The sequence below is a fragment of the Neltuma alba genome, unplaced genomic scaffold, assembly GCF_004799145.2.
Source record: "Neltuma alba isolate B1F8T4 unplaced genomic scaffold, ASM479914v2 tig00002358_pilon, whole genome shotgun sequence".
NCBI classification, from domain to species: domain Eukaryota; kingdom Viridiplantae; phylum Streptophyta; class Magnoliopsida; order Fabales; family Fabaceae; genus Neltuma; species Neltuma alba.
The window spans coordinates 63,875-128,201 of record NW_021632830.1 but is presented as its reverse complement, the minus strand read 5'-3'; the positions used below and the strand labels follow the sequence as shown (position 1 = coordinate 128,201).

The 64,327-nt window shown below is 32.7% G+C and overlaps 1 protein-coding gene across 1 annotated transcript; it reads left to right on the top strand.

The window, feature by feature from the left end:
* Nucleotides 1-46,161: 46,161 nt before the first annotated feature.
* On the top strand, nucleotides 46,162-47,004 carry LOC114722531 (uncharacterized). Its single transcript, XM_028908580.1, has one exon. The coding sequence runs from the start codon at nucleotides 46,162-46,164 to the stop codon at nucleotides 47,002-47,004; it is 843 nt and encodes a 280-aa protein (XP_028764413.1).
* The last annotated feature ends 17,323 nt before the right edge of the window (nucleotides 47,005-64,327 follow it).

The following is a 64,327-nucleotide window of genomic DNA, read 5'->3' as shown; positions in this document are numbered from 1 at the left end:
CAAGAGATAAAAGGAGATGGAGTTGGAGGCAAGCATTACAAAATGATATCAAATTAGGAACGGAATTTAGCCACAAAATTTCTGTTACTAATCAAAATTAGTGACGGAATTCAAAATTTCATCACTAATTAATGATGGATTACTGACTAAAATTAGTGACAGAAATTTTTTGTCACTAATCCGTCGCTAATTAATGATAAATATCCCACAAAAATTCTATCACAAAAAGGGACAGAATTTGTGACGAAAAATTCTGTCACAAGTTGGTAAGGAATTAGTGATGGAGTAAAATTGTGCCATTAAATTCTGTCACTAATCCCTTATTTCTTTTTATAGTGAAGCTGGGCTGTGAGTCTGTGACACTCCAATCTGATTGTTCACTGAGGACGATGGAAAAAAAAGAGATACTACTTTGTATCCTTAATATAAAAATAAGTTTGGTATTTAATTTGATTCTAAATATAAGACTCAAATTCACTTTGCTTTTTATATTTATTCATTTTTCTCAAGATGTCCATTGTAAGTAAGGGTATTTTATGAAAGACAACACATATTTATTAGAAGTAACTAATTTAACTAATTTTTTTTAATCTACTCAAATCAACAAACTAACTTTGATATTAAGCACAGTTCATGGTATCTTATTAGGCAGAACAATGAAGCCTGATTTTAAAAGTGACTCTGGCACATTCCCAAAACTCCGCGGGTCCTGAGACCCATTACACAATGAAGCCCATCTGCTCTCGACTTAGCTCTTGTTCTCTCTAGTCATCCACTTGGTTCTTCTTGCGGCGGAATAAGAGCAGAATCTCTTAGTGAGACTGTGAGACACAGTTGCTTTTTACTCGAGTATTTCTTCCCCGCAATTCGATTTTTTTTTTTTTTGGGAGCGCCGATGCGAGAGAGAAACTAGTAAAAGATAGCACGTAAATTAACACTTGTGAGAGCATATAAAGTAGATGGTTTCCTTTATTGGTGACAAAATAAGGCGTGTGTCCGTTTCGCCTTTCGGTCTATTTCCTTCCCCTTCGCAGAAACAATGGCTTCCAATAGCCAGTTTCAAACAATCCAGAAGCATCCTGTATTATTCTACATTTTGTGTCTTGCTTAAATAGAGGGGCATCATGTCATGTTAATAAAAACAGAAACATGTTCAAGTCAAACTTTAATAAAATAATTTCAAATAAATGGAGCATACACACACACGCACATATATTCATAAGCTAATGTATCCATTCTCGTTATATAAGACTTTTTTTTTCACATTTTCTCGCAAATTAGCATATATATATAATTGTTATCATGAATATATAAGGAAAATTACAATGAAATTTGGACTTTGTAAATTTTCATCTTCTCACACTTGTTTATTTTGTTATATCAATTATATTCTTAACAACTTGTAATACCCAATTCGTTTAAAATGGGTCGGGTATGATATTATAAGATCCAAATATAATAAGATCTAAATAATATTTTGATTGGAATTTAGGTATCTTGAATTAAATGGGGAGTATCATTATTAAATGAGATTTTAATGGAGGCTCAAATGAAGAAATTAATAATTAATTTTGAATTTTAATAATATCTTAATTGGGTTTTGAATATATTAAATTAAATGAGAAGATCATAAAATAATATGTCAATTGGGGTTTAAATGGAGAGATAAATAATTAATTTTAAATTTTCATATGTTTCTCCTAAATTTCACATCTTTAATTCAAATACAATCTGAAGGAATAAAAAAAACACACTTCTATAGAAAATAAATCTTGAGCTATCTTAAATAATACAATTTATTAGAATTTAAAATTAATTAAATATTTTAGTCTGTGCATCACGGGGGAGAAATTTCTAGTTAGTTGTTAAAACACGTATGTGCAATTATAAATGAACTTGTGAATGCTTGTGATTTTTTGTAGTAGAAACCGTTAGCATGTAAATTTGAACTTATAAATTTTTGGGCTAATGTGTAATTTTAACAACAAAGTTTACTCTAAGGGGCGCTAGGCACCATAAAGTTTATTTATGTGCAAAACTATACATGAAGTTATCAAAAGAGGGCATCTGGCACCACGCCGTTAATGTCCATTAGTTATTAGAGAGGCCCACGAAGTCAGTTTTAAGATGTATTTTTAACAACAAAGTTTACATCAAGGGGTATTAGGCACCATGAAGTTTACTTAGATGTAAAAATATACATGACCTTTTTACAAGGGAAAAAGATAACAAAATTCTCCAACTCTTATAAACGTCCATTAATTTTATTTTGTTAGGTCCCACTAGATATCACTTTTTTTCTCTACTCATTCCTACTTCCTCTCCTCCTTAGTATAAAGGACAAATTTGAAAAGAAATTAAAGAAGTAAAATGATCACTTAAATATAGCATATAGTAAATGATCTCTCTAAAATATTTATATGCATCATTTGATTATATATTAGTTTATAAGCAAAACAAATAAAATTGGAAAAAATGATAAATATAATACTTTAAAATAATTTATTTAATTTTTTTAATCTCTTCAAATTAATCTATTGCGTCTTATATTAACGACTGGAGGTAGTACTGAGGTGCAAACAATGAACCTCATATCCTCGAAGGGAAAGGCATTGTTTTGTGTAAATACATATGAAAGGCTTGGAGGTTGAGAAAACAACATAACAAAAAGAGTATGCATGTTAACTATGATGAGAAAAGATAGATCGACTTGAAAGTGAAAATTAATGGACCGAAAATATATAATTTGGTGGGATCCAAAAGAATAAGATTAATAGACGTTTATGAGATTTGAAGAATTTTGTCATTTTTTTCCTTTTAGAAAGTTCATCTATAGTTTTGCACCTAAGTAAATTTTATGGTGCCTAGTGTCCCTTGATATAAACTTTATTGTTACCTCAAAATTGACTTCGTGGGCCCCTCTGATGGTAAACTAACAGACGTTAACGGCCTAGTGCCAAATGTCTCTATTTGACAACTTTATGTATATTTTTGCACGCAAATAAACATTATGGTGCCCAGTGCCTTTTAGGGTAAACTTTATTGTTAAAATTGCACTTTAACCCTAAAATTTTATATAGAATAATTTTCATTCAGACTTGTTTTTCGTTTCAATTGTTAGGGTTATTTTTATCAACTTTCTTCCCAAGTTAATTTCATTTTGGGGGGAAAAAACTCATCTAAAATTTCAGAATTAAATCCCATATATGAAATTTAAATGACATTCGGGATATTTTCTAACCCCACTGAGTAGCGCTTTATATCAATATTAATGATCAATGATCTCCATTCAAGAAGCAATAACAGCTCCCCTTGAGCCGAAGCTTATGACATGGCTTCGCATCCATGTCACTGTTCAGAAGCACATTTCGGTTTTACAAAAAGTAATTTTTTTTGTCCGGAAAATCTCTTCAAAAATAAAAATAAAGTAAAGAAAACCAAAAACAAAAACTCAGTTCAAGTCATATATCATTGATCGAGGGCTGCGAGAGCGGGAAAACTCAAGAGCTTAGTATGCTTTAAATAGCATCAGGAACTAGCTATCTATAAATGGCAGTCACTCGAGTCTTTTGAGAATTAACCGATCTGAGATTTTACTAGCTCATAGCCGCATGTCTCTACATATTAATGGCACATAACTCAACTAATAATTAGAAGAATATGTAATTGTGTTCCGACTGTGTTAAATATTTGTTGGGAGAGCTTGTGGAGTTTTATCCCACTGGACCCAAATTAGTGATGAGTCTATTTGGAGGGGAAAAAAACAAAAAAGAGAGAAAGAGACAAGGGGAAGCAGTCGTGAGGAACAGGGGGAAGTCAAATGGACGTGGTGCCGTCCTCTAATAAGTCTTCTGGCTGCGTGTCCCCTAATCCATGGTCACCAAATCTCTCTCCGTATTTCCAGATTCACATTTACTACTCCGGTCCTAAATACAAGGATGAAAAAATTTTTGTGCTTATTTTTAAATTTTACTCTCATTTAATTTCAGTTGGAAAAAAAAGGAACGGATGAATATGAAAATGATTTACAGATATAAATAAATTTTTTTAATAAGAATAAAATTAAAAAAAAATGTGTTAATTTAATGCATTCCTTGATATGGAATAATATGTTACAAATAATTTATAGTAAGTATCGGACTGACAAATCATATGCACTCCTATCTCAATTGTTTTATTATTCAAGTGAGATTAAATTATTATTCATAATATGTTTATTTAATATTTATCAGATTTCATGTTGTTCTTTTAGATCCAAAAGTGAGATAAAAAATTTTCTAGCAGTTAATTAATTAACAATGTTAAGTAAGTTGTTAACAAAAAATAAAAACCATAAAGTAAATTAATGTCAAACTTTTTAGTAAGTTTAGAATTAGAACCTTTAAATAAATAACCTTTACTTATTTAAATAATATTAAAAATTCAACCTAGAATGTAAAGTACAGGTATTAAGTATGTTAGTTTTATTATAATTAAAATACCTTAAAAATCTTAAAATAAAACTTATTTATTTTAAAGATGTGAAAGATACGAAATGGAAGGGGGAAATACTTCAAAAAATAACGCGTCCCCAGTCCAATTATGAAGTGCATTCTTCATTTGGACTTCATATTTGGGCTGTCATCAGGACCAATGATTTTTGTCCGCTCCATTCTAATGTTTCAGATAAGGTATCTGACTCTTCTTCTGATCAATGTCTTTTGAAGCTCATGGTTATTCTTTAGACCAATCCAGTTCATTGGAGCGGGAGTCGGCTGCCAAATTTACCGCTCAACGGTCCAACCCCTCCCTCGCTAGTATATTTGAGGCGTCCAACCGTGGGAATGATGTGAGGAAAAAGGAAGCGTTCAAGTAACAGTACTCTTACAAATGCCAAGACCTTTACCATTTCCCTCTGTGTTTCGTCAGATGTTTCCACAATCAAGGCCCTCCTTATGCCTTCTTTGCTCATAGCTCTGCCAATAGATATGTTAATCATAGGAGGAGTCGCACTCAATTTGAAGTTAACATCTGCAACTGGGTTTTGCAAGTTTTGACTCCTACGTACTCTCTGGTTTTGCGAGCTTTCTGCCAAAAAGGCTCGCATGGTAGAAGGATGAGCCACAGATACCATGGTTGCCACAGAACGAGTAGTGCTGTGGTAATCAAGAATGCTCCTAGGCTGCTCATCTTTCTATTTGCTTTCTCTGTTTTTCATTTGTATGGCTTTAGTTTGCTTTTGGTTTACAGCAACAGGCATGCTTGCCATCAGCTTCGCTCATCAACACTATTACGGCTTCATGGTGATCTCAAACTTGGCTCTACTATGTTGTTGGTAGGACTTGGCATCAGCACTAGACTATTTTTCAACACCAATAGTTCAACACCTTTTACGGTGCAGGCATCGTGAGATTATGGGTAGTTCTCAGGCGTCGTAGTGGCGTTAACTTTGGAAATAGCTCGACTAGAGTGCTTAACGAGACTCTTTTCAAAATGTTGGAGTCTTTAGGCGTCGACATATATGAAGTCGTGTTAGTTGATGCAAGACGAGGGCCTTGCTTTGGGCTGTCCTCACTTTTTGTATGTGTATGTGTTTTTTGTTGAACATTTCATTTTTTTTGTACTTGTTTTATTTTCTCTTACTAGGCTTCACTATCACTTGCTGTGGCATGCTAGTTGTTGACAAAATTGTCTATTATCACCAAAAAAAAAAGAAGTGTATTCTTTTATACAAGAGCTAACCATTTAAAAACGGGAAAAATGACACATAAAGAACCTTTAATAGATGAAACTCTAATTTGAAAAACTAACATTTTAAAATGACAAAAAAAAAATACCTAACTTGTTATTTTAGAAATGGGATAAAATGACAAAAATGTCATTTATTAAAAAAAATAAAAAAGCTAACCCTCACCAGAGGCTCACCTCTAGCTGGCAGCTGGCTAACGACTGCCAACGAGGTAGGTGAGGTTTTTTGTTTTTGTGTGAGGGTTTTTTACCCCCCAAAAAAGGAATGGGTGGGATTTGATCTTGCCACCTCTGGAAGATTTTGCCCAAAATGTCGCATGACTATTGGCCTACAAATAGCTTATTACTAATGTGATGTAAAAAATATATATAAATTATCTTCTTAATTTTGACTATCAGTCAATGACAACTTTCAATTAGGAAATAACATCACACCGTAAAATCCCAATTTTTTTCCAATAGTATTTAAGTATTATTAAGACAAAATTTTATCAATTTTCAACTAGGAAATAACATAATCACAACACATTTTTATTAACAACTTTAAAATGGGTATTGACTCCATTTTGATAGCTCTTAACTACTTTTAGCTAGGAAATAACAACATCATAATATAACATCCCAATTTTATTTTATTCATAGTATTTAAGTATCATTAGGACAAAATTTATTAAGTAACTTGAGTTTTAGAATAGATTAAGTGCATTAATTGAGATTGAAAATAATGGAATATCGTTGGAAATTGAAGGTGGTATATATTTATTAATATTGATTTAAATTTAATGAGATTATTTTAAGGTAATTAGAAGTTATAATATAATTATTTTGACATAGAGGAGTTATCCAAAACGAGTGAAATCTAAAGTCATAAGCCCAAATTATTGAAAAAAATCATAGAAAGAAAGAATTAAAAAAAAACAAAGAAAAGAAAAGAGAGGGGAAACAAGTATATATAGTGTATATATATTATAATCGTGTGGGGCCCACACCATTATAATAAGGAAAGACTAGGGATAAATCTCTTAAATTTTATTGACAAACGGGACCTAGGGGGATTAGTTAGATACAAAGGAAGGTAAGTTGCACAAAAGGAAGATGGTTTGCATAGAACATTATTTGCATATAAAGAATTAGTTTGTACACATAAAAGATGACTTGTACATGAGAAAATTTTATTTGCACAAAGAAAAATTGAGTTTCACATCACACAAAAGAAGATTATTGCACATAAGGGAAGATAAGTTGTACACAATAAAAGTTAAGTTGCACAAAATCCTTAGATCTTATTTGCCAATTAAATTTTCAATAAGAAATTTATCCCCGATTTTTTCTTGTAATATTCCCCACACAACTCCTTTTCTCTACTTTCCCGTGGGTTAGTGGAGGTTGGAGATATTTTTGAACTCTATCTTGAAGCCTTGGGCTTGAGTAAGTATGGATTTTCAACAGAGAAGAACAATAGTACTATAGAGGTAAGTAAATATTTGCATTTAACTAATTTAGAAATTTTCTATTATTTGATTTGAAAGATTTAGAGTTAGAGTTTGAATGTCAGAAAAGAATTATGATGGAATATGATAGTTTTACGGATTAAACTTGAGTTTAATGATTGGATTATGTTTATTGGAGGTAAAATTAGTGTTTAATTAGTTCATAATGTTGCTAAAACTTCTAATTTGAGAATGGGTATTTTGTTCGGAAGTTAGAAAGTGTGGTAATTTTGATCAATTTGAATAATTGTAGGTTAATTGTTAGATCCAATGAGTTTTTCGAACTTAGAAAAATATGCATTTGATATTGGAGTGAAGAATTGAACACTAAAAGTGAGATTTGGAAGTTAGAGATAGAATTAGGGGACTTTACATCTATATAATTAAATTGATTATTTGTTTAGCAATTTGGCTAGGGAGGAATTAGTGTAGATTGAAGTTAAAAGAGTTGATGTTGGCAAGTTGGAAGCATTCAAGTGTTGGTAATAATAAGCTTTGGAGTAGAAGTAACCTTGATTATTCTTTCATATATTTATCAAATATATACATATACATAATAAACTGTTTTGGGATTTGCTGTGTTCATTGAGGGCTTGATTTGAAATCATATATTTAACTAGAAACTGATATTGATATATTTGAAAAATCTCATTTATTATAAATGATTTGGAAATAATGTTATATGGGTTATGTGATGAATACAATTTATCACGGTTCCTTGAGCTGAAATAGTATTATAATATTGATAATTATTAAAAGGACATATTATTTAATAAATCTTATTTGAAACCATACAGATATGTTTGGAACTTTGTATACATGCCATAATTGTGATTGCTTGCTTTTGATGCACATGGATGGTTGTGGAGTTGTGACGGGAGATTTTGCGTGTGTAAATACCACATGGTATGCTACTGCTTAGTGCATAGTGAGTGGCAATTCTCAGGGCCTGTCTTTAATGTTTTTTCTTTGGCCGGGAATTATGGCAGATTTGATGGATGTGACACCTCTTTAGTTTCGTCAAAGGGAGAGGAGCCACAATCCAATCATGATGTGCTAGGGACTTGGCTAGGTGACGCCTCATGATTTGGAATATTGTATGATCTAGTCAAATGGATAAATCATTTGTTAGCTATGGCTCTAGTCAGCGGTAATAAGATTGGTTGGTGTAATAAGAATGGTCTATGTATCAATCATTTGCTTGGCATGTTTTATATGTGATTTATGATTTGCATAATATGAGGCTTTTGTGGAATTCTTTTTTAAAAGGGTTGATATGTGTTCTGTGAAATTTCTTCTGAAAGAGATTTGAGAAATATATCATAGTCTTTAATTGTTTTGGAAGCTTGTCAGGAAAAGATTTTTGATAACCAAATCAAGAACTAGTTTGTGAAGGGTTTTAAGTAACTACTGTTATAAATTAACTATAGCTAATTAAACTTTAGTTTTGAACCATATGTTCTCGATCTTGCTTTGTAGGTATATATGTAAATAACCATTGGTTACTGAGATTCTTGGATCTCATAGTTGCTATATTATTATTTTTTTCAGATGAGATTATATTTGAGTTTGTAAGGGGGTGAGCCTAATTGTAGGCTCTCGTTAAGATTCTTCTTACTTACACACGTCATCATTTGCCTGTCTCTATTGCCTATGCAATACTATGACCTAGAACTATTTAATTGTGTATAACTTGAATGTTGGGAACTATACTTTTGGTAATTATTGATTTTAGTGTTTGAATGAAACAATCAATACATTGGTTATTGTCCTTAGGCAAAACCCGCAGTGTTATGATTTTGTGATCATGGATTTAGATAAAGGATTTAACAAGTTGTTGTCTGGACTTGTGGAGTGATTATCGAATTGTTGATCTTCAAATGCCCAAAGCCCAATTATATGTTCGGGATCTCTATTCTCACAATTGCTGCATTTGAAAAGGGTTTTTAAGTTTACAAGTTGCTTTCTAAATAACCATGGTAGACTTTGATGTACGGATTTTTTTTCTTTTCTATCACAGTTAGTTTTTAAGATTTCAAGTTTAGTTTTAGTCTATTATGATAGAGCTTTCATTCAGTTTCATTTCTTTTTGGTTATAGCAGGATCCATTGGTTTGATAAATGTTTTTCTTACTGGCTTTTAAAGTTTCCACGTTGGTAATCTTTATTGGTTGGGTTTTAATTCTTTACTACTATGGTAGGATATTTAACGATGAGTTAAGGACGGTTTAAAATTTGAAGCGTTAGAAACATATTTTAACAACTTTCAAATTAAAATTAACAAGTTTTTTTTTTTTTAAAACAGCAAGACTGGGTAAATAGTTAATATTTTGAATAAATATATATAAATAGTTAACATCAAGATTTTAATGTTGTAAAAAATGTGTTGTGATGACTTGTTATTTTGAATAAATATATATTTTGAATATATATTATTTAGTCTTATTAAAAATAAACTATACTAATGTATTCATTATGGATATTTAAAATTAAAAGAAGAAGTAAAACCCGTGAGTCTTAGCTTATTTCTTTCTTTTATATTTTTTTCTCAAATAATTAGAGAGGGAAATTAACGGGGGCGAGCATCTGGGCCTCCAGGGCTGAGACATGCGGGCTTTTTTTGTGTCCCTAGCAAGCTGATGTCTTCGTGTGATCTCTTTCAACACTTGGATAAAAGCATGGTGTGATTTGAGTCCAAGGCTAGAACGAGAGTGAGCTTTGGAGATTGTAAACATAAATTTCCAGGAAAAAAACAGAGGAAGAAACAACAAATACAGATAGCATCAGACAGCCAACATGCTCCCCAAATTCACTTCAAAGAAGAAAAGCCAGGCATGGTGCTTCAGCTTGGACTTCCCCAAATAATGGCAGAGAGACAGTATTCAAACACATCAAAAACTAGATATGAGAACATCAGAGCCAAGTACAAGGACCAAGCAAAATTAATCAAGCATATTAATTTTCATCAGACAGGACAAGGGTATCAAAATTCAGACTTAGCTATACAGCAGATTTGATCAGAAAGGCTATCCGCATCATGAAAGTAGGAATAACAGTTGCCAATAACACACATACAACAATAAAATTATGCCTTAATTTAGCATAGCAAAAAAGAAAAAGAAAACTCTTGACATTTTAAACAGTTCTATCTGATAAGTTTCTTAGCAGTATAGCACTTTATTTAATTTCCATGTTTTCGCTCTGTTTTTCTTCGTTGATTTGGACGTACCTCTTGGACAACAACTGATAGGAAGTGTGAAAATTTTATTATAATTTTGAATAAGCTGCTAAGGCCTAAATAACTTGTTTAAGAGCAAATTTCCCTTGGCATTCAGCGTGCTCGAAGGAAAAAAGTAAAATGAATAGCCTATAAATTAGAGCCATATGATCAAAAGACTAGTTCCACCAGGACAACTGCTAGTGACAAATGAACCCAACATAAGAACATTGCACATAGGATTACTTATTTGTTGCCAAGAGACCAGCACCCTCTTCTTGACAATTAGAGAATAGTAAAAATGGTTTCAGGTTTTTTCTTAATGAAAAACAAAATATAACCCGGTGGCAAAGCGTACTCTCTTGTCATAGCATTCTGTCGCTCTCATCCATAAGTTTTTCCCCCCATTTAAGCGCTCAAGTTAACAAGAATTAGCAATCTTACCGTCAGGGAGCTGCACTTTCCCTGTCCAGCTTCATTTCGTCCTCTCCATGAGTTAGCTGCAAGACATGACAAACAGAACATTATACAACATGCGTTTAAGTTACATTAAAATTACATGCAAATTTAATTACCAAGTGAAGAGATGGTATAAATTAAGAAAGGGGGAATGGCCTAAAACATTTCTCTCTGTGTTTTTTTTTTAAACAAAAAAAATTTCAATTACAAGTGTAGATATCTTTTTCCTTAATTTACCTGCAGTTATTGTTGTTCTTCCCCTAGATCTTCCCAATTTTGCCCCACTCCTTGTGTTATTATTTCAGACTTGTTATCATTTCTAAATATGACATTTTTCATCAGATATGAAATCATAGGATGTAATAGAAAACATAATATAATCTTCTATTATATTATTGACATGGCAGAACTCCGGAAACAGAGGAAAGAAGTCCTTAACTGTTGAAGCCAAATAAAGAATCTCACAAAACTTTTTTTCTACTACATACTTTCCCTGGAAATATGTAGATGAAAGGAAAGGGATGGGGAGTAACATATCAAAAAGAAGATGAAGTAACCTTGTTCTTCATATAGTAATGACATATTTAGCATCCAACCAACTCCAGACAGGGAAGCCAATTTCCCCATTCCCTAGAGACTTTTCTTCGATGCCCAAGTTCCTTCTCACGGGTCCTTTGCTCTAAAGCTTACAAGACAAAGCCAGAGAAAATCTTCTTGCAACAACCTGATAACAGCCCACCCATAAACAGAGCCCATATAGTGAATGAAATAATTTATGGTCATTTTCGGCTTTAAAGACAAGTTTACTGATAAACTGGCCTACATAGAATTTGTGTCCCAGCAGTCCCAACACCAGGTGAAATGAGTACCTCTTCACAGAATCAGCAGCACATAACAATAGGGTCCAGGAAAAAAAAATCTAGATTTTGTTTATAATACTGACTATAATTAGAAATGAGAAGATTAAATAAAGATCAGTGTGCCACACTCAAGCTAGATGAAAAAGATCTACTGTTAGTTGAAAGTTCTGATATAGTGTAATTTGGAAAAGAAATGGCTCCAAATATAGTAAGACTTGGAAAGACTTCGTTTTTTCATTTTTCATGGACTGTAAGGTTGAAGAAACTTAAATCTACTTGTCTCGTGATTTCCATCTTCCTAACTCTGTAATACAGAACAGGTTGACAAAAATGCAAGCTAGCACCAGATTTGATCCCTCCAAATTTCTATAACATGACAAAGCAAGATGTGTGCTTCAGTTATCTAAAATACTACATATCGTATATACTTTAGGTATTTATTCCATCCATATGCATGGTACAAATGTGTTATTTGGACATAATTTGCAGTTGTCTCCTTCCAATTTAAGCATTCTGCTGAACAAGAATTAGAGAGTTTACCACAGCTAGGGCTGCATGTTTCTGTTCAATTGCATCTCACCCACTGAGCAAATTACCTGCAAGATATTACAAACAGAACATTATACAATATACATGCCAGATGTATGAAGAATACTTGCAATTCAATTGTGAAACAAAAAAAAAAATCCTCAAAATGATGAAATAATATTCAATTGTGTTACAAAATGCAAATTTAATTACCAAGTTAATGGAGGCGGAACAAAGAATGTCTTCAAAAATTTCAATTACACAAGTAAACATCTTTTTTTTTTCTCACGGCAAATTCTATCAAGCATAAATACCCCGAAGGATCTTACAGGTCCTTAAACGTGGTAAAACATAAAGTTTGGTTATTCACTAAATTTGGTTGCCGTTGTTGTTTTCTTCCTTCTTGATTTTCTCATTCCCCCATCCTTTTATTATTATTTCAGGCTTTATCATTTCTAGATATGGAATTTCTCCTTAATATGGAGTTATGAAAGCTCAAATAAATATATCTCTCATAACAAATTTTCATCATGGCGGAGCTTTCAAAACAGGAACAAGAAGCCCGCAGATAGCTCTAATGGGAAATGGCAGAAGAAGCGGGAACAAGAAAGCTAAAAGCTGGCAAATAAAAAATCCCTCAGGCATGTTTATTTACAGCTCCGACCATATAATGAATCATGCAGAATTCAGACGCTACCACACCCATTCTTGGAATCCTTACAGAAGAAGAATATATGTGTGCGTGCGCTTGTGAAAGAACAGGACTTTTCCCCATTAAACACCTAAAGTTAGCCTAATTTCTATGAAAAGAAGACGAGTAGCACATCAGCACAATGTAAGATACAGTAAACCCTTTCATTTCATATATTACTGATTTATTTAGTATCCAGCCCAAATTCAGACAGGAAAGTCATTTTCTTCACTTTGAACAGTGTTTTCTTCCATTTCCAAGTACCTTTGGTCAAGGTTACAGGATAATGTCACTGAAAAATTTCTTGAAACAACATGGTGACAGCTTTGGCCATAAACAGAGCCCATGTGATGAGTGCAATAATCCCCAACAATGGTATTAAGATTATGTAGACTATCTTATTAAGAAACTAAACAAAGAATAACAATTAGGCAGGCCTAATAGATGGATTGGAATTTAAGGTCCTTGGTTGAGCTATAAAGACAACCATACTCAAAGACTGGCCTACCAAAAATTCAAGTCCTGACAGTCCCAACACTAGGTGAAAGGAGGAACCCCTCATGGAAGAAGTAATGAATAATTAGAAATGAGCACAATCCATCAATAATGTTGTGCCACGCTGAAGCCGGGAAGGGGATCCGTTATGTCAGTTGAATTTTTGCTCTTATGTCATTTGTAAAAAGAGATGGCACCAAATCTGGTAAGAAGACCTTTGACAGCGTTGCTTCTTTATTTATTTATTTTTTTAATTTTTAATGGATTGAAAGGTTGAAGAAAACAAATCTAATCATCCCCCGATTTCCATGTTCTTCATCCGGTAGCACAATAGGTTTACTAAAACACAAACCGGTAGTAGAGTTGATCCCTCCGTGTTTCTGAAACCTGACAAAGCAAGATGTATATTGCCATTATCCTACACTCTGGACGATACAATATTCTTGAGGAATTCCTGCCATCCACTTACAAAGTGTGGAGACGTGGAAAAGAAAAAATCACAAACTTTTCCTATTACCACTACTGACCGTCTCACTAGCCAATTTAAGTCAAACATGCAAGTTTTATCCAAGAAAAATAAAAAATTCATACACATAGGTTTTGCTTTTGGCCAAAAGAAGCTTCAGACAGGTCAGCGATCCTCTTGAATCCCAGTAGACACACTTTCTTCCATGTCAAAGTTACTTGTTGCTGTCTGATTGGTACAAATATTTAGAATGCCACGAAGCCATTGAATAATTTCTCCAAACAATCTCACTGTCGGCCCCACCGCCAATAAAGCCCATACGATGGATGTAGCCAAACCCAGAAAGAGCGATAAGATGAAGAGAAGTAGAACGACCACAAGAAGCCCAAACAGAGCAGTAAATTGTTTCATAAGAGGAGGGTAATTAGATCGATTTTGAAGTTTTAATTCTGCCATCAAACCCATAACATATAAGAATAGCATGATAAAAACGGCTCTCATGATTTTTCCATGCTCATCAAAGAGGGACAAATTCTCAGATTGAAATTCAAACTGCACATAACCACCTACGGTTGTAATCAGAGAAAGTATGACGGCATGCAACGGTGCAAAAGATTCCTCTTGTCCCCGGTTTGAACTGCAGCGGCAAAAAATAAGTAATCAACAAAGTGAATCAGCAATATAAAGTGGTGATAAGAATAAGAGAAAGAAACTAAGCAAATAGTGGAAACAAGAAATGAAATTTGTTTTGCTGAAATTCACAAGGAAGAACGTAAGATAATGATTAGGTAGTGCTGATTAGACCAAAATAATGGGAACAATAGATATAATGTTAATGAGGTGTGGTTAAACCTTTGTGGAGAGCTAACAGTAGATGGAGTTAGAGGCGTGTTGGGCGAGACCCCTCCAATTCGTTGGTGGTCGGCCATCACTGCAAGACAGAATAGAGGGCAAAAAAATAAGGAAGAAGAGAGTAGGAAAGACAGATATGCTGAAGATGGTGGGAAGAGAGAAGAGGTGCAAGAGCAGGAAAGCAAACCCACATAGGAAAGACAGATATGCTGACCTAGGTATTTGACATGCCATATATACATGGGATGACAGGCGAAGAAGAAAGGCGGAGTTCTGAGGATTACTGGGAAAACACCCGGAGTTTCTGAGAAACACCGAGTGCGTCCCGCAGGCCCCGTCCGGTAGCTTTCAAGTTTTCAAGTCCGCATGTGGGAACAAAAAGCGTTGTCCGCACTATGCACTCTTTTACTTAAAACTACACCGTTTTGATGTGAAATAGATAAGGTGCTTATTTTTCTCTCCACAGCATCCAAAATTACGGGTGCAGAAAATTAATGGAAAAATTACATATAGATTCTAGGTAATACAATGTATTAATTTAAAATTACTTGAAATCTCAAAATGAATGGGAGTTTGATGCAGCCTAAGAGTAATATATTTTAAATAATAAATCACATTGTTGTCCCTATTTCCTAATTAATAAGCTCACGGACATGAATTAACTAGTTAATGAGGAACTATTAAGGGTGTGTTTGGATTAGCAGCAGTAAAACTAACTTTTACTCCATCTAACTTTTGCAAAAGTCAGTTAATGTAATGTCATTTATGTTTGGACTGGTTTTTTTTTTTTTTATAAAAGTTAGTTTGCTAAATTGAAATTTGTTTGGATAAGTAATGAAAAAGTAAATTTACATATAAAATGACTAAAAAGGGTATCATTTTCCTCCAAACTAATTTATCTGACTTATAAATAGATTTGTAATCTAGTGATATGCATAAATATTTTAAAAAGATCATGTAACATATGATATAATTAAGTAATTTATTTGACTTTTTTAATTTCTTTAAATTAGTCCAATGGGTCTTATATTAAAGACTTGAGATAGTATACCATATATATATAATTTGATAAATTTAAGAAAAAAATAATAAAAAATAATTACATTATTACTAAAAAAATCAAATTATTAGATCAAGATGAGACGCACTTAAATACCTTAATTTTTTTTTAATCCTTATTTACTTTTTCTCTCCGTGTTGGTAACTCAAGAAGCTTAAATTTTGAGCATTTAGCACAACCAACTTTTTGCTTCAAACATCCTAAAATCTCTAACTGAGTCACAAACCTCAATTTCATCAATTCCAATGCATGTTCTCCTTCTCTAACATTGATCCAAACAGGCACTAACAAGTTAGAGAGTACTAGTTGATAATTGAACTTGTGGGATGATATAACCTCCATATAAAATTAAATTATAACACAGGGAGTATTATATAACAATCTTTCCAGTTGAAGTCATGCGTAAACCATTAGATGAAATAGTAGGTTTATATTAAAATTCTGTAGCAAACAGCCATTAACAAGCTCATGGGAATGGATTAATAAGTTAATGGGAACATACTGACAATTCAAGGATATCAGTTGACAACTAAATCTGTCTTTGTTCCCAATTAACGAGCTCCTGGATATAGATTTACAAGTTAATGAGAACTTATTGACAAGTACATGGACTTATTATAACTTGTTAATGTTATATAAGAATTTTTCCAAATTTGATCTTACGTGGAGGTTATACTATCCTATAAATTTAGTTGTCAACTGATGCTCCTTGGCTTGTCCATAAGTTCCCATTGATTTGTTAATTTATACCCTTAAGCTTGTTAATGTCTATCCGTAACAAAATTATAATATAAACCTATCATTATTTCATCTGATATCAATTTGTATGTTTTGGTCACGCATGATTTCAGCTTAAAGATTGTTATATATTACTCTTTTGTTATAATTTGATCTTATGTAGAAATTATATTATCTCATAAATTTAATTGTCAACTAACACCCCTAACTTGTTAATAGTTTTTCATTAACTTATTAATTCATGCCATGAGCTTGTCAACTGGGAGGATATGGACAACGATATAATTTGTTGTTCAGAATATATGACTCTCCAGTCTTATGGGACCTAATTATTTTAAAATTTTAAGAAATTTTAAATTAATAAATTGTGTTCTTTCATATTTGTGTATAATTTTCCCAAAATTAATGCTTCCCGAGTTCCGCCCCAGGCCCACGCACACAAGTCCTACTATTTTATTTGTTTAACTTGTTATAGTTGTTCGCGGGGAGAGTCTGAGCGGCAATCCTATTTTTGTTATAACTAGTTTAGAACCTTTGCATGTTAGGGGGTAATAGATGCAAAAACTAAAAAGCATTATTAAAATTGCTTTCTATCAATAGTAAAGGGGAAAGATAAATCTTCTTGGCAAAAAAAAAAAAAAGATAAATGAAATGATGTAATCGCAAATAAGTCTTTAAGTTTGATATATCTTTAATATATATTTTGCAAATATTAAAAGTGGGGAGGTCTTGAAATTTTTTTTCCTGTTATACATCTCATTTCCGTTATTGAATTTCTTCGATGACATGGATTTGTTAAAAAAAAATATATAAATAATTACAAATTGATATGCTTTTTTAAAATAGAGAGATAGAGAAGAGAGGATAGTGCATTTCTATTCAATCTAGAAAGCAAGCTATGCCCCGGCATATTACATCTTCATTTTCCAATGTGAAAAATCCTTCTACGTTCTTAAGGCATTCAACCGTGCAGCTCTCTCAAAGTATTGCATTATTATTGAACAGACCAAATGAAATACATATCAATATATAAGTGTTATTTTTGAAATAATATTACATCATCACTTGATATGGAGGTCTTCCATCTTGCAACCCATATAACAAATCAATCAAGCAGTGGCCCCACAACATAGAAGAAAGCTTCAATAACAAATGAAAATAAAACAGCAGATGGCATCACAAGATGATTAACAGCACATATCTTCTCTTTGACGCCAAAACAATTAGCTTGTATTTAGGATCCAGCATTAGTACCCTCACAATAGATCTCATTATATTAAAATCTCGTTTGGTACAAAGCATTGAAAATGAGCGGTAAGAATTGAGATTGGGATTGAAAAAAATCATAAAAGAGTGTTTAGTATTAGTAATTTCTTCTTACATAAGATTAGGAAATTCCATGTAGGTAGGATTGGGGAATATAGCATTCCTCCTTGGTATTCTCCAATCCCCCATATATGAATTTGCCCAATCCTAAGCATTAAGCAATTACTCATACTAAACACTCTTTTAACATTTTTTTTTAATTCAGTGTATAAAAAAAACATATTTTTTTAATTCTAATTCCAATACTTATCCATCATTTTCAATGGGACTTAAGTTCCTTTCAGAGCTTTAGAAACTCAAACCCTCACATTCATACCCAGAAAAATAAAAAAGATCTTATTCACTAAATTTTCAAGTTAAATTGAGCTATCAAAAGTAAATTATAGTGGTTTAATACTACTTCCGGTCTTAATTATAAAATCTCATTTGCAGACTATAAATTATAAAATCTTATAATTAGGACTGTAGATAGTATGTCATATGCAAAAACAACATTACTCTCAGGCTCTAGCTTTTTTCTTGCAATCTTCCACAACATCCCCCCGTTAGTAATGCTTTCTTACTTTTTTCTGCAATCTTCCACAACATTATTAAGCACAAGCAAGGCTTCATTCATACAATATTAAAATTTCTCTTTATGCAGTTGTCTGGGACTGGGAGATGAGGAACTCTTAGTACCATACACCCCCTGAATCGATTATGCTTGATGTGCTAAAAATGTTTCATTCCTTTCAGGTTTTCTAAGCAGTTATTGTTGCAATGACTGCATAAGCATGTAGTTTGAATAGAAGTCATCATTATGTAACATCAATTATTAGGAGATAAGTTAAACCAAAACATCAATTATTAGGAGATAAGTTAAACCAAAACAAATAGTATCACCCAAAATAATATCAGTATTTGTAATAAGATACTAATGAAAATACCATCGACGTCAAGACCCAACAATTATATAAATTCATATCATAGTACCTCAAATCCAATTGGGCACCCTAGTACTTACGATCCTATAATTGAATCAACAGCTTAGAAAAATAAAGAAAATGATTGAAAAGAAAATTTAGCTAAGGCTTACAATGGTTACCCCTAAATCTATAAAAATGTCGAGAAATGGAGGCGAGAGGGAAGGTCCTTAACTTAAGTAAATAGCCATGAAAATAGAAATAAGATACTAAAATGACATATTTTCCATTACACAATACTTGCACAGAATCAATCATGTAGTGATCTTTTATCAATCATGTCAGCAATTAGTAAACACCATTAGTTTTGAAACTAGCAGTCTTTGACCATAAGGATCAACTGCTCTAACGGAATAAACTGTAAGGAAAAGCCACAAGGACCTAATTAAAATTTGAGCAAAACGATGAGGCCAATGGGATTAGCTTTCCCTTTTAAATATTCATGGGGATTCTATTGGATTTAAGTGTTTTGATAATAACAAATTAAGTTTTTAAGTATTTCTGAATATCTGTTATATCAATCGATCAAATGTTCGATTACTAATTAATCGAACATGTGTTAGCTAATTGTCAAAGTGTTGGTGCCCATTTACTGTTAAGTTTTATCGATCAAGTGTTAGATAATTCACTGTGCTAGATAATTGGAAAAAAATGGATTGATCAATTAATTGATCGATCATTGGTGTAACTAGTTTAATGTAAGATGTTTCAGGAAATTATTGATCATTTAATCAATAATTGGTTAATCGATAAGCTGTCAGAAAAAGGTTCAACTTCTTTTGTCTCATAACAAAAGGTTTATCGATCACTTGATTAATGAAAAGGTAATCGATAATGACTCAGATAATTGGTAAGTCTCTTAAACTCACATACTATTGGAATGCCTCATGGTTTATCAATCACTTTATCAATAACTTGCTCTAACACCAGTTTACAAAACTTCTCGCATTAATCGATAATCTATTCAGTCAAGCTCCTCTCTAATTTATTCTATTCTAGTTTTTCACTATCAATGATCGATCACGTAATTGGTCATCCATTTATCGATCATTTGATCGATCATCAACATGACCCTCTAAATTACTTCTTCAAGTCTCTTTGAACTATTTTTTTGATCACTTGTTCGATCAAACCTTTATCGATCAAGTGTCAAAACATTATGTTTTAAAATATTTTTCCACGTTAACTTATTTTATCGATAACCTATTTGGTTAAGTATTTATCAATCATCTATTCCATAAATTACAAATGCATTTCTTTGAATTGGTCTTCACAATGATTTTTCAGAAAATATTCTTCATATTATCTTCAAGCTTTTCTCAGTCTTCTTTAATCAAATTATTCTCTTTTTTAAAGATACGAAGACATATAAATTTGGGAGAAATAAACCATGCACAGAATTTAAAAGTACTTCACCTACAAAGATAACTTTGTTTGTAGTTCACCATTTATCGATCATGTGTTCTATCATTGTATGATCTATAATGAACTCGCTAAATGCATACATTTGTAAAGTATACTTCTTTGTAGTTAATCGATAATATGATCGATCAAAGGGTTATCGATTACGACATCGATCAAATAAGTTCATTTTACTTTCTCAATTTCTGATGATTGATTCTATGTTTTTTATCTGTTGTATAAATATCAAAAATATCACCTTTTGTGTTATTGATTTACATTTACCTGAAGAAGAATGCTTACTTGTGCTAAGAGATTTCTGCAAATTACGAAGCACAATAGATAAATTATAGACTTAAACCTACTGTGTCAGAAGCATTTATTACAAACAACCGTTGTAACTACCAAACACAAGCAAGCGATCTTCCAATGGCTAGAAGCTCTTCAGTCTAACGGATAACTAAAAAACTCCACTATAAATGGCGCGAAGAGCATTGAATGAAGTATTGAATTTACAAGCTACCATCTGTTGAAATTTCCTGTTGCATTCAAATAGTCTATTTTCTGCACTGAACTTCAGTGTTTAGAATATATATATTCTATGAGAGAGTCTGAATTTTTTTTACTCAAATTTGTGAGTTACTCAAGAGTGTGGACTCTTGAGGGGTTGTAACCTTACAGGTAGTAAGGGGGGTGTGATTGAGAGAGATTCAATTACTGTACTAAGACACCAAGAGCCCTTGGGGAATTAGTAAAAATCTCATAGGTGCTCTGAGGACTGGATGGATATCAAGTGGTTGAGACCAAACCAGTATAAACTCCTATCATTCTTCTTTGGTGAAATCCTTCCAAACTCATCTCCACTGTTTTATTTGTTCATTTATTTCATTAAGTTAAATTTTTATATTTCACCCAATTCACCTCCCCTCTTAGGTGAAATTGTCACTAACAAATTCCATTAAATAAAATTGATACTCAAATTTCTATTCAAAATAACGAACATAACTTGTTTAGCAAATAATTATTATAAAATTATGATAAATATTATAAATAGAAATATTATGAAGTAAAATTCTAATATTTATTTATAGACATGAAATTTAAATGTTTAAATATTTATATAAAATGATAATTAATTTAAAATTTTAAAATTTAAAATACTTAAAATGATTAAAATTGTTGTTTATACGTTATAAATTATTATCGGCATTTTATATTATCATTTATGATTTTTAAAATTGTAAATTTAAATTTTTTCATAACATTTAAAATACCAAAGCCGCTATTTAAAAAAATGAGTAATAATTTAAGGTTTTGTTTTTTTTCTAGATCCATAGAGTGTGCGATAACAAAATCAAGATATTTCATAACATTGTGTAAAATTAGCAACATATTTTTAGTTATACACAGTAGAAGGTTCATTTCACTGGCTTAAGTGAGAAAAGCTTGCTTCCCTCATTTGCAAGAAATATTTACTCCTTAAAGACCTAAATAATGAGCCCCAAACATTTAAAATCATTATTTCTTTCTCCTTTCGCATTTACGGAAATTCTTTTCATATAATATCGAGCGTGGCCGTATTAGGATTTGTTTGGAAGATTATGATGGATTAAAATAGTAAGATTGGTTAACAAATACTAATCTCATTAGTAAGAAATTGATTCATAACCTATAAAATTGAGTTCAAAGTTTATTATCAATGTCTGAATTTTGTTAGTTGGCACAAAATTCAGACATTTATAAGTATCTTTTGGGCCTAGAAATATACCCCAATCTCAAAAAATTCAACTCACCTAAACATTTTTAATTAAAAAATATATATAGAACGGTGATTGATTAATAGATTGAAATGACAAAAAAAAAAAAAGTGGAACACCATTATTTGAGAGTTTAAATTAGGGGAAAAAATAGTCTTATATGATCACCATTTTAATAAGATTAAATGCGCTGAACACATTATATGATAGCTTATAATTATAGATTTAAATTATCGTAAATGAAATTCATTAACTACAAGAGATTGATTTGTTCATTGGAGAATATCAAAACAAAAGAAGAAAAACCATGACTAAAGACGTATTCTTAACATTGCTGCATATTGATCCCGAAGCCCTTAAATGAAAATCACATCAACAAAATTTCTTTCTTATCCTCATGCTAAAAGAATTGAATATCTTCTGCCATTTCAATAAGAAGTAAAACCCGTGAGTCTTAGCTTGTTTCTTTCTTTTCAACTTTTTCCAAATGATTACAGAGGGAAATTAGTGGCGGTGAGCATCTGGGCCTCCAAACCTGAGACGCGTGGACTTTTCTTGTGGCCCAAGCAACTGATGTCTTCGCGTGATCTCCTTCAACACTTGGATAACTTGTATCAAATAAAACACTTGGATAGCTGCATGGTGTGATTTGAGTCCAAGACTAGAATGGGGGTGAGTTTGGGAAATTGTAAACATAAATTCTCGGGAAGAAAATCACAGACGAAGGAATTGCAAATGCAGATAGCATTAGCCCAGCCAATCATGCTCTCTAAATTCACTTCAAAGAAAAGCCAGCATGGTGCTTCAGCTTGGACTTCCCCAAGTTATGGCACATGGACACATTATTCCAAGACATCAAAAGGAAGATATAAGAAAATCAGAACCAGATACAAGGACACAAGCAAAATTAATAAAGCATATTAATTTCGATCAGAAAGGACAAGGGTATCAAAATTCAGAATTTAGCTATACAGCAGATTTGATCAGAAAGATTATCTGCATCATGAAAGTAGGAAGAAAAGTTGCCAATAGCACACATACAACAATTAAACCATATGCCTTACTTAAGTATAGCAAAAAGGAAAAGGAAAACTCTTGACATTTTAAACAGTTCCAACTGAAGCTTTTTTTTTTTTTTTTTTATCCCAGTAGAATAGCACTTTATTTAATATGCATGCTTTCACTTTGTTTTTCTTCGTTGATTGAATGTTTTGGATGTATCTCTTGGGACAACAACGGATAGGACGAGTGTGAAAGTTTTACTATAGTTTTGAGTAAGCTGCCAAGGCCTAAATAACTCTGTTAAGAGAAAATTTCTCTCAGTATTCAGCATGCTCATAGGATAAAAGTAAAACGAATAGCCCATAAATTAGAGCCACCTGATCAAAACTAGTTCCACCACGACAATTGCTCGTGACAAATGAACCTGACATAAGAACATTGCACAATGAGCAAGCATGAAAGCATTCGTTACCACTTTAATTCAAAATCATGATTCTTGCACACATAAGATTACTTATTTGTTGCAAACAGACCTGTACCCTGTTATTGACAATTACAGAATAAAAAAAATGGTCTTAGGATTTTCTTAATTAAAAAAAAAAATGAAACGATGTGGCAAAGTGTATTCTCTTGTCATAACTTTCTGTTCCTCTCACCCATAAGTTTTTTTTCATCTAAACATTGAGGTTAACGAGAATTAGAAATTTTACCATCGGTGAGCTGCACTTTTCCCGTCCAGTTTCATTTCATCCTCTCCATGAATTAGCTGTAAGACATGACAAGCAGAACATTATACAACATACAGGTAAGTTGTATTCAGAATACATGCAAATTTAATTACTAAGCTAAGAGATAGTATAAATTAAGAAAGGGGTTAAAAAATTTCAATTACAAGCGTAGATATCCTTTTTTTAATTATTATTATTTATTTTTTCACTGGGAAGATTCTATCAAACACAAACACCCAAGGAACCATACATGGTTCTTCAATATAACGAGGCATAAAGTAATGGTTGTGACTATTCTCTAAATTAATCTACTGTTATTGTTGTCAATCCTATAGATCTTCCAAATTTTGTCCCACTCCTCATGCTATTATTTCAGATTCGTTATCATTTCTAGATATGACATATTTCATCAGATATGAAATCATAAGATCTAATAGAAAACATAATATAATCTTTTATTGACATGGCAGAACTCTGGAAACAGAGGAAAGAAGTCCTCGGATAGATTTCATGAGAGAGGGCATAGAAGAAGGAACAAGCAAAGGTAAAAACTGATAAAGAAAAATCTCCATCAGCACGCTCTTAACTGTTGAAGCCAGATAAAGAATCTCACAATTTTTACCCCACTACATCCCTTCCTGGAAGTATGTAAATGAAAGGAAAGGATTTTATTAACGGAGCAAAGTAAGATGAAGTAAACTTCCCTTTTCATATAGTAATAACTTATCTAGCATCCAACCAACTCCAGAGAGGGAAGCCGATTTCCTTATTCCCTAGAGACTGTTTTCTTCGATGTCCAAGTTCCTACCAGAGAACATTTTCTTGCAACAACGAGATAACAGCCTTCCCATAAACAGAGCCCATATGGTAATAAGATTATGCAGACCATCAAACCCAGACTTAAATTGGCCTTGTAGTTATGTGGGCCAAATAAACGGCCTGGAAATTATGGTCACCAGCACTGGCTTTAAAAACAAGTTTACTGATAAACTGAGCTACATACAATTTGTGTCTTAACTGTGCCAACACCAGGTGAAATGAGTACTTCTTCACAGAATAAGTAAAACATGAAAATAAGTTCCAGAAAAAAAAAAAAAAAGTCAAGATTTAGTTTATAACACTGACTATAATTAGAAATGAAAATATTAACAAGCTAAAGATAAAAAGGAACTACTATGTCGGTTGAATATTCTGATATAGCGTAATTTGGAAAAGAAATGGCTCCAAATATATTAAGAAGAGTTGGAATGACTCCGTTTTTTCATTTTTAATGGATTGTAAGGTTGAAGAAACTTAAACCTACTCATCTCATGATTTCCATCTTCTTAACTCTGTAATACAGAGCAGGTTGACAAAAATGCAAGCCAGCACCAGATTTGATCCCTCCAAATTTCTATAACATGAGAAAGCAAGATGTGTGCTTCAATTATCTTAAATACCAGATGATAGTATATGCTTTAAGCATTTATTCCATCCACTTACATCGTACAAATGCGTTATTTGGACCTCCTTAAGTTATTCCAATTTAAACATTCTGCTTAAGAAGTAGAGTTTACCACAGATGAGGCTGCATGTTTCTGTTCAATTCCATTTCATCCTCTGAGTAAATTACCTGTAAGATATTACAAGCAGTACATGCAATTTGTATGAAGAATACTGTTGAGCATGGGCCTCAGTTTACGTATGCTAGAAAGAAAGCCCATATATAATCCAATCTAGGAGGGCGGGTGTGTGAATTGTGTGATGAGGGTAATGATGGCATTTACGTGGTGACAGTTAGAAGGGAGGAAAGGATATAAGCGTGTGTTGGTTAGGAATAGGGGATATGGAAATTGTTAGGGAGTGCTGAGGAGAGTGGTGCTTCTCGAATGCACTAGGCCATTGGGTTACCTCTTGGTTGTATCATCCATTAGGCTATCCCCTGTGGATTGTTTTCCGATTCGGTTCGTAATACAGAATTCTGGAGTAGTTTCCAACAAATACCTGCAATTCAATTATGAAGCAAAACAATCCTAAAAATATGAAAAAAAAAAAAATTCAATCGTTTTAAAAATAAAAGCAAATTTAATTACCGAGTTAGTGGAGACAGAAAATAGACAATGTCTTCAAAACTTTCAAATGCAAAAGTGAACATCTTTCTTACACTTGAATAAGACCCTATCAAGCACAAATATCCCTAAGATTCTTACGGGTTCATAAACTTAATGCATCATAAATATTGATCATTCATTAAATTTGGTTTCAGCTATTGTTTTCTTCCTTCTTGCTCTTCCCACTTCTCCCATCCTTTCATTATTATTTCAACTTTATCATCTCTAGATATGGAATTTCTTCTCAATATGAAGTTATGAAGTCTCAAATAAATAAATCTTTCATGATAGAATTATCATCATGGCAGAGTTTTCAAAAGAGTGGCAAGAAGCCCTCAGATAGCTGTAATGAAAAATGGCAAAAGACAAGGGAACAGGAAAGCTAAAACCTGACAGAAAATTTTCCTGCAGCATATTTATTAACCGTTTCGACCAAATAATGAATCATACAGAATTCAGACTCCACCACACCCCATTGTTACAATCCTTACTGAAAATAAACACACACACACACACACGCACGCACACACAAATGAAAAGACAGGATTTTTTCGCATTAAGCAACCCCAATTAGCTTAATTTCTATGGAAAGAAGACCGGGAGTAGCACATCAGCACAACATCAGATACAGTAAACTGTTTCGTTTCATGTATTACTGATTTATTTAGTATCCAGCCCAAATTTGGACAGGGAACTCACTTTCTTGATTCCGAAGAGAGTATTTTTCTTCCATTCCCAAGTTAATTTCCGTGGATCCTTTGGTCAAGGTTACAAGACATTGTCATTGAAAAGTTTCTTGAAATAACATGATGATAGCTTTCACCATCAACAGAGCCCATATGACGAGTGCAATAATCCCCAACAATGATAGTAAGATTATGTATTGTAGACCACCTAATTTAAACTAGACATAGACTGACCATTAGGAAGGTCTAATAGATGGATTGGAAATTAAGGTCACCACTTAATCGATAATGACAACCATACTCATATTGTGGCCTACGGACAGTCCCAACACTGGGTGAAAGAAGCAACGCCCCCCTGAAGAAGTGATCCATTATGTCGGTTGAATGTTCTGCTCTAATGTAATTTGTATAAGGAAATTGCACCAAATTTGGTAAGGAAACTTGTAACAGCTTTGCTTTAGCTTTGCTTTTATTGTTTTTTTTTTCCATTTTTTTTAATGGATTGCAAGGTTGAAGAAACTTTTACTTATCTCCCGATTTCCAACTTCCCAACTCTGCAGCAAAACACAGGTTTACTAAAACACAGACTGATAGCAGATTTGATCCCTCCGCATTTCTGAAACTTAACAAAGCAAGATATATGCTGCCATGATCATAAACCCTAGATGATATATTATACTCTAGGTATTTATTCATCCACTTACAAAGTATAGAGACATGTGGAAAAGAAAAGATCAGAAACTTTTCCTATTACTATTACCGATTGACTCACTAGCCATTGTAATTCAGAATTGCAAGTTTTATCCAAAGGAAAAAAGAAGCCTTCATACAGACAGGTTTTGGTTTGAGCCAAAAGAAGCTTCAGACAGGCAAGCCATTCTCTTGAATCCCAATAGAGTCACTTCATTCCCAGTCAAAGTTACTTGCTGCTGTTTGATTGGTATGAATATGTAGAATAATGCCACAAAGCGATTGAATAATTTCTTGAAACAATTTGATTGTTAGGCCAACCGCCGAGAGAGAGCCCATGTGAGGGATGAAGCCAAACCCAGGAAGAGCGATAAGATGAAGAGAAGTAGAATGACAACAAGAAGTCCAAATAGAGGAGAGGAGTAAATTGTTTCACGATAGCAAGGTAATTAGATCGATTTTGAAGTTTAAATTCTGCAATCAAACCCATAACATAGAAGCATGGCATCACAAAGACGGCTCTCATGATGTTTCCATGCTCAGTAAAGAGGAGCAAATTCTTAGATTGAAATTGAAATTGAAATTGCACATAACCACCTACCGTAGTAATCAGAGAGATTATGACAGCACGTAACAGTGCAAAATATTCCTCTTGTCTCCGGTTTGAACTGCAGCGGCCAAAAAAAAAAAAAGTAATAAATAAACTGAAAGTAGCAATCACAAGAGTAGGAAGAAACTAAATAAACTGAAAGTAGTAATCATAATAGTAGGAAGAAACTAAGCAAATAGTGCTGATTAAACAAAAACAATGGGAATAACTGATATGAAGTTAATTACGTGTAGTAGAACCTTTGTGAAGAGTTGAAATTAGATGGAGTCAGGGGTATGCTGGGCGGCGCCCCTCCAACTTGTTGGTGGTCGACCATTATAGGAACTGGAAGAAAGAGAAGTGTAACAGCAAGGAAGATAGGAAGGAAAGAAGGATTTTTTTTTTTGGGTAAAAAAGAGAGACAGATTTGGAGATGGTGGGAGTGGAGGGCTGACTTGGGCCACATATACTAACGGAGTTTCTCATCAACGCGCAGAAGCGATGAATTAATCCTGGAATTATAGATTCATAGTTTCATACCAGATCATCCTTTGGATTTGGAAGGTGTCCAAAGATTTACAAGGTTGTCCTGTAGTTGGGCGGAAGGATGTTCCGATTCATCGGATTTTAAGTACCTAGATTAATCAAAAAAGTTAACTGGGCAAATTAAACCTTAAAAAAAATTATAATATACAAATAAAAGGGCGTCCATATATTATTAAAATACCGAGAAAACTTATATATTAATTATATATTATACATATATAAGATTTATTTATCATATATGATATACAATTAGATGAATTCAATAAATAAAATATATACATATGAATTAAAAATAATAAAATTCTAAAATACATTAACCTAAGTATTTGTAAATGATGAATACATAAAAAAGCAACACCTGGATATTGTCTTTTTTGTTAAAGAAATTAAAAAAGGAAAAAAAAAACACAATACATATAAGATAAAAGGCCCGGTCCCAAGAAAATAGTGGAACTTGTATTTTATAATAGGCTTGCTACTCAGATTCACCCTGCGGACACTTTAAAAAGTGCAGCAATTAATAAAAAAAAGATAGTAGCATAGATATAATTTTGTAAGTTACAAAAAATAATTTTATAACAACCTTCTATTTTTCTTCCTTACCAATCATAACTAAACCTTACAATTTTTGTTTGGGAGAATTAAAAATAGATCCTAAATAAAAAAAATATTTTTTCGGTTCTAAATATAAGACTCACTTTATAATGTAATTTATACTACAAAATAGATAGATACTAAATTACACTATAAAGTGAGTCTTATATTTATGACTGAAGGAATATTAATTAACCATAGGTCCCCATCGTTTCTAAATGTTGAAACTTGACTTTCTTCTTGCAATTCTGTTGTTATTTGATATTTGCATATTCCAGTGTACTAAGGGTATAATTTCTATATATGCGCCTGAATGATATATACTTAGCTCCGTTCTTTAATACAAGAACTTGTTTAACTTTTATTTTGGTATTAAATATAAAACTCTAGTCCATTATATCTCTCATATTTATCTATTTTTTTCAAGGTAGTCCTTGTAATAATGATAATTATAACTAATACACTTGATTAATAAAGATATTTTAAGAAATATAAGACCTATTTATTACAAATGACTAATTTAACTAATTTTTTTAATCTACTCAAATTAGTTAACTAGTTCTTATATTTGTATTAAGGATCGGAGGTAGTATTTCCATCTTCTTAACTCTGTAATACCAAAAAGGTTGACAAAAATGCAAGCTAACATCAGATTTGATCCCTCGAAATTTCTATAACATGACAAAGCAAGATGTTTGCTTCAATTGACTACGAGAAGATAGTATTACCTCTACTTCATATTAGAAGAGTTAGATAACTAATTTATAAATATTAAAAAAATTAATTAAGTTAGTTATTTATAATAAATAAATATTTTTTTCAAATATCCTTGTTAATCATGTGTATTAGAATAAAAACTTTTAACATGTGTAATCACCATAATGACTATTTTGGAAAAAAATTGAATAAATAAAGGAGACAAAATGGATGGATTCTTATATTCATGATCAAATTAAATACCTAATTGCCTCTTATATTTAGGACCGGAGGTAATATATAATTTAGGTAATTATTCTATTTTCTCCTTTCAATTCATACATTATGCTTAACATGGATTAGAGACTAGAGAGTTTACCACAGCTAAGGCTGCGTTTTTCTGTTCAATTGCATTTCGTCCACTGAGCAAATTACCTGTAAGATATTACAAACAAAACATTATACAATATATGTGCAAGTTGCATGAAGAATACTTGCAATTTTGATGGTGAAACAAATAAAAAATCCTCACAACTATGAAGCAATATTCAATTGTGTTAAAACAAAAAAGGTGCAAATGTGATTACCAAGTTAATGAATGCCGAACAAAGGTAATGTCTTCAAAAATTTCAATTACAAAAGTAAACATATTTTTTTCACTCGTGGAAAATATCTATCAAGCATAAATAAACTTGAGAATCTTACAGTTTCTTAAACATAGTGAAGAACAAAGTTTGATTATTCACTAAATTTGGTTGCAGTTATTGTTTCCTTCCTTCTTGATCTTATCATTTCCCCAGCCCTTCATTATTATTTCAGGCTTTATCATTTCTAGATATGAAATTTTCTCCTTAATATGGAGTTGTGAAGGCTCAAATAAATATATCTTTCATAACAAAATTATCATCACGGCAGAGCTTTCAAAGCAGTGGCAAGAAGCCCTCAGATAGCTCTTATGTGATATGGCAAACGAACGGGGGACAAGAAAGCCAAAAGCTGGCAAAGAAAAATTTCCTACAGCATGTTTATTTACTTTTCTGACCAAACAATGAATCATACAGAATTCAGACTCTATCACACCCATTCTTGGAATCCTTACACAATATGAATATATATGTGTGAGAGCAAGTGTATGCACACGTGAAAGAACAGGATTTTTCTCCATTAAGCACTTGCAGTTAGCCTAATTTCTATGACAGAAGACAAGGAGTAGCACATCAGCACAATGGGAGATACAGTAGACTCATTTATTACCGATTTATTTAGTATCCAGCCCAAATCCAGGCGTGTTTTCTTCTCACTAGCCAATTTAATTCAGACGTGCAAATTTCGTCCAAGGAAAATAAAACTTCTTCATACAGATAGGCTTTGGTTTTGGCCAAAAAGAAGCTTCAGACGGTCATGTCATTCTCTTGAATCCCAGTAGAGTCACTTTCTTCCGCGTCGAAGTTATTTGTTGCTGTCTGATTTAGAAAGATGCCACGAAGGCATTGAATAATTTCTTGAATCAATTTGATTGTCGGCCCCACCACCAATAAAGCCCATACGATAGATGCAGCCAAACCTAGGAAGAGCGATAAGATGTAGAGGAGTAGAACGACGACAAGAAGTCCAAAAAGAGGAGTAAATTGTTTCATGATAGCAAGGTGATTAGATTCATTTTGAAGTTTGAATTCTGCCATTAAACCCATAACATACAAAAGTAGTAACACGAAAGCGGCTCTCATGATGCTTCCATGCTCATCAAAAAGGGACAAATTCTTAGATTGAAATTGAAACTGCACATAACCACCAACTACAGTAATCAGAGAAATGATGACAGCATGCAACAGTGCAAAAGATTCCTCTTGTCCCCGGTTTGAACTGCAGCCGTAAAAAATAAGTTAAAAAAAAAACTGCATTAGCATCATGAAGTAGTAATAACAATAATAGGAAGAAACTAAGCAAATAGTAGAAACCAGAAATGAAATTTGTTTAGTTGAAATTCACAAGGGAGTGGAAAATAGGGAAGCTCGTAAGAGGATGATTAGGCAGTGCTGATTAAACCAAAGTAATGGGAAAACCGGATATGAAGAAGCTAATGAGGTGTGATAAGACCTTTGTGGAGAGCTAAAAGCACGAGCTACAGGCATGTTTGGAGGCGACAATGACGGGAAGACGGAGGGAAGAGAGAGAAGAGATGCAAAATCGGAAAAGACAACGCACAAAGATTTGATGGACCAGTCCGACTTGGGAAGGGACATATATAAGGTCGTAAAGGCAGGACTTGACCACAGGGGACGACTTCGTTTGTGAATCGTGTTATAAGGGGTGCCGGAAGGATAAGCAAATCATCAAGAATCAGCGCGGTAGTTTCAAGAATTTCCCCCTACGACAATCCTTCAGAGGCCGTACCTTCAGAATCTTGTGTTGGAAGCCCTGGTTTAAGAGAATCAATTCATACTCTTCTTGTTATATTTATAAATCCTTTTTTAAAAAATTTTAAATTTTATTAATTCTCATTTAAAATTTAATAACTTTTTAACTTTATTCTTATTTAATATACATAAAGTTAACATAATAATAAATGAAGGATAAAATTATTCATCCATATAAAAAATTTCTCTCACTACGTTATAAATGGGACCAAAATTGCTTCACTTTGTGCCTTACAAATAGAATCAGCAAAGTATTTTTTACAAATAATTAATTTAATTAAAATTTTTAATTTATTTAAATTAGTTAAGTGGCTTCTATCTTTAGAATCAGAATTTGTAATATTTTGTAAAATCCTTTTAAAATATTTTATAAGTCAAAATTTTGGTACTATAGATGTGCATGTTAAATTTTGTACCGTCTAAATTCCTTACGTATTTTTATGTTAAAAGTGTAGTCGAAACTCTTCAATCGGACGCTTTGGCGTCGACTGGCTCAAGCCCATTGCCTCATCAACCCCCGTATCCACACTGGGTGAGCTATTGACTCACAGCAGCTTAAAAATACTTTTTTTGATGGATCCAATATTTTTAAATATTTTTTAGTTTAATTTTATATTCTTCTGATTCTTAATATAAAATTTATTTAACTAATTTGATTAGATTAAATAAATAAATAAGTTAGTTAATTATAAGAAATATAACATGTTTTTTTCTAAAACATTACAACAATCTTTCTTAATATCTTTTTTTCTTCACTTACTTAATTATGGTTGAGAGAGTATTCATAAGGATAATTTAAAAAAATTAAAATATAAGAAATATGTCTTATATTCAAAACTAAAATTAACTTAACAATTAGGTCTTATATTAATGACCAGAGAAATACTTAGTAAGTTAGGATGTTAGATGTATATAAAAAAATTTGAGAGTATTAGATGCACTAAAATATAATTTAGGATAATGAATTACTTAAAAAAATATTTTATGCACCACAAAATATTTTAAGATAGAGATTATACTTGAAAAAATACTTCAAAATGCTAATGCAACTTAACCATTGTATACACACACAATCCTTTATATATATATATATATTCCTCCGGTCCTAAATATAGACATCTTGTAGTATAATTACACTACAAGATGGGTCTTATATTTAGGATGAAACTCTTCCCCCTCTCCCTGAAAACATTCGATAACTCAAGCTTTTCTCTTTGTCACTGTTTGAAAAATCCATTGTTGCGTTGAGAGAGATCATTCGCCATCGTCGTTGTTCCGGTAAGGAAAGCCTTCGTCGTCACTACTATTCAAGTATGGAGTGCCTTTGCCATCGATGTTGTTTTGGTAACAAAAGCCTTCGCTGTTGTCATAGGCTTTCTCACACACTCTCTCTCTCTCTCTCTGTACGTGATCTCTTTCACTAACTTTCCATTGAAAAATTTCTGCATATAATACTACAAAATCCTTCTCCATTTCTTCTATTATAAATTTTATGGGTTTGGTTTGGGCTATCGTGAAATTCTAAATTAGCAAGAAATTTTTTTACTACTCAGATTTGAGATAAAATTATACAGTGGGTTAAATTTAGATTCACATTGTTGAGTGTTGAGAGTAAGCCTTTCAGTTTCTATCATGAATTATATTATAAATTTGCAAATTCCACTTCTCCACAAAATGGTGATTTGGTATTATGAAAACTTGTACTTTTATTGTGAATTCACAAATTCCTATTATAAATGCATACTGTGTTTAATTATTGAAAATTGATCGAAATTAATACTTGAATAATGTGTAGCAATATATTATATATGGCTAGCAACAGTGGAAAGCAATTACTTTGCATCTTCGATGTGGGAGGCGAATCTGTGAAGATCTTAGAAAGCAAAATGATATATGAAATACTGCACTGAAAGTGGTTGGCAACTATGTAAATACAAAACAAATTAATCTACTTGCAAATAGATATATTTATGTTGTTAATGGGCATATCCATATTGTAAATATCTTAATTCTACTTTTGAACCGTCACTCCCAGAGCTGTGAACTGTTTTGTTCAACTTTATAAATGAAATAAATCTACTCACAAATGGGCATATTTATATTGTCAATAGGTATATTTGTGTTACAAATGTTCTAATTTCATTTGTAAACCGTTGGTATCATATTTGTGAATTGTTCTGTTTAACTTTATGAATAAAATAAATCTACTTGTAAATGGGCGTATTTATATTGTTAACAAACGTATCTGTGTTGTAAATGTCCTAATTCTAATTGTGAACCGTCTTTCTCAGGCTTATGAATAGTTCTGTTCAACTTTATGAATGAAATAAAAATCAACTTGCAAATAGACATATTTATGTTGTCAATGGGCATATCTGTGTTACAAATGTTCTAATTTCATTTGTAAACCGCTGGTATCATATTTGTGAATTGTTCTGTTTAACTTTATGAATAAAATAAATCTACTTGTAAATGGGCGTATTTATATTGTTAACAAACATATCTGTGTTGTAAATGTCCTAATTCTAATTGTGAACCGTCTTTCTCAGGCTTATGAATAGTTCTGTTCAACTTTATGAATGAAATAAATCAACTTACAAATAGACATATTTATGTTGTCAATGGGCATATCTGTGTTACAAATGTTCTAATTTCATTTGTAAACCATTGGTATCATATTTGTGAATTGTTCTGTTTAACTTTATGAATAAAATAAATCTACTTGTAAATGGGCGTATTTATATTGTTAACAAACGTATCTGTGTTGTAAATGTCCTAATTATAATTGTGAACCGTCTTTTTCAGGCTTGTGAATAGTTCTGTTCAACTTTATGAATAAAATAAATCAACTTACAAATAGACATATTTATGTTGTTAATAGACGTAATCGTGTCGTAAATTTTCTAATTCTACTTATAAACTATCGCTCTTAGACTTATGATTTGTTATGTTCATGAATTAAATAAATCTACTTGCAAATCTTTGCTTTTGATGCCCACTTCCCTGCCTCTTTTTCTTGAGTGAACATTCCTTTCTCTTCCCTCTATACTTCACCAATTCATTTCGCATAGCTTCAGTCAGTATTAGAATTCTTATTTCATTGAACAGCACATCACTGGGGCGATAATGAAAATAAAGGTAGAATAACTTTTTCCTATGTTTTTTAACAATATTTTTTATTTTTTATATTTTCTATAATTATATATTTGTCTATATTTATATTTTTATTTATTAAATATTTTTTTTAGTATTTATAATTTTTTAATAATACATTACTTCTTTTATTTATATAATGCGAAGGTGCTTCCCCCGCGATGCACGGGACCTCCTCCAACCAAGTTGTAAATTTTATGTAATCTATTTTTAACAGTTACAAAAACAATTTATAAAAATTTTAATGCGTGTTTAAGATTAAAAATGCTTTCTGAATGTAATTTAAATGAAACATAAACATAAAGCCCACATTGAAAACGATAAAAATTATAAAGGAAACTATAAAAAAATGTGATTTTTAAATTAAAAATAGAATGACATGAACTATTCCACATTAAGCGGATGAACCAAAAAACTTGCTGTCATCGGGCCATCTCATATTTGTTGTTTTCAACCCGTATTAAAATAAATTGAAACTATCTACATAATATAATATAATGATCTAATATTATCAATCCAAAACACTCATCTAATGACTGTAATAATGAACTTGAAGGGAGAGATATAATTAAATGAATGACTAAGAGAAGACATCAGCCTTCAATCAAAAAGCTTTTGAATTGCTAGCTTCTGTATCCACAGTTTTCTAAATAATCTTACAGGCAAAATTATATATGATTATATGGTAAGTATGAAAGATTAAAAAAAAAAAAAAAGGATGACTTCATTTGTTTTGGCACCTTCCTAGAGGTTGCAGGTTGTTGGGAGAATCTACACCGGGGAAATATATAGAGTCACAATATATACTACTTTCAGTATTTAATATAAAAACTAATTGACTAATTTGAATAAATTAAAAAAATTAATTTATTTATTTGTAATAAATATGTTTTATCTTTCCTAAAATATATTTGCTATTTATGTGTATTAGCTGTAACTACCATTTAATAAAATATTTAACATGTGCAATTACTATAAGGATTACCTTGAAGGGGAAAAAAAAGATAAACATGATAGAGAAATTAAATTGGAGTCTTATATTTATGACCAAATTCAATATTATATTACGGACCATATGTAGTATAAGAACAATGCCAAACCTATACCATTTCACTCTTCCCCACAATATACCATGGAATTGCTCTCCAAACAGAACCAGTTAAAGGACCTTGAACTTCTTCATCTTCAGTGACAACCAGAACCTTGAGTCCCTTATAGTACTTCATAACAGAAGGTTGTGGGCTACATTGTACAAGACCATGCACATGAAGATAACGACAATTCCTACTGGTAAGTAGAGGTTTGCACTCTTTAGCGGCTAGGGGCATCTTGAGAGTAAACAGCCTTGATGAATATTATCTTGAAAGAGTACACCTATATGCACATAGAAGAAGTCATATATCATCAAAGCTCATAGGGATTTAAAAAAAAAAAGAAGCTGTTGGCTATTACTAACATACGATACAGTCACAAACGTACCAAGAATTTCCCGTCAGACAAGTTAACTTCCAAAGGAGGATAGTAACTTATACTAAGAAGATTATATTATGATCAAATTTTATTCAAAGACTTATTACAATTATGTTATAGAAACATAAAGCTGTTAACTTAGAACTGAAACTTGTTAATTGCATAATTGAACTTTCTTAATTTTTAAAGTTATATTGTAATAAAAGTTTATTAAAGACTTCCTGTAGGTGAATTATAAGGATAAAAAATTATTAATTTAGAATTGAAATGTGTTAATTGTAAAATGAAATATGTTAATTTAGAATTCTTATTTAGTTTTGGGTTAATTAATCTGCAAGTCCTTATAGTTTCAACGAATTTTGAATCAGGTCCCTATAGTTTTTTTTCTTTTTATTAGGTCCTTATACTTTTACCTTTTTTTAATTAGGTCCTTGTATTTATTTTTCTTTTAATTAAGTCCTTATAATTTCACTAAATTTTTAATCAGGTCCATGTAGTTTTAATTTTTATTTATTAATTAAATATAAGCTTAATTAAATAGATTAATACTGAAATATAAAATATTAATAATTAAATTAAATTAATAATTATGTAATAAAAAAGTAATAGAATTAATTAATTCAGGAAATTTTTTTAGAACAATTAATTTTTTTGCTGAAAAAATTAAAATCATTATAATAATTCAATATCTTTAGAATATTATTGTTTATAAACTAATATTAAATAATATATACTATTTTATGTTTATATAATAGTACTATTAGAATTTATAAAATAAAGAATAAAAAATTCAGGGACTTAATTAAAAATAAGGTGAACTTATAAGGACTTGATAAAAAGAAAAATAAATACAAGGACCTAATTGAAAACAGGTGAAAGTATAAGGACCTGATAAAAAGAAAAAAAACTATAAGGACCTGATTCAAAATTAGTTGAAATTATAAGGAGCTGTGGATTAATTACCCCTTTAGTTTTTAATGAAAAGGGCATTAAAGTCATTTCATAAAATTTTAAAATCTCCCTTTAGACTATGTGATCTGATTAGGGGTTTGGCAAATTTAGCCACCTAAATAAAGATTTAAGTTAGTTAACTGTTTTTTTTTTTTTTTGAGGAATTGTCCAAATTAAAAATGGGTGAAATACTTATTATTTCAAACACATTTTAAAAATAACTTTTTTTTTCAAATAATTTATTCTTTCTCACTTGCTGATCTGTTGCCTTCCCTCACGGTTGCTTATGGTAATTTTAAAAGTATTTTTTAAAACCTAATGGCATGTCCTAATTTAATCAAACCCAACTTATCTAAACTTTTTAATTAAAAAAAAAATATAGAACCGTTATTGATTGATAGAATGAAATGTTAAAACAAAGAGAAACTATTATTTGTGTTTAATTAGGGAAAAACTTAGTCTTATATGATCACCATTTTAATAAGATTAAACGCATTAAAAACCTTTTTTAAAAACATTATATGATAGCTTATAATTATACTTATTTTGTTTTAAATTATCATAAATGAAATTTATTAGCCACAAGACATTGATTAGTTGATTGGAGAGTATCAAAACAAAATAAGTAACAACTATGACTGAAGAGGTATTCTTAACATTGTTGCGTCTTGATCCCGAAGATCTTACATGAAAATCATCAACAAAAAATTTCTTTCTTATCTTCATGCTAAAAGAATTGAATATCTTCTGCCTTCTGAATAAGAAGTAAAACCCGTGAGTCTTAGCTTGCTTCTTTCTTTTGCATTTTTCCAAATAATTAGAGAGGGGAATTAGTAGTGGTGAGAACCTGGCCCCCAGGGCTGAGACGAGTGGGATTTTCTTGTGTCCCAAGCAACTGATGTCTTCATGTGATCTCCTCCAACATTTGGATAACTGTATGGTGTGATTTGAGTCCAAAACTAGAAAGAGGGTAAGCTTGGGAGATTGTAAACATAAATTCTCCGGAAGAAAATCACGGAAGAAGAAACAGCAAATGCAGATAGCATGAGAACAGCCTACCATGCTCTCCAAATTCACTTCAAAGAAGAAAAGCCAGCATGGAGCTTCAGCTTGGACTTGCCCAAAGAATGGCACAGGGAGACATTGTTCAGAGACAACATCGGAACCAGATACAAGAACACAAGCAAAACCTTTTACTCCTATTTTGATTGTGTTTTTTTGTCTTTTCATTAAAAAAGTAATGACTCTTTTTTTATCTTGACATACCACAACACTCATACTAGTGTCGTATATGCCCCAGTTGAGATTCCAAACTGGATAATGGTAATTAGGCCATGTCATAAAGGAGAAGGGTATCAAAATTCAGACTGAGCTTGATCAGAGAGACTATCTGCATCATGAAAGTAGGAATAAAAGTTGCCAATAACACACATAGAACAATTAGACTATATACCTCACTAAAGTATAGCAAAAAGGAAAAGGAAAACTCGACATGTTAAACAGTTCTAACTGAGAAGTCCCCCCCCCCCTCCAGCAGAATAGCACGTTATCTAATTTGCATGCTTTCACTTTGTTTTTCTTCGTTGATTGAATGTTTTGGATGTATCTTTTGGACAGCAACTGACAGGAAGAGAGTGAAAATTTTGCTATAATTTTGAATAAGCTGCTAAGGCCTAAATAACTTTGTTCAGAACAAATTTCTCTTGGTATTCAGCATGCTCATGGGAAAAAAGTAAAACGAATAGCCCATAAATTAGAGCCATATGATCAAAACTAGTTCCAACACGATAACTGCTGGTGACAAATGAACCCAACATAAGAACATTGCACATAAGATTAATTCTTTGTTGCCACCAGCCCGGTACGGCGGTACCCTGTTCTTGACAATTAAAGAATAGTAAAAACGGTTTCAGGTTTTTCCTTAATTAAAAAAAAAAACAAAATATACCAATGCGGCAAAGTTTACTCTCTTGTCATAACTTTCTGTCGTTCTCATTCACAAGTTTATTTCATCTAAACGTTTAGGTTAACAAGAATGAGCAATGTTACCATGGGTGAGCTGCACTTTTCCTGTCCATTTTCATTTCATCCTCTCCATGAATTACCTGTAAGACATGACAAACAGAACATTATCCAACATACATGTAAGTTGTATTAAGAATACGCGCAAATTACAAAGTAAAGAGATAGTATAAATTAAGAAAGAGGGAATGGCTTAAAAAATTTCAATTATAAGTATAGATGTCTTCTTCTTTTTTTCTTTTTTTTTTCTCACTAGGAAGATTCTGTCGAACATAAACACCCAGGGAACGATAAATGGTTCTTCAATATAACAAAGCATAGAGTTGTGAGTTCGCTCATTCTCTAAATTTACCTGCAGTTAGTGTTGGTCTTTCTCCAGATCTTCCTTTTTTTTTTTTTTTTAACTACTCCTTATGTTATTATTTCAGACTCGTTATCATTTCCAAACATGACATCTTTCATCAGATATGAAATCATAAATCTAGTAGACAATATAATATCATCTTTTATTATATTATTGACCTGGCAGAACTCAGGAAACAGAGAAAACAGTCCTCAGGGAGATGTCAAAAGAGAGGGTAAAGAGGAAGGAACAAGCAAAGGTAAAAACTGATAAACAAAAATTTCCATCACCACGTTCTTAACTGTTCAAGCCAAATAAAGAATCTCACAAAATTTGCACTCTACCACATCCCGTCCTAGGAGTCCTTAAAGAAAATATGTAAATGAAGAGACAGGGTTTCATCAATGAAGCAATGTCAAATAACCTAATTTCTTTGGGAAAAAAGATGGGGAGCAACACATCAAAAAGAAGATGAAGTAAACTTTATTTTTCATAAAGTAATAATTTATTTAGCATCCAACCAACTTCAGAGAGAGAAGCCAATTTCCTCATTCCCTAGAGACTGTTTACTTCTATGCCCCAGTTCCTTCTCACAGGTCCTTTGTTCTAAAGCTTACAAGACAAAGCCAGAGAAAATTTTCTTGCAACAACCTGATAACAGCCTTCCCATAAACACAGCCCATATGATGAATGAAATAATTCCCAACAATGGTAATAAGACTACGCAGACCATCTAACCCAAACATAAATTAGCCTTGTAGTTATGTGGGCAAAATAGACGGATTGGGATTTATGGTCATTGGCTTAGGCTTTAAAGACAAGTTTACTGATAAACTGGCCTACATACAATTTGTGTCCCAACACGAGGTCAAATGAGTACCTCTTCACAGAATAAGCAACACATAACAATAAGGTTCAGAAAAAAATCTAGATTTAGTTTATAATACTGACTATAATTAGAAGTAAAAATATTAAATAAAAAACGGTGTGCCACACTCAAGCTAAAGATAAAAAAGAACTACTATGTCAGTTGAATGTTCTGATATAGTGTAATTTGGAAAAGAAATGGCTCCAAATATATTAAGAAGACCTGGAACGACTTTGTTTTTTCATTTTTAACGGATTGCAAGGTTGAATAAACTTAAATCTACTTATCTCATAATTTCCATCTTCGTAACTCTGTAATACAGAATAGGTTGACAAAAATGCAAGCTAGCACCAGATGTGATCCCTCCAAATTTCTACAACTGAAAAAGCAAGATGTGTGCTTCAATTATCTTAAATACCACATGATAGTATATACTTTAGGTATTTATTCCATCCACTTGCATAGTACAAATGTGTTATTTGGACATAATTTTCTGTTTTCTCCTCCTTAAGTTTTTCCAATTTAAACATTCTGCTTAACAAGAACTAGAGTTTACCACAGCTGAGGCTGCATGTTTCTGTTAAATTCCATTTCATCCTCCGAGCAAATTACCTGTAAGATGTTACAAGCAGAACATCATACAATATACATGCAATTTGTATGAAGAATACTTGCAATTCAATTATGAAACAAAACAATCCTCAAAATATGGAAACAAAATTCAATTGTGTTAAAAATAAATCCAAATTTTATTACCAAGTTAATGAAGACAGAACATAGTGAATGTCCTGAAAAATTTCAATTACAAAAGTAAACATCTTTTTTCCCTTGAATAAGACTCTATCAAGCATAAATAGCCCTAAGATTCTTACGGGTTCATAAACATAATGCAGCACAAAGTCTGATCAGTCATTAAATTTGGTTTCAGCTATTATTTTCTTCCTTCTTGCTCTTCCCATTTCTCCCATCCTTTCATTATTATTTTGACTTTATCATTCCTAGATATGGAATTTTTTCTCAATATGAAGTTATGAAGTCTCGATTAAATAATGAATCATACAGAATTCAGACTCTACCACACCCCATCTTCGAATCCTTAAAGAATATATATATATATATATTAAATGGAAAAAAGGATTTTTTCTGCATTAAGCAACCACAAATAGCATAATTTCTATGGAGAGAAGACCGGGAGTAGCACATCAGCACAACATCAGATACACAGCCCAAATTCAGACAGGGAAGTCATTTCCTTGATTTCGAAGATAGTGTTTTCTTCCATTCCCAAGTTTCTTCCCATGGATTCTATGGTCAACGTTAAAGGACAATGTCATTGATAAATTTCTTGTAACAACATGATGAGAGCTTTCACCATAAACAGAGCCCATATGATGAGTGCAATCATCCCCAAAAATGGGAGTAAGATTATGTATTGTAGACCATATAATTAAAACTAAGCATAGACTGACCATTAGGAAGGCCTAATAGATGGATTGGAAGTTAAGGTCCTTGCTTAAGTTATAATGACAAACATACTCATATTCTGGCCTACGGACAGTCCCAACACCAGGTGAAAGGAGCAACCCCTCACTGAAGAAGTAAGCATAACAGTGAGCTTTCAAAATGGAAAATGCTGGATTTAGTTTGACCTGACTATAATCAGAAATGAGCACAACAGATCAAGAAAGTTGTGCCACGCTCAACCTGGGAAAGGAGATCCACTATGTCGGTTGAACGTTCTGCTCTAATGAAATTTGTATAAGGAAATGGCACCAAATTTGGTAAGGAGACTTGTAACAGTTTTGCTTTTATTGTTTTTTTTACATTTTTAATGGATTGCAAGGTTGAATAAACTTAAACTTTACTTATCTTCCGATTTCCATTTTCTCAACTCTCTAGCAAAGCACAGGTTTAATAAAACACACACTGATGGCAGATTTGATACCTCCACATTTCTGAAACTTTACAAAGCAAGATGCATGCTGCCATTATCATAAACCGTGGACGATATATTATACTCTACGTATTTATTCCATCCACTTAAAAAGTATAGAGACATGTGGAAAAGAAAAGATCAGAAACTTTTCCTATTACTATTACCGATTGACTCCTCACTAGCCAATGTAATTCAGACTTGCAAGTTTTATACAGACAGGTTTTGATTTTAGCCAAAAGAAGCTTCAGACAGGCAAGCCATTCTCCCAAATCCCAACTGAGTCACTTCCTTCCATGTCGAAGTTACTTGTTGCTGTCTGATTGGTATGACTATGTAGAATGATGCCACTAAGCCATTGAATAATTTCTTGAAACAATTTGATTGTTGGGCCAACCACCCAGAAAGACCATATGAGGGATGAAGCCAAACCCAGGAAGAGCGATAAGATGAAGAGAAGTAGAATCACAACAAGAAGTCCAAACAAAGGAGTAAATTGTTTCATGATAGCAAGGTAATTTGATCGATTTTGAAGTTTAAATTCTGCCATCAAACCCATAACATAGAAGCATAATATCACAAAAACGGCTCTCATGATGCTTCCATGCTCATCAAAGAGGGACAAATTCTTAGATTGAAATTGAAATTGCACATAACCACCTACCGTAGTAATCAGAGAGATTATGACAACGTGTAACAGTGCAAAATATTCCTTTTGCGTTCGGTTTGAACTGCAGCAGCCAAAAAAAAAAAAAAAGTAATAAATAAACTGAATTATAGCATCAATAACAACAATAGGAAGAAACCAAGCAAATAGTAGTAACCAGAAATGAAATTTGTTTAGTTGAAATTCATAAGGAAGTGAAAAACAAGGAAGATGGTAAGATAATGATTACTAAATGCTGATTAAACAAAAACAATGGGAATAATTGATATGAAGTTAATTATGTGTAGTAGAACCTTTGTGAAGAGTTAGAATTAGATGGAGTTAGAGGCATGTTGGGCGGCGCCCCTCCAGCTTGTTGGTGGTCGACCATTATCGGAACCGGGAAGAGAGCGATGGGTGCGACGAAGGACGAAGAAAAAGAAAGAAAGATTTTTTTTTTGGGGGGGTAAAAACAGACAGATTTGAAGATGGTGGGGGCAGGGGGCTGACTGCAAGTCAGTGCCATTTATACCAACGGAGCTTTTAATGTTGAAGCTTTGGATTTGGAAAGCGTCCAAGTTATAGTTTGTAAGTTTGTCCTGTAGTTAGACGGAAGGACATCGTCATTCATCGGATTTTAAGCAAGGAAAAAAAAAAAAAACGGACCGAACCACCGGAAAACCAATGAACCGGTCTCCAGTCCGGTCCGGATGAGCTGCTTAACCGGGGAACCATCAAACCGTGAAAAAACTGGTCCAACCGGTTATAACCGGAATGAACCGGGTATTTCCCGGTTGGTTGGTTGGCCTTTTTTTTTTTTTTGCCTGTCAGCACCCCCAAAATGCTGTCGTTTTATTTATTAAAAAAAAAATTTCTCTTCTTTGGTTCTTCCTTTCCTTTCCGCTCACGATCGTCTCCCATTCGGCCATTTTCCCTCCCTTGAAGACTGAACCTAGCGGCAGCTCATGCGACTCCCTCCCTCAAACCAAAATCAATCCCTGCTCCCTAGCGTCACTGACGGCACTACAGTCTTCGGTAGAGGTCGTTGTTCGGCAGAGCTCCAAAATCGCAGTCATAGCTAGTCTGATCTCCCTCAACATCCTCGCAGTCTGCGGCAGATTTGAAACCGAAAATCACAGCTCTCCACCTCGCAAAGTCACTATCGCATCACTAGTTTGGCGGTTTGAGCTCGCAAGTCTCCCTCAACGTGACCACGTCCTACTTGGCCTTCAGCATTCGCAGTTTGGCAGTTCGTAGAAGCTAAATCCAGAGTCACAGGTCTCCCTCAAATCCCACTCGGCCACTCAGCATTGTCCCTTTGGTGCATTAAGTTGTGGGTAAGCTTAAAACTTTTCCCTTTCAGCTAGATTGTGTTTTTAGGATTAAAGAGATGTCTTTATTTTGTTGCTTCTTTCTCTTCGGCTGTCGAAAGATTTGGGCAGGGAGGAGATGAAAATTGTATTTTGATTTCTGATGAATACTTGAAGTAGGAGAGGAAAGTAGATGAATTTGCTGAAATAATATAGATTATGGGATTAAATTGATTCTGGATGATATACAAAGTATGAACAGCTTAAACTGATAAACTTAAATTGATTTTGTTTCCTTTGGAGATTGGATTAAATTGATTTTGGATAGATAAAGTATGTTTCATATGTCTGAAGTATTGATTGGTGATGTTCTGGTCAGGAAAAAAGAATTGATTAATAATCAATACGATATTTTTTGATTTGAAGATTTAGGACATATAATTATGTACAAATGCATATGTATGAGGTAGATAAATTCATGTTTGTAACTTGAAGCATTGGTTGACATATCGGTATATGGTAGATAAATTGATACTGGATTAAATTGATTTTGTATGGATTTTGTTTCCTTTCCAAGAGGTAGCAGTGATGGATATTTCAAATAATCAAAGTTCTGGAAATGATGATATCACTCCTAATACTGAATCTTCGACTCCCAATACTGAAACTTCCACTCCTTCTGCACCCACTTCTTCATTACGTGCAAAGACTGATCCTGCATGGGCACATGTTGCTTATAAAAAAGAAGGGACACAAAATGTATACACATGCTTTTTTTGTGGTAATAGATATAGAGATGGTGGGATAAATAGAATGAAGCAACACCTTGCTGGTATCACTGGTCAAATATCTTCTTGTAAAAAAGTTTCGCATGATGTACGTCATAGAATGACAGAATCTTTGAAAGAGCGTCCAAAGAAAAAAGCTATTGAAAATATAGAAGAAGAAATTGAAGAAACTCATGTTGATTCTCCAATTATCATGAGTAGTGCAAAAAAAAGAAAAGCTACGGAGAGTATGGACAATTATTTTGCTCCTCACACAACTCCTGATTCCCAGCCAAGTATTAAAAGTGCATTAGCAACAAAAGAAGCAAAACACAATGTGAAAATGTTGATTGCTGAATGGGCAATTGTGAACTGTATTCCATTTAAAGCATTTGATTACCCGTTATTTCAAAAAGCTGTAGATGGTATTGCTTCAATTGACCCTGGGTTTAAAGCCCCTAGTGCTTATAATTTCAAAACCAATTTGCTGAGTGATTGGAGAAAAGAATGTCAGTTACTTATTGATGGCCATCAAGCTAAATGGAAAACAACGGCTGCACACTCATGGTGATGGATGGATTGATGTCGGGCAATGTACTTTGATAAATTTCTTAGTGTATTCTACTCATGGTATGGTATTTGTGAAGTCTGTTGATGCATCAGATCTAGTCAAAGATGCTAAAACTTTGTTTATGCTATTCTGTGAAGTAATTGAGTGGATTGGTTCTAAGAATATTGTTCACGTAGTAACTGATAATGCAGCCAACTATGTAGCATGTGACGGGTTGATTAAGGAAAAGTATAAAAGTATTTATTGGTCACTTTGTGCTGCTCATTGCTTGAATCTTATATTGAAAGACTTTTCCAACATGCCTCATGTATCAAACCTCGCATCAAAGGCATCAAAGGTGACTATCTTTGCATATAATCATACGGTTTTCTTATCATGGCTAAAGAAAAGACCAAGTTGGAAAGAAATTATGCGTCCTGGTGCCACAAGATTTGCTACGACATTTATTATATTGCATAGCATATATATGCACAAAAATGACTTGCAGGCTCTAGTGGTTGATAAACACTTTGTGGACCATAGATTATTGAAGACTGAAGTAGGAAAAAATTTTAGTGCAATCATTTTAGATAATCGGTTTTGGAATGATTGTTATCAAGTTGTGAAGATTGTATCTCCTCTCATCAAATTATTGAGAATTGTGGACTCAGATGAGAAACCTTCATTACCTTATGTTTATGAAGGAATGCGAAGGGCAAAAATGGCAATTAAGGAGATGTTTAAGAAGAATAAGGAACTGTATAAGCGTTACACAACAATCATTCAAACTCGATGGGATAGACATCTGAAGACCAATCTTCATGTGGCATCGTATTTGTTGAATCCTGCAATTACATATGGTCCATACTGTCCTAGCAAGTCAAAATTGATGATGGCTTTGATTGATGTTGTGGAGTCTTACTGAGATGAGGATATTGATGGCTTCCTAGTAATGAAACAAGCGACTACTTATCGCCAAGGGAAGGAATCTTTTAGTAGACCCTCAAGTCAAAAAGTTGCACAAAAACTAGATCCTTGTAAGTATTATATTCAATTATTCATGGTTATTCACTAATTTTATATAATATTGGATACTAAATGTATTTTATTATGCAAATGAATGGTGGACATATTATGGTTGTTCAGTTCCAGAATTGCAGCGTGTTGCAATACATATTCTTAGTCAAACTTCTGTTTCTTTTGGTTGTGAGAGGAATTGGAGCTTATTTAAAAGAATTCATATGAAAAGAAAAAACAGATTGGAACATAAAAGGCGGAATGATTTGGTTTTCACCAATTAGAATCTGCGACTGAAGCATATGTAATCTTGAAAATTGTGAATACCTTTAGTTTTGCATTTTAATTGATTTATATTTATTTGAAATTTTATTTGTCATTAAAGGATTACATTGAAGAAGAGCAAAAGTTATGATCCAATTGACTATGAAAACATTGATATGGTGGATTTTTGGGTGGCTGAAGAAGATCCCACTCTGGAATTTGATGATAGAGATGTGGCTTCATTCGAAAATATCCTTAACAATAAGGGCATTGCTAATTCAACAACTCTTGAGAAGGCTACTGAAGGTTTATAATTTTATATATATAATTAAGACTTTATTTCTATACAAATATATAATTTTTTGTATGATTATTAATATTGATCATTGTTTTACATAGGTGATGAAGATATGGACATTGCTGGCCCACCACCTTTACAAGATGATGTTGTTGCTCCTGCTTTTCCTCGTCCAGTTGTTGACATCTCAATCCATGCCAATGATCTTAGTGATGATTTTGATTTTCCATAGTGAAGGTATACATTTCATTAATATTTGCTTGGTACGATTAAACATTAAACTAACTTTTGTAGCTTCTCATCTTTTTTTTTAGTGATTATTATTTTTATAAATTTTGCTTCATTTTAATATTATGAATTAAATTATATTATTTTAATATGACCGGTCCAACCTCGGTTCGACCTCGGTTCGACCAGTAACTCTTGACCCACTGTCTCGACCAGTTTAATGCCTGGTCTGGTTTTTTGTTCCTTGTACATTGATCAATAAAAAAAGTCTCCTGGACAAATTAAAACTTGAAAAAAAAATTAATATTAAAGTTATAAGTATAACAACAGAACGGCGTTCATACATTGTTCAAAGATATTTTTAAATACTGAAAAAAATTATATATTAATTATATATTATGCATATATAAGATTTAGTTATCATGTATGACATACAATTAGATGTATTTAATAAATAATATATATATATAAATTCAAAAAATAACATTATTATATAATTAGCCAGTTTATATGATTGTGATATAATTTGAATTTGTTATTAGCATAGTTTGGTTATAAAAAGTTATTTTTTGAAGCTACTATGAAAGAGTTAAATTTATCGGTTTATTTAATAATGTTGTTTCAATTACTAACTCCCACCACAAAACATTTTGTGACAGAGTTTTTCGATCATGAATTTTCATCGCGATTCCATCACTAATCCGTCACAAAAAATATAATTAAATATATAATAATTATTTGTAATACTTATTATTAAAATAAAGTAAATATATCATAATTTTGAATAATATATTATATAAAAAATAAAAAATATTATAAAACAAGACAAAAAATAAAAATATATAATATACTTATTATTTTGTTAAATATTTGAATAAAAATATAAATTATTAGAAAATTTTTTTACTGAAATACAAAAATTAAATTCAAATAAATAATAATATATTAAATTATATATAATACTTATTATATATACTTGTATTTGTTATAAGAAATATTATATATATTTATTTTTGCATAAAAGTTTCACATGTGTTTCTTAGCTCAATTAGCAAAGGTTTCAGCACGCGTGCAGGAGGTTGATCATGTGGACAAGGCAATAATGTGATGGCTCATAATGATGGACACATGGCGATGACGTGAACGATGGGATGACGTGGCCACATAGGAGAGAGGAGGTAAGATGGTGTTCGTTGATGACATGGCGGCTCATAATGATGGATACGTGAAAAAGACATGGATGAAAGGATGACACAGCAATATGGGAGAGAGAGGAGGCAGTAAGGTGGCGGCAGCTCGTAATGATGGATAAGTGGTGATGATGTGGATGAGAAGATGATGTGACCGTGTAACATCCCAAATTTTAAGTCTAAAAGTATCAGAATTAGCCTAAAAAATACAGGTAACTAGACCCTAGTCAGCAGGAGTCCTAGAAATGTGAAAGAAAAGCAATAAAATTTTCAAGGACTAAACCACAAATTGAGAAAATTTTTGGGACTAAAATGTAAATAAAGTTAGAGATTTCAAAAAAGTTTTAAGGCCCAGGAATGAGAAATGGGGATAAATAAAGGCCAAAAGTTGTGTTAGAGACTATAGAGGAATGATTCTCGAGGTTAATTCCTAGCAGGTACTAAATTGTAAAGTCAAAAGGTTTCAGGTCGAAAAGGGCAATACTGAAAAATAAGCCCAAAAATTCCAGAAAAATTCTGCAAAATTCCCATAAAATGAGAAATGAGATTATGAGGCTTGTTTGAGGTCAAAAATGACAAAAATACCCTTGGACTGACTTTAAATGAATTTTAAAAATTATGACTTATTTTGAGATGTACAAATAGATTTAATTATTTGAGCCATAGAAATACCTTGGAAAAGTAAGTAAAAATAGGGATTCAGGAGCTAAGAAGCTATAGAAAATTATAAAATTAGTCTCATCCCCAGAAGGCCAACAGAATGGCTTTAAGAATATTTAAAAACAAGTTATGCCGTTTAAGGGTATTTTACGGGAAATTCAAAAATAAATACTTACATATTGAGTTATAGTTCGTGAAATTTCACAAATTTTCTCCAGAATTTAGGAAAGTTTATGGTATAAATGGATTAATTTTTGGACCTCTAGATTGAATAAAATGCTTCATTCAAATAAATTTTCACCCTAAATAGGAGACAAAATCAAAGAAAATATCTAAAGGTAATGGTTACGGTACTGAGTCAGCATTCTGAATCACCAAGTGCATTTATGACATAATTATGACACCTTTGAGTCAGTATGCTCAGTCACCGAGAGCTATTTATGGATAGTAAAAAAATCAAAACGCGGTACAGGTATGTTTTAGACAGTCTTCTGTCTACCCAATACAGCGAAATATCTACTGTGTGACTTAGTGAAGCTAAGTAACCTATCAGTAAAGCTAACTATTTTCTTCTATGGCCCTTTGAGATGGCACCACATGTGGACTTATTTGAGATGAGAAAAATGTGTCAGAACATGTCCCATTGGTACCGGGTAAGCCAGGACCCGAAAAAACACTCGATATGGTGTAGAATGACAAGATAGATGGAGAAATATCTAGTGGCTGCCTTTTGCATAAATTTTCTATTAATTTCTTCCCTATTTTAATGCCAAAATAATAAAGAGACATGTAAGAGATTATGTGTACGGTTAGATGGGAAAAGAAGGTATTACATGTACGATTACACGAGAGACGTGTGGCTTGATGATGTAAGCAATCTAGAAGTTAGACACATGGTTTGGTCAAGATGGAAGATAAGGGATAAGGGACACATGGCAAGATCATAAGGAAAGATCAAATTGATGGCCAAGATTAAGCCTCACATATACAAGATCAATGACTAAGATTTAATCTTATTATAAATACCCTCCCTCTCATTTTATGCAATGTTTTTAGCCAATGATAAATAGAGGGGAGAGGCCGAGCTTCACAAGAGAAGAAGGAGAAGAGGAACTTCAAGTAATCCCATGTAAGATCAAACTCAAAAAAAAGGTATGTTTATGATTTTTGACGTAGTTTTCACTACACTTGTTATTACTAAGCTTGGCCATGGGTTTTGTTGGATTTTGGAAGCTTAAAACTCCAAGGGGACATGCTACACAAAATTCTTAAGTGTAAGGGAAGATAAAATTGATGTTAGATTAATGATTAAGAGGTTGAAACAAGCTTGACTCAAGTGGTTCTGCGATGAATTTTCAAGAAATCCAACTTCCCTTTTTACTTAGTATGTTTCATCCTTGTACAATTAGATATATTAGGGTTTGATTTTGATGATTTTGATGCTTCCAATGAGTTTAAAAATGAAAAATTGTGTGGGGTAAAGATAAGAAAATAAATTTGGAAGCATTAGACTTGAAAATAAAAATTTTGAGCCATAAACATATACCTCTCGGCCTTTGTGTGTTCTTGGGGGAAGGAGTTGGATTTCATTGTTTTGAGCTTAGAAATGAGTTCTACATGTTAAATTATAGGGAAATAGCATGTGGAATTAATTTTAGAAAGATTGAAATTAAAACTCAAAAGTTAAGGGATTATGTTATAATCAAGAAAGTAAGTTGAGTTCATGTGATTGTTTAAGTTGTAATGTGGAATGCCCCTATGGTGTGATTGATAGGGAATGTGCAATGATCAAGGAGACTCTAAGTTGAGAGGAAGGGATCAAGAGAGAAGCTTGGAGTAGAGGTAGCAACAACTTACAATTTTTATATAACTTGCCATTGTTTGTTATGTGTTTGTGTACCATGATGTGGTTGGACAATATATGATTTTATGGGATGAGTTACCTGCATTGTATGTCTTGGCTAAATGCAAGATTGAATGAGTATTTGACTTGGTTATGTGTTCTCTTTCCATGGCATGACATTCATGAGAATGGCATGAAAATTTTGCATAACATATAGCATACTATACCATGCATTGTTAGCATATTAATTGTAGTTTTTTGCTACTGAGTTTCTCCCGAATCTCACCTCTATCATATAAACCTCTATCATATTTAAATGACAACATTTTAGGGGTTGGAATTTTCAAGGAGAAAGGGAAATGTGAAGATGCCATAAAAGAAGTTGAATTATGAGATGTGGTTAATGTATTGATTTTTGCCTCTTGAAAAATGCTTGTATTTTGAACATGCTAGGAATGTTTTGTAATGGTAAATTATGCAATTGGCATGTATCATGAATGGTATTAATGTATAAGAATGTTTTATGCAATGATATATTGGTATTATTTATATATGAAATTTATTATGAATTGTTATTGCAAGTTAAGGGGATAAGATACCTCTAAGTAAGTGGTTAACTTGAGATGGAGCAAATCTTTAGCAAATAAATGAGTTTGCTTATGAAATTTGGTGACTAATTAATTCAAATCTAGATTTTTAAGATGTGTATACTAGAAGATACAATTGATCAAAGTTAGCTCAGAATTCTGAAAATTGGCAAATTGACTAAAAGAACAGTAAACTTTAAGTATTAAACTGTACAAATTGGGCAAGGAATTGAGCCAATGATTATTTTTTCCTCGAGCTTCAAATAGAAATTTGAGCCACCTCAATCCAATTTTTTTCCTAGAATTAGTTATGATTTTTCAAACTTGGATAGAAAATCTGGAATTAACCAGTGAATAGTGACTCGAGAAACAAATTACAAGTATTCAATCTAAGGGCTTGTTTCGTGATTCGCTTAAACCATTACACTTCTAAACACGTACTAAAATAGGTTTAAGGAAGGATGTTTCAGATGGCATAGGAGAGAGAGGAGGATGTGAGGTGGTGGTCACCAACATGACAAATGGCGATAATCAGCGGTTGCCATGTGGTATTTTAAATTTACAAAGTAAAAAAATTTAACAATGGATTAGTGATGGAAATTGTGACCAAATTTTTTGTCACTAATTTGTGACGGATATCTGTCACTAATTAGTGATGGTAATTTTCATAGCTAATCTATTACTAATCCGTTACTAACTAAATTTCATCACTAATCTGTCACTAATTTTGATGAGCGGTGAAAATTCCGTCGCTAAATTTTATCACTAATTTGATGTTCTTTTTTTGTAGTGAAACCCTCAGATGGCTCTCATAGGATATGACAAAAGCCGGCAAAGAAAAATTTCCTACAGCATGTTTATTTACTGTTTTGACCAAATAATGAATCATACAGAGTTTATATTGGACTACACCCATTCTTGGATACAGAATATGAATATACACACACACACACGTGTGTGTGCACGCGTGTGATAGAACATGATTTTTCTCCATTAATTGCAAGTTTTATCCAAGAAAAATAAAACTTCATATAGATAGGCTGCCAAAAGAAGCTTCAGACAGCCAAGTCATTCTCTTGAATCCCAGTAGGGTCACTTTCTTCCACGTCAAAGTTACTTGTTGCCCTCTGATTTGGACGAATATGCAGAATGGTGCCACCAAGCCATCGAATAATTTCTTGAAACAATCTGATTGTCGGGCCCACTACCAATAAAGCCCATACGATGGATGCAGCCAAACCCAGGAAGAGCGATAAGATGTAGAGAAGTAGTACGACGACAAGAAGTCCAAAAAGAGGAGTAAATTGTTTCATGATAGCAAGGTAATTGGATTCATTTTGAAGTTTAAATTCTGCCATTAAACCCATAACATACACAAATAGTAACACAAAAACGGCTCTCATGATGCTTCCATGCTCATCAAAGAGGGACAAATTCTTAGATTGAAATTGAAACTGCACATAACCACCAACTGCAGTAATCACTAATAAGAGAAATGATGACCGCATGCAACAGTGCAAAAGATTCCTCTTGTCCTCGGTTTGAACTGTGGCCGCAAAAAATAAGTTAAAAAGAAAAAAGAAAAAAAAACTGCATTAGCATCATGAAGCAGTGATAACAATAATAGCAAGAAACTAAGCAAATAGTAGAAACCAGAAATGAAATTTGTTTAGTTGAAGTTCACAAGGAAGTGAAAAATGGGGAAGCGCGTAAGAGAATGATTAGACAATGCTGATTAAACCAAAATAATGGGAAAACTGGATGTGAAGCTAATGAGGTGTGGTGAAACCTTTGGGGAGAGCTAAAAGCAGAAGCCAGAGGCATGTTGGGCGGCGGCAATGATGGGGAGATCGAGGGAAGAGAGGGATAAGGGATGCAAAATCGGAAAGCACAACGCACAAAGATGTGGTGGACCTGGCTGGCTTGGGAAGAGCCGCGTATGGCTATATATAGCTTCTTTTTTTTTTTTGGGGGGGGGGGGGGTTGGTTTTGCGCAAGGTCGTAAAGTTGGGAATTGACCCACTGGCGGATGACTTCGTACGTCAATCGCGTTAACAGCCCGAAGGATAAGCAAAGCAAATATACGAATCTGCGCGGTAGTTTCAAGAATTCGCCCTCTGACAATCCTTCAGCGGGATCTTGTGTTAGGCGCATATGTTTTTTAATAAATAATTTAATTAATTAATTTTTAATTTATTTAAACACGTTAAGTAGTTTTTATATTAAGAATTAGAATTTATAATATTCTATAAAATTCTTTTAAAATATTTTATAAGCTAAATTTTTGGGAAAATCTTACAAAAGATATTGAAAATTAAAAAATTACATATAGGATCCATTTATAAAAATTATTGTCAAAATCCATTATAGTGTTATCAAAATACATACTAATATTGTAATAGTTTTTTATTTGCAATTTTTTTTTATTTTACTCTTTTTTTTTTATAATTTTTCCTAAATTTTTTGTACTATAGATGTGCATCTTAGTTTTTTACCGTCAAAATTTATTTATATTTTCATAATATTTTTTAAGCATAACGCCTATTCATTTTGGACATGGGAATAGAGAAGGAATTTTGAAAGGAAAAGGAGAATCGCTTTACATGACGAGCTCTTCATTCAGACGCACATTCAAGCCCATCCCCTCGTTTTTTTTTAAACTAAAAAAATATTAGGTGAATTGGGTCCTGAGACTCATCAGAGTCAGGACATACCTTAAGGCTTAAAGATCTCTTATATATAGAGATATTTACAGATCGTCCACCAACAAGATCAGCAATAGAATTCAAACTCAAGACTTTATATGTTATGAATGGATTCCTTACTAACTAAGTCAACTTCTACTTGTTCCATTGCCTTGTTAGTGAAACACTTTCGTCAACCAACCACACTTGACAACATCTTAAAATATTTTTTTAATAATATCTAATACTCTTTTGATCCTCAATATAAGACTTATTTAACTAATTTGATTAGATTAAGGTAGTTAGGTAAGTTGGTTAATTATAAAAAATATGTATTTAGTATCTTGAAATCTGTTTTTTAGATGATCTAACACTCTTAAATATTTTTTACTTTAATTTTATATTTAGTAAGTTAGCGTGTTGGATGTACATAGAAAATATTTCAGAATTCTAGATACAACAAAATATAATTTAGGGTAATAAACACACTTAAAAACATACTTCAAAGTATTATATGCACTATAAAATATTTTGAGATAGAGGATGTATCTGAAAAAATATTTCAAAATATTAATACACCTAAACTGTTATACAAACACACAATCTTTTATGTATACATACATACATACATATATATGTATACATATGTATCGAGCTATGCTCTTTTTGCCGGGGACATGCCTTGTGAATACTGTCGGTAATAGCACATCTTTTCATCCAAAAAAACTGGAAATCAAAGAAAAGCAAAGAGGCGGAACACCGGCTTTGACGGGATGATGCAGTTGGTAATACGCTTGTAGGGCCCACAAAATACCACGCCAAAACAAAAGTTATTTACAAGTAATAATGCTATTACATTCCATACTGATTATAAGAGATTAATTCTGTTTTGCATAATAAAATTCTTTCTTTTATTGAAACACCATATAAACTAAGCCCCGTTAAATCAAAACTCAATATTTTTGTCCAAAAAAATGAAAAAAAAAATAGAACTCATATTCCCTATGGAATCAGTAGATGAACTTATCTTTTAATAAATCATAGTCGCTTATAATATTGATCTAATATATCAATCTCTTTTAGTTTTTATTTGATTCTTATGGAATTTGTTTTGTTTGATTTAGTAGGGCTTATTAGTTAATTGGTATATGGTGTTTCAAGAACAGAATTTTGTCAGGTAAAACAGTAGCATTTGATTATTTATAAATTTCATTTTGGATAAAAATACAAACTTTGCTAGTGGTATTTTGTAGGCCCTCCAAATGTATCTTGTTTCTGTTATAAAAAACAAAATGATTTATAATAAAAAGATGAGTTAGAGTAGAGAGTAAGTAATAGGACAAAAACGTTGACTACATAAATAAAGGAAAAAAAAATTCCTATGTCAAGTCCTGAATGAAGCATACGAGAAATTTTTCGTCATGTGAAAGATATCATGCGAAAAAATTTCTGAAGAAGAGGAATCAAATTGCTTAGAGACAAGAAAAAGGTTTTTGACCATGATAAATTCTGGAGAATCGGAATCCGAAGAGATATTAATCCAAAATATCCAGTTTAGTGAACGTTGCAGTGAAAAATGAACAAATGCAGACTGACATGATTTCTAATCCAGCTGAATTGGCCTTGCATCTAATAACAGATGCTCCAAACAATTATCGTATAGCTGAAGTGGAGGCATAATGAACAGAAACTTTCACTGAAGAAAGCTGCATATTGGGCATTATTAATCTGATATCAAGTTAGAACTTTTAGAGAGAGAGAGAGAGAATGAACTGAACGGGAATGAACCAGTTTAAGGGGGTGTTTGGCAAAACTAAAACTACGGTTTCAGAATCACTTTTCCGCAAAACGAAGTAACCTCTTCCACATATTTACTTCGTAATCTGTAAAAGCACTTCTGAAATCATGGTTTGGTTTCTATCCAAACACCAGCCCTTCACCTCTTTCACTATTTATAGACATAAGAATATATACAGCTGTCAGAGTAAGATACACTCACGTGTAATAAATAATCTAGCTAACAGAATCTAAAAGCATTCAGTTATATTAACATACGGCTAATAGGCTTCCTGTTATCACCTTTAGGAATAATATATAGGTTTACGTCAAGGAATAAAAAAATATTGAATCAGTCAGAATAGTCGGTCAAGAGTTAGTGGGTCAGATCAGAGTCAACCATTCATATTAAAATAATACAATTTAATAAATAATAATTAAGAAATAATTTTTATGAACTATAGTACTTAAAAATTTAATTTGAATACAATATTAAAAATGAGAGTTATATGTTGTGCATTTTAAATATTTTATCATTTGCATAACATACGGTACAGGCAAGTTCTGGAAAATAAAAAAAGAGAAGAAAGAGCCCAGAACCACAACACGTTGTCAGTTACTGCAAAGAAAACAAAGCTGGTGCATTGAATGCAGCACATCTTGTTTATTGCCCCATTTTTTGCCTTTTGTATTCTATTTTAATATCAAATATTACATTACAAATAAGGGCCTTTTTTTCTCCTCTTTTATTATTGACTTTTTATCTAATCCAACTAAACCTTGCCTCTGCAACGGTTCAACATGCTAGCAGCGCCGCTTCTGCAACTTGAGCAACACCATTTTCATCCGGTCGGATCTGCGAATGCCTTCTTCTTCTCCTCTTTTCTTCTCTTTTGCAGCTTGAATGTCTACTTCCTCGTCTCCCTGCTCATTATTTCTTCTATTTTTTGGTATCTCTTTAAATTTTTTCATTATTTTTCCTCCCTTTTCCCTCTCTTTTCTCCTTCCTTTTCTGATACACCTTTGTTTTCTTTCTCAAAAAAGTGAACTGGTTAACTCATTCAGCACAGCGGGTTACCCGGGTTCCTTCCGATTCACACCGGGTTAGTTTGATTTGCACCGAGTTGATTTCTTCTCGGTTAAAATAGCAAACCGGACCTAACAACTGGTCAGTTGGCCGGTTTTCGACCTAAATTGGCTAGTTCAGTTTGATTTTTCATTCCTAGGTCTAAATTACATTACATCACTATGAAAAAAATTGATTTTTAGTAATGACAAAAGTGAGCCACCGTTAAAAGTATTATCAGAGAAAAATAGGACCGCTTTCGGCTATTGCCATGTCACAGTTGGTTGCCTGCCACCTCACCTGTGCCACGTGTCCCTACATCAACACATCACATCACCAACTATATATTGTCATCTTAAATATGGCCTTTTTAATTTTCTTTGCTCTCTGGTTAAATATAAGTTGATCCTAAACTACAAATTAACTAGAACCTAGTTTAATTGAGTATTTTAACAACAGAGGCATCATCAATAATGCTTAAGTTAGATACCAATTTATGTATCAGTTTACATGTTTAGATCCTTTGTTTCATAAAGAGAAGTTAATCATTTTTGCTTGTATCTTTTTTGTTATCTACTTTTTTATCATTCACTTTTGTTCTCCTAATTTTGAATCAAAATAATGGGAAGCTAATGATTATTGCATCAGAATAGGGTGGTACAAGTGTCCTAACTAATAAGAAGGGCAAAGAAAAGGCCGAGGTATTGTGTCACTTAGCAATTCTCTTTTCCCTATTATTTGGCATATATTAAAATGATTTTTTCTCATACAGAAGAGCTTGCAGCTAGTTAATCTAATTGTTAGTTTTCAATCTTTCCGGACTGAACTAATTGCCATCAAGAAGCTCGATGAAGAGAGGCAAAGATACGCCTAAGTCATTCATTTCTGTTTACAGTGATTGAAGAGAGGCTTTATAGAAGCTTCCTCAAGTTTTCTTGTTATTACTCCCAAGTGGTAGGTTTCTTCATTTTGTCTTTTCTTAATTACTGTTGTATCTATATTCTTTGGATGCTAGTTGAAAAAGATTTTATTATTGTTGTTTACTTCTTTAGTCATATAATAGTATCTTTTATAATATGTTTTCAGGTATCAAATTTCGACCATTTAATCTCTTCTTTCAATTTTTTTTTTATGCCTCTTTAATAATGAAGGCAGAACAATTTGGTTTTCTTTATAATTTTGTTATTGTTATTGTTATGCAAATTGGGTCGGCTGTCTTTTCTGATTTTGAGTCATAACTGATAACAACCCAGTTCACATCCTTTTCTCTCTCTCTCTCTTTTTTTTTCACATTAGATTTTGAATTATGAATTTCTGTGCATCACGTTTGCCCTCTGCCTGGACGTACTTAGCATACAAATCTCTCAACTAATCCCATATATAGGCGTGTTTATTTGTTTATCCATATACAAACCTTTTGGTTCTTATTTGTTTCAATCTCTGTTTTCTCAAGTTATGTATGTTTATGAATTCTACAATGTAATTGCCTGAGAGACCTACTATTTGCACTAATAATAAATAGTTTCCTTTGACAGCAGAATTTATTTATAAGTTTAAATAATCCTTTTGCATGTATCTAGGCTGTTAGGAAAAATATAAATCATGTTATCTCGAGAGAAAGGGCATAGAAGAAGGAACAAGCAAACATAAAAACTGATAGAGAAAATTTTCCATCACCACGTTCTAACTGTTCAAGCTAAATAAAGAATCTCACAAAATTTGTTATCTGCCGCATCCCTTCTTTGGAATCCTTAAAGAAAATGGGGGGAATTGCATTTAGGTCCTAAGGAAGGGATTTAATTACCCTAAAGTCCATCGACAACTGAGAAACACAAGTTCCAATATAAGAAATAACAACTAATTCATGTTGTTCAGTTGTCATTGGGACTTTTTGACAATCAAATTCTTTTCTTGGGACCTCATGGTAATTCTCGCAAGAAAATATGTAAATGAAAGGAAAGGGTTTGATCAATAGAGAAATGTCAAATAACCTAATTTCTTTGGGAAAAAAAAAGATGGGAAGTAGCATATTCAAAAGAAGATGAAGTAAACTTTCTTTTTCGTATAGCACAATTTACAAGTTCTCCCAAGAAAATATGTAAATGAAAGGAAAGGGTTTCATCAATAGAGAAACGTCAAATAACCTAATTTCTTTGGCAAAAAAAAGATGGGAAGTAGCATATCAAAAAGAAGATGAAGTAAACTTTCTTTTTCATATAGCAAAATTTACAAGCTACTTCATAAAAACACATAATTTTAATCTATTTAGCATCCAACCAACTTCAGATAGTGAAGCCAATTTGCTTGTTCCCCAAGAGACTGTTTTCTTCGATGCCCAAGTTTCTTATCACAGGTCCTTTGCTCTAAAGGTTACAAGACAAAGCCAGAGAAAATTTTCTTGCAGCAACCAGATAACAGCCTTCCCATAAACAGAGCCCATATGGTGACTGAAATAATTCCCAACAATGGTAATAAGATTTTGCTGACCATCAAACCCAAACTTAAATTGCCCTTATATACAGGGGCCTAATAAACGGATTGGAATTTATAGTCATGAGATTAGGTTTCAAAGACAATTTTACTGATAAACTGGCCTACATAGAATTTTTGTCCCAACAGTCCCAACAGCAGGTGAAATGAGTACCCCTTCACAGAATAAATGAAAAGATTGAAAACATTTTCTATGTCAGCTTAATGTTCTGATATAGTGTAATATGGAAAAGAAATGGCTCCAAATATAGTGAGAAGAATTGGAATGAATTTGATTTTTTCATTTTTAATGGACTGCAAGGTTGAAGAAACTCAAACCCACTTATCTCATGATTTCCATCTTCTTAACTCTCTAATACAGAGTAGGTTGACAAAAATGCAAGCTAGCACCCGATTTGATCCCCGCAAATTTCTATAACGTGACAAAGCAAGATGTGTGTATTTATTCCATCCACTTCCGAATGTGTTATTGGGACATAATTTTGTGTTTTCTTCTCCTTAAGTTTTTCCAATTTAAACAGTCTGCTTATCAAGAATTAGATAGTTTACCACAGCTGAGGCTGCATGTCCCTGTTCAATTGCATTTCATCCTCTGACCAAATTACCTGTAAGATATTACAAGCAGAACATTATATAATGTAACAAAACAATCCTCAAAACATGGAAACAAAATTCAATTGTCTTAAAAATAAATGCAAATTTCATTATCTGAGTTAATGGAGACAGAGCATAAAAAATGTCTTCGACAATTTCAATTGCAAAAGTAAACATCTTTTCTCGCTTGAAACAGACTCTATTAAGCATAAATACACTCAAGATTCTTACGGGTTCATAAACATAATGCAGCATAAAGTGTGATCACTCATTAAATTTGGTTTCAGCTATTCTTTTCTTCCTTCTTGCTCTTCCCATTTCTCCCATGCTTTCATTATTACTTCAGCTTTATCATTTCTAGATATGGAATTTCTCCTCAATATGAATTATGAAGTCTTAAATAAATAAATCCTTCATGATAAAATTATCATCATGGCAGAGTTTTCAGAACAGTGGCAAGAAGCCCTCAGATAGCTCTCACTAGAAATGGCAGAAGACAAGGGAACAGGAACGCTAAAACCTGACAGAAACTTTCCTACAGCATCTTTATTAACTGTTTCGACCAAATAATGAATCATACGGCATTCAGACTCCACCACACTCCGTTCTTAGAATCCTTACAGCGCTAAACACATACACACACACACAAATGAAAAAAACAGGATTTTTCCTCATTAAGCAACCACAATTAGCGTAATTTCTGTGGAAAGAAGACATGAGTAGCACATCAGCACAACATCAGATACAGTAAACTGTTTCATTTCATGTATTACTGATTTGTTTAGCATCCAGCCTAAATTCAGACACGCAAGTCATTTTCTTGATTCTGAAGAGAGTATTTTCTTCCATTCCCAAGTTACTTCACGTGGATCCTTTGGCCAAGGTTAGAAGACAGTGTCATTGAAAAATTTCTTGGAACAACCTGATGACTGCTTTCACCATAAACTGAGCCCATATGATAAGTGCAATAATCCCCAACAGTGGCAGTAAGATTATGTATTATAGACCATCTAATTAAAACTAGGAAGGCCTAATAAATGGATTGGAAATTAAGGTCCTTGCTTGAGCTATAACGACGACCATACTCATAGGCCGGCCTACAGACAGTCCCAACACTAGGTGAAAGGAACAACCCCTCACTGAAGAAGGAACGCATAACAGTGAGCTTTCAAAATGCAAAATTCTAGGTTTAGTTTGACCTGATTATAATTAGAAATGAGCATAATGGATCAAGAACGTTGTGCCACACTCAGGCTGGGAAAGGGGATCCATTATGTCAGTCGAATGTTGTGCTCTGACGTAATTTGTATAAGGAAATGGCACCAAATTTGGTGAGGAGACTTGCAACAGCTTTGCCTTTTTTTCATTTTTAACGGATTGCAAGGTTGAAGAAACTTAAAACTTTAATTATCTCCCGATTTCCATCTCCTTAACTCCGCAGCATAGCACAGATATACTAAAACGAGACTTATAGCAGATTTGATCCCTCGACATTTCTGAAACTTGATAAAGGAAGATGCATGCTGCCACTACTTAAAACTCTAGACGATACATTATACTTATTTATGCCATCCACTTATAAACTATACAAATATGGAAAAGAAAAAATCAGAAAATTTCGTATTACTATTACTGATTGACTCACTACCCAATATAGTTCAGACATGCCAAATTTATCCCGATGGTAAAAACTTCACACAGATAGGTTTTGGTTATGGCCAAAAGAAGCTTCAGACAGGTAGGCCATTCTCTTGAATCCCAATAGACCCACTTTGTTCCATGTCAAAGTTACTTGTTGCTGTCTGACGTGTATGAATATGTAGAATGATGCCATGAAGGCACTGAATAATTTCTTGAAACAATCTGATTATTGGTCCGACCAGCAAGAAAGCCCACATGATGGATGCAGCTAAACCTAGGAAGAGCGACAAGATGAAGAGAAGTAGAATGACAACAAGAAGTCCAAACAGAGGAGTAAATTGTTTCATGGTGGCAAGGTAATTAGATCGATTTTGGAGTTTAAATTCCGCCATCAAACCCATAACATGCAAGAATAGCATCATAAAAACGGCTCTCATGATGTTTCCGTGCTCATCAAAGGGGGACAAATTCTTAGATTTAAATTGAAATTGCACATAACCACCTGCGGTAGTAATTATGACAGCATTTAACATTGCAGAAGATTCCCCTTGTCCCCGGTTTGAACTGCAGCCGCAAAAAGTAAGTTAAGAAATCAACTGAATTAGCGTAATGAAGCAGCAACAACAATGATATCACGAAACTAAAAGTAGATATGAAGTTCATTAGGTGTGGTAAAACCTTTGGGTAGAGCTAAAAGTAGATGGAGTTAGAGGCATGTTGGCGCCGGGGGTTGACGAGAATGGGAAGATAGAAAGGGGGGCCAAAAACAACAAGAAGAAAGGAAAGAAAGAGAGATCTTGAAGATGATCTGATGGTGGGGAGAAGACAGCGGGGGCCATAATATATATATATATATATATATATATATATATATATATATATATATAGGGTGGGATTCAAATGATTGACTAGCCTGGGAGGAATCGAACATTAACAGAAAGAGCAGTTGTCCATTTTGGAATTGTCGTATAGTGCAAAGGGCACAAAGCCAGAAAGCAACAAATCTTAAGGCATATAAGATTAATAAATCATACAAACACAGTAACACACTAAATATATGGTTGGTCACTGGCCCCCCGCTCATGCGCAGTTGCGCTCCGACGTCTAACGTCGGGACATGAGGGCAAAAAAGACTAAAAAGCACAGAGACCATTGAAAAAGGGTCCTGAGTGCCACTCACTGCAACCCACCTGTCCATGAAAGAAAGAAAAACTGCATTAAATAACGTCGGGACATGAGGGCAAAAAAGACTAAAGAGCACAGAAACCATTGAAAAAGGTTCCTGAGACCCACTTACTGCAACCCACCTGTCCGTGAAAGCAAGGAAAAACTGTATCAAGGGGTGTTTAGATAGAATCAAAATTATGGTTTTAAAAGTGTTTTTACAATATACGAAGTAAATATATGGAGGAGTTTATCTCGATTTACAGAAAAATATTTCTAAGAAACACTTTTTATGATGCCCAAACACCCCCTAAATAAAAGTTTGCTTTAGGCCCACTAAACAAAATCCCAAGCAATATCAGAAGAAAATGAATGAGTACTCCTTCCATCCCTTATTATAAGATTCAATTTTTTAATTAAATATGTTCCTTTTTATAAAATCTCTTTTAAATTTGTTTGAACATTTAATGCATTAATACTTATTTAACTATTAAATAAAAGTAATTTTAGGTCCACTAAACAAAATCCCAAACAATATGGGATGAAAATAAACGAGTATAATGAAAGGGTTAGTCCCACTCATGCGTAGAGGGTCTGATTTTTTATAACCTGATAAACTAAGATTCAGATTTTTCTTAAAAGATATACCTATATTTAATATGTGATAGTACTCCAAACATGATTGCTTCCAATAAAAAAAAATATACTTAGCCAAAAACAATAAATAAATAAATGAGTCTACTATG

Bases quoted from the DNA above. Each gene is read 5' to 3' on its own strand.
- LOC114722531 (XM_028908580.1), top strand. From the start codon at position 46,162: ATGGTATTTGTGAAGTCTGTTGATGCATCAGATCTAGTCAAAGATGCT.